This window comes from Teleopsis dalmanni, chromosome X (assembly GCF_002237135.1).
Source record: "Teleopsis dalmanni isolate 2A chromosome X, ASM223713v2, whole genome shotgun sequence".
NCBI lineage: Eukaryota > Metazoa > Arthropoda > Insecta > Diptera > Diopsidae > Teleopsis > Teleopsis dalmanni.
This window is the reverse complement of record NC_051848.1, coordinates 67,633,311-67,705,399: the sequence shown is the minus strand read 5'-3', so window position 1 is coordinate 67,705,399 and position 72,089 is coordinate 67,633,311. Positions and strand designations below refer to the sequence as shown.

At 30.4% G+C, this 72,089-nt stretch overlaps 2 protein-coding genes across 2 annotated transcripts in view; both read left to right on the top strand.

Moving 5' to 3' along the window:
• Positions 1-1,283, top strand: part of LOC119688521 (jerky protein homolog-like) — a 1,704-nt gene extending 421 nt beyond the window's left edge. Inside the window, exons 1-3 of the mRNA XM_038103196.1 lie at positions 1-383; positions 443-916; positions 990-1,283. The exon at positions 1-383 is cut by the window's left edge and continues 421 nt beyond it. Coding sequence (XP_037959124.1) covers positions 1-383; positions 443-916; positions 990-1,283 — 1,151 coding nt within the window. The remainder of the gene's footprint in view (positions 384-442; positions 917-989) is intronic.
• An 11,888-nt stretch (positions 1,284-13,171) lies between these two features.
• LOC119689594 (cell wall protein DAN4) lies at positions 13,172-64,214 on the top strand. The gene is made up of 5 exons (XM_038104460.1): positions 13,172-13,890; positions 57,928-58,243; positions 58,305-58,542; positions 61,058-61,220; positions 61,277-64,214. Exons 1-5 carry the CDS (start codon positions 13,804-13,806, stop codon positions 63,905-63,907), a joined length of 3,435 nt encoding a protein of 1,144 aa, XP_037960388.1. The 5' UTR covers positions 13,172-13,803; the 3' UTR covers positions 63,908-64,214.
• Positions 64,215-72,089: the final 7,875 nt, after the last annotated feature.

Below are 72,089 nucleotides of genomic sequence, written 5' to 3'. Positions count from 1 at the left end.
AAAAACTGTCTTCGCAGTCTCAGTTAGTGGACCCGTTTAAAGAAAAACTTAAAGATAAAATTGCTGAATTCGAATTGTGTAACGATCAGCTATATAATGCTGATGAGTCCGGCTTATTTTGGAAACTTCTGCCAGAAAAAACGTACGTGTCCACTTTAGAAAAGAGAGCCCCAGGCGTAAAGTCGGAGAAGCAGCGAATCACTTTCTTGTGTTGCTCAAACGCCACCGGATCTCATAAACTCAAACTTTTGGTAATTGGAAAGGCGAAAAACCCACGATGCTTTAAAAACCTCCAGTGTCCTACCAACTATAAAAACTCAAAGTCCGCCTGGATGACGGCGACTATTTTCAAAGAATGGTTTCATCAATCATTCGTTCCTCAGGTAGGGATTCTTCCTTTTGAATGCTGTATAAATTTTCCTAAAATTTGTCGCTTTTTAAGGTGAAATCATTTTTAAAAGAGAAAAACTTGCCAATTAAAGCTCTTCTTCTAATCGACAATGCTCCTTCCCATCCAAATGAGGCTGAACTGACAACGGAAGATGGGCAAATATTCGCAATGTTTATGCCACCAAACGTTACTCCCCTCATTCAACCGATGGATCAGAATGCAATAAAAATCACGAAGTTATACTACAGAAATAGCCTTACTTCAATAGCAGCAACGCAATCTGACTTGCTCGAGTCTATGAAGAAAATAACATTAAAAAGTGCTATAAATTTTTTGGAAGCCGCTTGGAGTCGTGTCGGCAAAGAAATTCTGTCTAAGTGCTGGAAAAATATTTTAAATTTTACTGTGAATGATGATGACCTCGAAGATAGTATGCCTTTGGCGATTTTAAAAGAAAAATGGGAAACTGAACTTCGCTCCTTGATGTGCAACACCGCCGATCTTCTTAACAGTTTAAATGCTGAGGTTTGTTCGATAGCGCAGATATGTACAAAGATATGTGAGTTATTGAAAATTTTGTTCTTATCAACAATTTCAGAGTGAATTTACGTTATCAAATGTTAAGGAATGGAACGAAGATATTGATGAAGATAATGCGCATGATGATATTGGACATGAGGACGAACCTGACGAAGACTGCATCTCAGAGGCATCGGTGAAAATTATACCAAGTGAAGCAGTTGAAATTTTCAACAAAGCAATACAGTGGGCCAGTCACGAAGGCGTCGATCAAAAGGATATGAATGTACTTAGACGTCTAAGGGAGAATGCTGTGTTTCAAGTGTTAGAAAGAAAGAAGACCCAAAAAAAAATGACTGATTTTTTTAAATAAAAAGTTTTATATATGTATCTTTAGTATAAATTAATATATACACAAAAAAAGAAACAAAATGTGAATTTATATGTGTAAATATGTATTTACTTTATTCTTGTTTGACACTCGAAAACTTGAACAATTTGAATACGTGAACTGTCTTGGTTTTAATTAGTTCACGTTTTCGAATGTTTACTGTATGTAAAAACACAATCTCTAAAAGTAGTTACATTTTTTGAAATATGTTAAATATTTCTCAAATTATTTCTATATTGAGCCTTAAAAAGACTTATGTGAAGATAGCATTATAAAGTAGTCCAATTATTTCAAAATTTACCTTAAAATTGTTTTCCTTTTCATTTCAGAACAAAAAATTATTGGAAAATTCTAACAGCTATAGAATAATTTTGGGTAATAAAAAATTGAATAACAAATATAATTCGTTTATTAAAACTACTAATAGACCATGGAATTTTTTTTTCATATTTTTCACAGGCCATGGCTTAAAAGTTTGTTTAATATTTTTTAAAGTTCTATATTTCGACTCTCCTTGAGAGTCAACATCAGGATAAGAAATAAATAATGAACATTAATAAATATTAATAAAATATATATAATATATATTCAATTCGTGCTGTATGAAATAAAATATTTAAAAAACAAAAACAGGTCAAGGAACAAATTAAAAATTGAATAGAAATTAGTGTTTTTAATAGAAAGGTTTCGGTATGGTATGGTATGGTCAGAAAAAATTGAATTAATTAGAAATAAAATAAGTTTTTGTTGTTTCAAAACTTCTGCTCAAAACTTCTCGATCAAATTCATTTATAGAATATTTTAATAAATGGATAAGAGTTTCTCTTAGTTATGTTATGTTTGGGGTAAATGATATAAAGAAATAAGTTATACGATTAACATAAAATATCGTAATAAAACTTCTGTAACCAATGAAAGGCTCATAATAAAACATTTCGAATTTGATAGACTATCTTTTTGAGGGTGATCGGCAGTTGAGGTAGAAATGGCTGATCAGCAGATACTCTTTCGTCTCAGATAATTAGAAATTATAAACAATTTTAAAACCACATTATTTGCAATAAACCTTGGAATATAAACAGGATCCGTTCTGTTGAGTTTATGTAGTTTAACATAACTTTATTGTTTACTAATGTAAAGTCTGATAGACTACTCAGAAAGTACCCTCATTAAAATGTGTTCTTACTGTTAGCCAAGCTGGGCAGTCAGTTTTTGCAACTTTAGCAGTAAGTGTTGAGAGGAGAGCAGAGTTTCTCTGCATAGGATCTGCATACAATAGTGACCTAAAAGAACTGCAATTAGCATTTTTTTTTGTCTTAGGTGATTATATCTATTACCAAGATGATGCAGCGCAGATTATGTAATCCAGCTGACTACAATTGTTAGCGCCGTCATTTGCATTGAATGAGCTTTTGCGATAGCACCGTACTTCAACCTGATCTAAATTTACTCAAATTAGTCTGCTTGTGCCGTTTGCTGACCTAGCTCGGAGTTCCACTGAGGTTGCTTATCCAATCTTTCTTTAATTTGCTCAGACATTCAGGATTGACAGCGGGAAGGTACTAAGTACTAGTTTTTTTTAACGAGGAGTCAAAGCATCAAAAGTCTTAAGTCAGTGAGTGACTTTAACCCCCTAAACATCTCCTATCGTCAACAGATAGCTCCTCCTAGTGTCACCGTAAAGTTTTTCGTCAAGAGATCGTCTAAGCATTAAGATGGGTAATGAGTGAAAGAAGTTGGGTAGGTAAATTCGGATGAATCACGTGTTGTGCATTGCTACCCCATTAGAACCACCCCATGAATATTTTTGCGATGCAAATGATGAAGTTCAATCGAATTTCTTTGTGTTTATTTATTTGGTACGCCAACTTTGCGCAGCCCCCTATTTTTAAATGATTTCGAACTATCATGTGGGTGATGTTTAGTGCTTCCGCTATTTTTTGATAGGTTAAATGTCGGTTGTAATTCACTAGTTGTAAGATTTAAGGTTGTGCGATTGTAAGACTTTTTTGGAGACAAAAAACTGAAAACGTGATGCTAAGATAGTGCAAACGGTTAGCTGTCTTTAGGAAACAAATATATACTTAAGTACTGTGCTTATCTTTGTCGAACGCCCTTTGTAATGGTTAGGTATGGTGCATGAAGGTTTTTTTTATATGTGTTATAGATCTTAGCCAAAATTTAATAAGGCAACTACTGAGTCACATAACTTTGACACATTTGGAGAGTTCATTCCAGTGAAAATAAAAATGATTCACAAATGCGGATGGTTGATAAAATTAATTGAGATTTTATTTCGAAAGAATGGTATGATGCATTTCGTTTTGTTTGTAAATTAGCTACTTAAACACTTATCTATTAAAACTAAATCAAATACTCTAATCAAATCAAAAGTAGTCAATTTCTTTGAAATCGTAGTATGATTCAATCAAACGTTATTTGGATTTTTCGAGAAAATTTGCAATTTTGATTTAAATTGAGGCGAAATGAATATTTAGGCATTAAAACAATACATCTGGAGTTTTTTACTTTCGAATTAAATTAATAAAATAAACATAATTTCATTTATTTTGCATATCAATTTAAGTTATTTAACGTAAAGTTTTACTTTCTTCTTTTGAGCAGTAAAATTGCTCGAAACAATTGAACCGCAGTTGAATGCCTTATACGAGTATCTGAACGTTTCCAAATCAGTTGAGTTCTTTGAAGAGATAACTTAAATTCTTTATTTCCTCTGCCCAGTTTATGCAAATGAATTGTTTTGGTTGAGTAAATTTAAATGAAATTGATGATGAATTGTAAAAAATTACCGAGAGCGTTCTAAAAATTTTCTGAATTGCTTACTTAATATAAATGTAATTCCAGTGAAAGTTTATTTAACGAAATTTGATATTGGAAACTTAAAATCTGCATATTCAAATGTGTTTATGATTGATTTGGTAAAAACGTTCAAACGTTCTCATTTCTATTTTATCCAATGTATTTTTATGAAATTTTTTCACAAATGAACTGCTGATACGTTATATACGAGATGGTTAAAATATATTTGATAAATAATATTATTTATGATATTTCTAGTGGCTTTTTTCAGTAAAATGCAATGAAAGTGCTTCTCACAAAAACTGTTCCCTCAAAGCAATGTTTGTAGATTTTTGGAATGGAAAAAATATTATATTGCAAAAATCTGACTGAGTTATGAAAATAAGTTCTTCGATTAAGCAAAGAATTGGACGATTTTTAAATAAATTATTTTTAACAACCAATTCGACTAATGTAAATATTGTTGCATATTTTTCAACTAGATAATATGACCTAGATACGTTGAAATTACACTCAGAGAAAAATCAATGTTATTATTAGGAAGCTCTATAACTAGTAAAAGTGAAATCATTTATACCAGCCAGTAAGAATACCTGATCATATTGATTTGTAAAACGAAATAATTTTTAATTTTTTTAAAGTTCTGATTTCATGCAAGAGTCACTATTTATATTTTGAGTCTAATAATTAAAAAATTATTGCTTTATTGTGTCTCGGAATATTTTCCTTTATAATTAATAGACTTTGGCATGCATTCTAGCTATATGCTAAAATATTTTTCCCCATATTCTTCAAACACCTTTGAAACATGGTTCTTAAATGTAACAACGGCTTCTTTCGGCCGTTGCCCACAAAAATCGTTGTTCATGCAATTTATTTCTGATGTATGGAAAAACAATGAGAAGAAGTTATTGGGTACCAAAACAGGCGGTTAATCCATCAATTCGATTTTTTGAATGTTCAAATAGTCAGTTGTTACACAAGATGTCTTAGCATTCGCATTGTCTTGATGGAGTATGATCCCACGATGCTTGTTTGTTTATTGTATTTCACTGAAGACTTCCAGTAAACAAATAGTTGTATACTCGTACCATTCCATTAACCGTTTTACGTTCCTGTAAGGGTATCTATATAATTGCCACTGACTAGTTTTGCCAAAAAATCAAGCGATCATTTAATTTGAAGTGCTTTGAGCGCGAACAACTTTTATTGGATTTGGTTCATCTTGAAACCAAGCACACCCATACAGTCAACTGCTATTTAAGTTCCGGCTCCTACGAGTACGCATATATCTATGATTCGTCACCTGTGACAATCGTATACGAGCATACGTCTTTTGAAATACCACCATTGTACTTCTTGAGCATTTGTGCATTTGCGTGCAGCAATCAACCAATCGAAATGAGCATCTTTTTGAAATTTTGTCAAATGATGTGGAATGAGATCCAACGAGAACATATTTTTTTCATTGCTAAATTATCGTGCAATACTCGTGTTTTATATATCCTGTTGGGGCTAATGCCTAGGGTTCACTCAATCTCACACGATGCGCATAACGATCTTGCATTATTCGTTTCTGGCACAATAACTGATTTTGGGCGACCTTCACGAATTTCGAATTTCGTCGGTAAGCGAACTGCGGCCACGATCAAATTCATTGTACCAGCGTTACACAGTGGCTTTATTACAGGATGGAACTTTGTCGCCAAGGTAGGTTATGTTTAATAATGTCAAACTTTTGTGTGGAAACGTCAGATGACACCTAAGAACAATGAGTGTTGCCAAGGCTTAAAACATAAATAGTGGCCTTTCTAGCACTATTATAAAAGCAATAATCTTCCGTAGTTAAACAGTACGGTGTGCTTAGAGAAATTTTTTTATTATTACATGGTAAATGATTTCATGGCAATTTATTTTTGGAATATGAATTCTGGTATATGTTTGCCGCAGCTAAAAGTTACATGGTCCATTCGATCAGTCAAATTTTTGACAATTTTTTGCAATAAATGTGACCGACATTATAATATATATTATATTATATACAGGAACTCTTGTAGATTCCAGACGCTTGTATGAAAAATTCCAGAAAAGTGAATTAATAATACTTTCAAAATTATTTATTCAATAAATAAATATGAAATTTGATAATTATTAGTTAATAATTAGAACTAATAAGTAATAAATGTAATAAATAAAATTTTTTAAAAATTTGATTAATTAAAACTTATATTAAAAGATTTAGGTGCATAAAAATAACTCCCCTTTGCGCTCTATAAAAGCATTAAAATGTTTCGTATATTGTAAGTATATTAATAGACGTCTGGTGAAGTTGATAATGTGAAACATTTAATATATGGATCTAATTAGAGGCAGAAAGTTGCGTTTCTAAAATTAAAGCTATAGAATTTTAGAGTTCACAGTTTGGGATAATTTATAATCCTAGTATTATAAGCTGTTGATTTATATGAAAATTGTGTGCTATCAATCTTAATAACTGCGGATTGATCTGTTGGACATATTTAACGAGTGTTCAAAATTAAATTTACATTTTATTCTATTGAATAATTGTGTAACTATATGGTTTTAGTAAATTTAATAAGTACGTTCGCTTATTCATTTCATTTACAGCTGGAAGTGATTATATGTACAACCGCTACATATCGGTCTATTAAAATTTCTCTGGTCGTTGCAGATAGCGTTTGAATTGAGTTTTATGTGCCACTGCAATGAGACACTATCTGCGCGTATTGATAATTTCACTAGGCAAATAAACGTATTTGCATTTAGCGCAGAAAAATGCATTAAGATGTTCACCTAAGTTAATTAATTTGCGGATACAGCAGAGGAAGCACTTAACCGTTCAATTCATATGGGTATTGGCTTGCAGAATTGCATAGAATGTATCTTGAAGATGCACGCTTAAGATAGTTGTTAATTGAAGCGTTATAGTAAACATATATGAATTAATGTCATAAGTGCAATTAAAATGTAGTTATATACCTATAATAATTATTTATAAACTTTTTAATAAACTAAGCAGCGAAGAATTGTGCTTAAAACTACTTACTGGAACAAATCAATTAAAATTAATCGAAGTTTTGCCTTAGGAAAACAAAAAAGTTTTATGGTTATTGGTACGTGAATTAAAATTAATTTCAATAATAATAAAAAAAGACCCCAATAAAACGAGAGTTCAAAACTAAAAAGATGAAAATTAGTAGTTAGAACTTAAAAACATATCAAGATGTGCTGAAACTTGGATAATAACTTGAGCAGACTTTAAAAGAGTAGAAGCAAGGGTAGATTTTTGATTAGAAAATCTATTCAAAGCCTCACGTTTGGACCGTTAGGTCCTTAGCATATCGTGCGGTCTTTGTGTAAAGTTAGTGTGAAGTTATCGCATTACTTAGCATATTTCAACTGTTTACTGTCAAATTTTGTGCAAAATAAACCGAGTGTTATTATATCCATAGAACAATTAAACAAACAGTGCAGATATTCAGCACTGCGTTTTCGCTAGCAGTAAGATTTGTTAAGACATCGATTGTCTCCCAGACCAGTGGAGAGTTAGTCGAGGTCAAATCTAATAGCTGTCTGATTTTCTGACCATTTTGTGTGTGAGGTTTTTGATTGTAGATATCTACTACAAATGTTTATGGAGTAAATTTTAGTCCATAGGTATGACATTATTCCTAATAAGGTATTTAGTGCTATCGTGGAAGTTGTTCTTAAATACTCACTTAAGTATATGTTTTTAAGGTTTTCGTGCATCACACGTTACTATTATTATTGTGGCGAGATGTGGAGCTGCGACTGTCGGGTCTATTGTGCCCCCTTCTAGGCATAGAGTAGGTTTCTTAACTCTGTTGCGTCAATATAAAATAGTATTGAATCTACTTTACAGATTTTTATTGCCTCCTCCTTAAAAATATACATTCCCAGGAGTCTATTCCGTATGTGCATTAGCTGAGAATATTCTAACAGCAAAAGTGTGGCCGACTCCTTATTCTCTTCACAGAATCTACAGTTTTCATCTGTAAGTATACCCAGTCCTGTAAGGAGGTATTTTAGTTTACAGTGTCCGGTTAGAATTCTTGTAATGATTCTAAGTTTGTCTTTTGATAGGTTCACACAATTCAGGTATCTCCTATTGTTATAAGTACCAATAAGTGATTTGGATTGTGTTCGACACGTTATTGTCAGTAGAATTTCGCTGAAATTCATTATTACCTCGTTTGCATAATGTAAAACGTGTTGTCGTTTTTTAAATTAAGTGATATAGGTTGATATTGTAGTTTTGTTTGATGTCTAAAGATATTCCTGAATATTTTTTATTAGAGAAATTGATAGTTTTGCTATATATAAATAAATTTCATATGAAAGGCAACAATGGTGGTTTTTTTGGATTTCATTGGAAATTCTTATCCGTTGCAGCCTATTTACACTATTTGCAATGCTGTTTGCGAGGGATGGTGTATTATAACGAAATTTTAATGGATGAGAAACTCATAATTGGATTATTTCTGTTCTCGGAAAGTGAGTAGTTGTAAGGAGCCTTAATGTGTATTCCGTCGACAGCCATGCGGTGTGCTTTTTTTCCGCTGATGTTAATGTTGTTACAGCCTATGAGTATAACTGCTGCTGCATGGTTGAAACTTTTAGTTCTGTGAGGAATTGGTATATTGATATATACGGGTAGATATCGCTTTTGCGAATTTCTGAAAAATTTATTAAACAAAATTTTCATAGATGAGAAATCCATAATTAGATATAAAAACTTTAAAATTAACTTTTTCTTGTTTTCCACCATTCCGTGGTGTGGTAGTTAGATGCAGTGCAATTTATTTTTTACCGCAGCACCGAAAATCAACTTAAAAATCCCGTGCAATAGTTCGAAGAAGCGCTGCGCTTCTTTAAAGTTTATAGTTCATTTATTTTATTTCTTGCTATATTTTCAATTTTCACACAACAAATTGAACAAGTTTACAATTTTGATAGCTTCATTAATTTTCCCAACCATAATTGCATAAATTTTGCCACCTTCATAACGACTCTCGGGTGTTTGGTTAGTCAGACTTTCGCTTCCTGCCAGCAACAAACTCCGCATGTGGTGATCAATAATCAAAATGAAAGCACAAATAAAAAATATGGAGGAAAAATAAAAATCGGTAACGAAAGACAGAAAAAATGGCAAAAACCAAAAAGTACAGAAAATAATTTGCTGGCAGCATATGAGCAAATAACTCGTATACATGGATTCAGCGTTGCATTTCTTTCAAGGAAACTCTGGAAACTGCAGAACTGTGGAAAGCTACTGAGCTGATAATAATGGCGACTAACAGATACACCGAACTCTGGCTCCGGTTCACAAAGAAGCAGGAAGTGTGGTGCACGAGAGTGTGTATGATGTGGTGCTTTGAATAAAATTGATGTTGTGTCATGTTTTGTGTCAAATGTGGTGCAGTGCATCCAGCATACAAATCAAGCAACGGGCGTTCCTAATACTGATTGTGAATATGTGCAGCTAAGCAGATATGCACTCACTTTAGTCTATCCGATGATGCACGGACTAACGAATCTTCAATAAATGCAAACACATGCGGACGCAAATGTTGACAATAATAAAATAAAATTACCATTTTGCGTCAAGTATCGATTGAAATCTTGATAAATTGTCCTTAGAGGTGAAAAGGGAGCATAAATGCTGGAAGTTGCAATATTTCAAATGCAATATCGTCGAAATTCAGTTACGCTTGAATAATCCACTGTTACTAAAGATATTACTCAATTGCAAACAATTAAGGAGAACATTTTAGCTGATACATTAGTTCAAATAATATATAAAAGGAAAAGATATGACACAGAATTTAAACTTAAATTGAAAGAAAACTTAAGATACAGAAATAATGAGATAGTTTCAGTAATAAGACAGTTTGTTAATTCTTAGATTTATTGAATTTGTTTAGCATATTTTTGTATGGATTTTGTATAGATTTTATACACAATTTAGCGCACATTGCTGCAAAATTGTACAGTTAACTACAATGTTAAACCATAGCACAATATAACTATGATTCTGCGATCTAAAAAATCTATTGTGCCCCTTGGTTGGATTAGAGTGTTTCTCCAAATCCGATTTCGTTAATAAAAGATAATATAGGGTTCATCTTTCCTAGTCATGTGTCCTTATGTTCCATGAAATACCTTCTAAGGTGTTTCTTTCGCTTATGCTGTTACTCACTCTTCTCTACAGTATCTGAAGTCTAAGAACTATGACTCTTATTAATAAAGAAATATTTTTTTTATAATAATATAACCTCACCTCACCCTGGTTTGCTAATAAAGACGTGAGTGGTTCATTTATGCCAGCCAGCCCAAATAATAGCTGATAGTACCGAGTACTTGCTTGTTGGTTTTTTTGCGTCTTCTAATGAAGATGCAGATATTATCTTCCTCCAGCGGGAACCGAATCTAACACCTTTCTAGCCAGATCACTTACTTACTTACTTTACTTTCTAGTAAAAGTGGAATAACATCAAGTCTTGGAAGGAAATACAAGTCAAATAGCTGATGCGTTTACTATATATGTTTTCAAACAAAAATTTTCTGCTTCAAAGTCCGATATCTCAGATTTTTAGATTTAGTGTAGTAGAAAACACTGTTCGCAACAACAGATTGTGTTGAAATATGTTATCAAATTTGCATATCTTAAAACACGAAATCGTATTTTAAGTATTTAGTTAATTATAAAAAAATTAAAAAATTTAAAGAAATTTGTAAGCACATAATGTTACTCTGATATCTATATAATTCTTTTTATTGCAGCAATATTCGATTTTAGTAATGGTCCTCATATAGCTCAACTATTCGGTTCTTATCTCCTGAATCTCCTAAATAGTGTCAGAACAATTTAAAACAACCAGTAATTACATAATGTTACTCCGATATCTATATAATTCTTTTTATTGCAGCAATATTCGATTTTAGTAATGGTCCTCATATAGCTCAACTATTCGGTTCTTATCTCCTGAATCTCCTAAATAGTGTCAGAACGATGATTATGGAATCAGTTAAGTGTTCGGCCTAATGGTCTCGAAGAATTAATGCCTTATAAGTTGGTGCTTTATTTTGATTCAAATATCAAGAATTGTGTACTAATAATTCTAGATTTTCTTAGAATTAGCTTTATGTAGACATTGTAGAATACTCAAATGAAATTTCTTGTTGACGGTTTAGGCCAACAGAAAGAGTTTAGAAAGTGTCACACCATGGTAATTGACATCAATTTTTAATATGGGCTTGGTTTGTAATTGATTTTCCGTGAATTTTTCATATACATAGTTATTCCTTTGATTAGTTGTTTTTTTTTCGAGTTTTAAAGTGACAGATCTGTGGGTGGTACTGTGTATTTTTTCTTGCTCGTTTAGAACGGTGCTGGGTTGTTTTCGAGTTGGACTTGTGAATTGTCCTATGCTATAGTTTATTATTCCATTCACAAGTTTTTTTAGATTATTGTTTTGGTTTTTTATATAGTTAATTATGTATAGTTTAAAAAGTTATTATATTATGTTATCTTATGTTTGTTGGATGAGGTAATATAAACGGTTATGATTAAAGAAAGTCAGAAAGTTTTTCTGTAAATAAACTTCTTTAAAAATGTTTTTTCGAACAATAGTGAACTACAACAACAAAAATTTCATTTTTTATATTATTTTAATGAATTGAATTTTTAGCTAACCATACAGCTGTTTCGAGTATTGCCAAATACCCATCATCAGTGGTTTTGGAAATAATTCTTATATTTAATTATTCGTAAATAATTATTTTTGAGATTGCAAGTACCAGAAATCGAACTCGGGTCCCGCCAAATGTGAAGCTCAGAATCAGCGCACCTTAACCAAGTGATCCAAAGCCATACTTGACTTCTTACATTAAGACTGAAAAGTTTTCGGAAATTCTCATTTAAAATTCGCGCGCTGTATATTTTTCGATATTTTAAGTTTATGTAGTTTGGCAGCACTGTCCTTAATTACTATGCCAAAAATGAGCGCGATCTGTCAGACAGTTCGTTTACGGCAGCTGTTGAAACCAGTTCCCCTCAGTAGTGCGTTGCGAAATGTCTTCGACGGTCGTACGACCGTCCTGAAAGGCTTTGTACCACTCATAAACTTGAGTTTTCGATAAAACTGATTCCCCATAAGCCTTTTGTAGCATTCGCAACGATTCTGCACACGAAATTTCGTTCGAAACACAAAATTTGATGCAAACTCTTTGTCCAATATTTTTTTCCATTGTTTTTTTCGCAACGCACTACTGAGGTGAACTGGTTTCAACAGCTGCCGTAAACGAACTGTCTGACAGATCGCGCTCATTTTTGGCATAGTAATTGTCCTTAATTGCTGCCAAACTACATAAACTTAAAATATCGAAAAATATACAGCGCGCGAATTTTAAATGAGAATTTCCGAAAACTTTTCGGTCTTAATGTATGTTCGAATATATTTCTGGAGTTTTGTTACTTTTGCTATTAAACTTTTTTGTAAACTTATTTTTACTGCTTACAGATAGAAAAATCAAGCCTTAAATTATTGACAACTAATGATTTTGGAGTCTTATACTCTTGCATATAGCCTGTGTAGTTTTTAGATATTGTTTTTGCCAATCGATCGTTGACGTAAAAGTGATGATTGTTTAAGAGTTGCATCATATAAATTAAGAGTATCAATTTCAAGCAACCCTTAATAAAAATGTGACGATTGTTCAGAAAGTGAATCTCATGCATTACGGGAATCATGTCTGTCACTTTGGAGTTGTCCATCAATTCTTAAACTAAAAACTGTTATTTGAATGGCGCATCTTTTGCTTTAAGAATGTCGAAATTAAATTATTACTATTGCTTATATCATATATAAAATATTTATAAACTAATTAATATTTCACTTATTTTCGTCGTTAATTTTTAAAGGATTTCAAAATCTTTTTTTAAAGCATTTTTGAAGCATTTCTGAGTTTTTCTAAGTAATTCTTTTATTTTATCTATTTACAGCTAGTCGAATATGCATATTTATTTGGAAAAAAATTTAACAAGTTCATATAAGCGCATTTGATGAATGCAGCAGTGAGACACATATTACAGCAAAGGATCTAAACATAATTCTAAACATAAACAAGTGACAGTAGAAAATATTTCCAACAAAAAAAAATATATATTATAAATAATAATAATTATATTTAAAGTTCTAATTACACAAACAGAACCAAACAGAGTAAACATTCCTATGTGTTTCGTCGTTCATTTGGGTATATCGAAAATAATACTTGGGCGTATTAAGTGCAGTTCCAATGTTCTTCATTGCGCTGGGCGACCTGAGAGTGCTGCTTCATTAATTAATTAAGTTCGGGCTCGCTTTGTTGGTTAGTCGAAACGCCAGCATGCAAAGCACTGATGCAAAATTACTGAGAAGAAGTTGAAAATATTTTGTGTTACACAAATGCCAAATATTTTAGATAAAAAAAATTTAATATTAACATTGCGAATGAAATCGATCACTTATGCTCTTCAATATTAAAATTTTACTTGACTGCGGAAAAAAATAAATTTTTTGTAATAACATTGAACGCAACATCAACACTTCAGCATTCAGCAAAAAACGCAATTACGTAAAATACACAACCCGACATCATGGACACTGTTTACGGTACAAAAAAATACTTCCAGAGCTTATCCGGTGCCAGTGACATCTATCGCACGCAAGCATGCCGTACTATGGTAAGTAAAAATATCGAAACCTTCTGTTAATTAAAAGTTTTAACTGATATATAGCATGTATTTATAAGCAACTCCTTCAAACAATTTCTTTTTAATATAATAAATTGTAACAGCAAAACCAAAAAAAAAACACATTTTTTTAAAAAATTAATTGGATTTTAGTTGTCGATTTATCAATACAACTTAATTGTTAAATAGAGTAATGAATTGGTATCACTGCAAAATCATTTCCATATTCACTTTAATTCTTGAAAATTTAACCATACTCTAATTTGGGAGCAAAAGTATTAGGTTGTACTAAATAAACTACAAAAAAATCATCAATCCATCAATTCATATATTATATTTTGCCGCCATTAAAATAGACTGCAATATAGATAGATAAATAGATAGATTTTAAACGGGTTGGGAACTTGTCACCACTTCAATACTTCACTACATCCCTTAAGCATTATTGTGAAATACCGACTTTAGTTCCATAGACGAGTAGGAGTTAAGAACACCATTATGTCCTTTGGACAAATGTTGCCTAATTCCGTTATAAGTGGACAGCCAGTAGATAAGTACCGAAGGCGACCCTATCACAGTGACACAGAATGTGTTCTGCAGTTTCCTCTTCTGCACAACAAAGTCTACAGCTATCGTCTGTAGTAATTTCAAGGTTCGATAGATGCTTATTTACTCTGCAATGTCCAGTGCGAAACCAGACTGCAATATAACTATGCCAAAAACTTGAGTGATTTTTCTATTTATGGTCCTAATTGAGTCGAAATACTTTTTACAAAATGGCATTTTTGGTTTTAGACATAGCGAAATGTCACACTGGACCATGCAAGGTAAAGATTGTATCAAACTCTTTCAGTTAACGGCATAAAACTCTTTCGATTGCAAATTATACTTTTAGTTAAACCCAAAAATATCTGACATAAACACACTTGGCAGCAAAGGGTTTAAAACCTTGTGTTATAATACAATAAACCACTGTATTGTAAAACACGTTCCCACTACATCCAAAATTACTTATGTTAATGAAATTAGAATTTGGTCGTTTCCATTGGCATAAACTGATTTATGCATGTATTATAGTATCGATTGGTTTATTACAAAGCATATATTGCCGCTTTCATGTGTTTAATAAACGACCTAAGCCAGATAATATTCAAAAAAAAATAATTTTATTTTATATATAATATTTTTTATATAACCGCTAATAAAATATATGCTGTTATTAGAAAGCTGTGCTTATATATATATAATATGCTATACATATATAATATAACATATATATAATAAAAAATATATAAATCTATATATATAAATACATATAATACAAATATATATATATTAATACATAATTATACATAATATAGTATGTTATTACACCATAACTTTCATTTCGAGTTTTGAACGTCAAAAAAGAGCTTTTAAAACAGTTGAAAATGAAACATCTTTCGAAAGACTTTTGACTAATAGATAGTTGCCAGGATTGCTCTGTATAAGACAAATCGCATTCTGCATTAGTGATGTGTTTGTAAAACGACTTTACTTGAATCCTCGGGCTATCACAAATCGTTTATCGAGAATATTGTAAATCGGCATTAATTAGGCTGGTTTTAAATCGATGGCTACCAGCCTATTGGCATTATTGTGTTATTATTTTAAAATAATATTAATTAAATATTTAAAAACTTTCATAGTTTCCCCTGTTAAATATTTTTTTGATGTTTCCTTACACTTAAGCTATACAATGAAGCAAAAATATATCACATTTCCTATTATTCCAATCCAAAAGAAATTACACATACATACATCATCAAAATGCTGTGATAGTCTCTGTCTCTGTCTCAGTCTCAGCTTAATGTCTTCCATTGACCTATCTGCCATTTAATGCCTGTCTGTCAGTCACAACTAAATACTTATCTCTATTTATATACGCAAGTCGCAAGTACACATTTCTTTTAAGTAAGCTTTTTTCAAACGAAATCTAATCTCTCTGCCATATTTTTATGAATAAACATAATTAAACTTATTGTATTATCCTGTAGCATGCTGACTTTCCCCCAAACAACAGCTAAGCCGTTTTATCTCCGTGGCGCGCTGAGTAATAATCTAACGAGCCCGAAATAAAGAAGAGGGAAGAATATAAAATGAAATGTTGACTCTAATCTAGACATTTTGTACAAAGTCTTTAAGATTTGCCACTTCAACATATGAAAGTGGATTTTTAAATACCAAATGCAGTGCGAGATTATTTTATATTATTTTTTACTTTTGTTTTTATTTATCACGTTTCATGTTTTTATGTAGCAACAATAATAAACGGCATCAGGGGACTAATGTCAAAATAAAAATGAATAGCTTTAACATAAGAAAGAAAAAAAAAACGAAAAAAAAAATTGTAAGAAAAAAGGAAAAAGGAGCAAAAGTAGAAAAAATTAAAAGGGAATAAAAATATTAGCAACTACCATGTCAGCATTACAAGCGAATTGTACACTTGATAGGCATACTTCCTTCCAATCCGATGTAAGACAACGGCAGCCCTATGCTCGATAATAAAACATAGGTCACAATAAATTGAGCCTCTGTAACTGTGTCTGTGTCTGTGTCTGTGTCTGTATCCGCATCCGTATCAGTAACAATAAAAATGAGCAAAAAAGGTGATGAAAATTTAGTAATAAAAAGAAGTTTTAAGTACAATTTAGATGGTAGGTAGCTGAAGCTACTGACTTTGCGGGATGTTGAGATATGGGGTGGCGCTTTATATAGTCACTGGCAGCTATATTACGAGCTTTGATAATAATAATGTGAAAACTTGACTGTTATTGTTGGTATATGCAGGAGTTTTTTATGCTGGATTTTTCTTTACAAATTAAGCATTCGTAAGTCTGCTCAAATAAGTTCAATACAGCCACTGTCTTTGTCGCTGCGAATGGTTTTTGTTGTAGCATCTCCGGTTCCTCTTGATCTAAGTGGGTAATTTAAATGATTGTGAATTTATTAACACTTGAGAGACTTGAGCGTAAACAAGTGATTGCCTGGGCGGTACACTTTTATGTGTTCTTGCCAGAGTATTTATGAAGTGTGTGGCTAAAATGTACTACACATGCATACATTGCAAGGGGAGTGTTGCAAATGTTAGAGTTGCTGATTTTATTAAATTAAGCTAATGAGACAATAAAATTGATATCACTGTTGATATACGATATTTTAACAAAGTCGCATCTCAAAACTGGATATGCGATATAAAGTGAGCAATAACGTTACTCTTATACATAATTATATACATAATTTTTTTGTTATTTTTATTATTTAATTTTTTTTTATTTTTATTATATAATTTTTTATTATGATTAGGTTTTTATTTTTTTTTTAATTCCATTTGAATAGAAAAGGGTGTAATGATAATCTATAAGTTAGGCTAAGGCCTTTATGCACTGCGACTAGCTTGATCTATTGTGCACCTCATTGTGTTTAGACATTTAGTATGTCAAGAAATTGAATCAGCATACTCGCAGGGAGTTTTTGAAGGTCTCCATCCTGTAGTTGGTATGCACCCAAAATTTTATTTCTTCTGTGACCTAGTGCATCACAGTTAGTGATTACATGTTCCATAGAATCTTCCTGATCACAGCAAAATCTGCAAATATTTGTGAGGGTATGTCTATTTTGTGTACGTGTTTATTGCATGCGGCGTGGCCTGTTCGTGCACTAGAGAGTGACTTTAGACTCTTCTTGTTTAGATTGAGAACGAAGTTTGTTCTTTTGGCTTTAAAATTCAAGAATTTTTTGGAATGATTTAGGCCGTTTATGCCTTTACATTTCTTTTTTGTTGGATCCATTTTTTTGGTCTCCTGTTTTGTTCTTTTTATTGAAGCCAAAGTAAGGAATTGGACCGATGAATGGTCCTTTTACACGTTTTTTGGCATAAAGGTTCGCCTTATCGTTGCATTCGTGTTCTTCATGCCCAGTTATCTAAATCAGAGATAGAAAAGAGGGAATAGATAAAGAATTGCACAACAATATATAATTTTTAATAAAGTACATTTTTTGCTTTGGTTAAGTGCGTCGTCAAATATTCAACTTAAATGAACTACAAAAGCACTTAAAAGTATGAATAATTCAGTTTATAAGGAAAACGGTGTTTGCATATAAATTTTAAACATTTATTTACCATCATAATATTTATATTAATACAATAATAATACGTAATATTTTTTTATATATTAACTAATATATCTCTGATAAATTAAATAAATGTATTTATTTAAGATTACGTTTGTTTTTAATGCTATCTACATAGAGAAAATATTTAATATTAGCTTATTTTTATATCAAACTATAGGTCGTCAAATTCAATGACACGCACAGAGTAAGCCAACTGGACCACAATTTTCTGTTGTTTAAAGCTAATTTTTATTATAGTAGTTAAAAAAAATTTTAAAGAACATTCAAGTTTTTTAAATTTTTATGTAATTTTCCATTCTATTTATCTGAGTTTTGTGCGAATATCATGAATTATGACTGTGAGTTCATCAATCGACAAACTAATCGCATGCTACACAAGTGTGACCTAAGAAAGTCTTCAGACATTTAGGAAGTAGGCCTTTCTGTAGTACATCACTACTCGATTTTTTTTGTATGGTTAGTAATATGCTCCATAGCTTCACAGCGAAAAGTCGTGAGGATTTCTATATATTTATTTGTTGGTCAACAAGTAGCTAAATTTGTAAATTTTCTTTATCTAAGTTGATAGTATTCGATAAGCGATCTAGATTCGTTAAAAACTTTTTCTTTTGGAATTTGATAGGATTTACTTTAAGATTTTTTTAGGTAAGTTTTTTTAAAGTGGTTTTCTATGTTTATACTTGCCCTATTTGCCTAGCTATAGTTAAATAGAAGACAAAACTGTCTTAGAAAAACGAATAAATTGAGTAATCTATATTGTAATAACCTATTAGAATTTTTATGAACAAAGTCTCTCATAGACACTTTTAAACTAAGCCGACTAAAGGATTGTGTTAAACTAAACAAAAAAATATCTTAAAGATTACTACAGAAATTTTGACAAAAACATTTTAGGAATCATTATAAAAGTTTTGAAATTGCACAGAACTGGAAATTGGACTTAGAGAAACATTCTAGATGCAGTTCTGGCACAATTAATCTTAAGGTCACAGTGCATACATCTACATAAACCAAAAAATATCTTAAAAATCACTACAGAAGTTTTGACAAAAACATTTTAAGAATCACTACAGAAGTTTTGATAAGATGAATTAACAACTAAAAAAACTGGAAATTGGACTTAGAGAAACATTCTAGATATAGTTGTGGCACAATTAATGATAAGGTCATAGTGCATACATCTATATAAACAAACAAAATATCTTGAAAATCACTACAGAAGTTTTGACAAAAACATTTTAAGAATTACTACAGAAGTTTTGATAAGATGAATTATCAACTAACAAACCTGGAAATTGGACTTAGAGAAACACTCTAGGTCCAGTAGGGTGAGCTTACGGTCACAATGCATGCATTCACATAGTAATAACAACTTTTTATTTATAGGTCAAGTTAGTTAAGTTAGCATTATTGTTATATTATATTAAGTCTGTCTAGTAAAGAAGATTGGAATGGAGTTTATCTTTGTTGTAGAACGCCACCAAAGGGTTGAAAAGCCTACCATGTGTTTTTATAGTAAAACATCAGCTCATCATAATATTTTTTTCTTAGTTTATCATACACAACTCTTTGTAACCGTTCTCAGGTCCACATCCATTAGTACATTTGTAGTCTTCTGGAAGTTCTCTAGAACTGCGTTCATTATTCAAAATGTTTAAATGTTTCTATCTATTTTTAGTGCAAAAAAAAAAAAATATTATTGTATATATATATATAAAAAGGTGGTGGGTGTTATTTAAAATAATTTGATTATTACATCTTCAGAACAATTTCAAAATCGTAATTTTCATGTACGGATTGCATGATTTTTGGCAATTCTAACAGAAAATAAAATTTGCGGAAATTATTTTATTATTTTTATTTTATTCGTTTACTTCTGCCACTTTTCGTCCTGAGTCCTGATTCAATTCAATTTAGCATTTTTTGTCCTTTCCTCATTTTAATTTCTCTATGTTTTTTACTATCGTTCTATTTTATTGTTTACTTTCGTTTTGTTTCGCATAAAATTGTTTCATTCTAATTGTGGGAATAATAAAGAGAAGGGGGTGGGACGGGGGCGTTGGCGGGGGTAATGCGGAAATCGTAAAAATCCTTGCAATAAATTCGAGCAAAAGTTCCGAATGGTATCCTTTGAAAAAAATCAACTTTATTAACACACAAAAATACATTAAAATTGATTTTATTGAATTTATTGCCTGCAATTTCGGCATTTGCGTAAAATTTACTGCGATTTAACATGAAAACGTTTGAAGGAATGTGAACAGATTTCACCCCACAGCTGCTGATAGCATTAATAAATGCAAAAATAAAATAAAATCAAATAAAATATGTACAATTAAATTATAAAACAAAAAAAAAAATACATAATGCATAAAAGTGAGAAGACTGCTTAGTATGAGAAAAACATCTGTAAAGTTTTAAGTGAAGCAGTACATAATACCAAAGAATGTCTCTAATGAAATTCTCACCATACAACACATAAATCTAGATACTAGAATTGTGTTTATCTTGAAGATAAGCAAATGCAGCTTTAATTGTTGCTCTTGTGGTTGCAGTTTAAGCATTCAATTTAGTTCATAAGGTTAATCATAAGTTTTTTAGACAAGTAATTCAAAAGAAAAGTGCATAGAAAGCATAAACAACAGTTATATAAAAGTGTAGAAGAAATGGAAAAATTATAATATAAAAAAAATATTAGCCTAAGTTGATTTTTTATGCATTAGATCTCAATATTAGAAGTGCATTCATATTTTAAAACTGTTTGTGAGTTTTTTAAGTCGAACCAAATATTTTAAATTCCTACAAAACTATAAACAATTAACGAAAGGTTACATTATACCATATATTGATTATATATGTATATATAGTAATTCACAGATAAATGCTTTTGAACTAAAAGCGTTTCTATTCTTAAAAGTGCGATGAATTTTGTTACAACAAACATTTGAAAACAAAAACCCTAAAACTAATAATAAAAAGAATTTTCCTATAAAAATTTTTCGTGTCGCAATGGATTTCATATAGTTTTTAATGCTAATCAGATACTAATTCGAAATGATATATTGAATTAAAAAATCTTTCTTTATATATACAGTCAAACCTCATTTTGTGCGGTGGATAGGAAATCGTTCAAAACTTCACCTGAAGATATAGTTTTCGAAACTCAATTAAAAAATATTTTCTTATGCAGTGGATAGGGACCGCATAATAAAATTTACACCCAAAAAATAACTTAAAACCTTATTATTCTAATTATTATTTTATTTACATATAATAATAATATATTGTCTTACTGACAATATACGAAATTTGTGGTGCTAAACTGATTCATAATTTATTCTTTCATTTAAATTTTTTCATTTTAATTTACTAAGATTATATTAAGGGTATTCACACTATCTTGCAAACTCATTGCAAAGTGCATGAGATACACAGATTGCACGAGCTTGCAAAGGACAACAACAAAAAAAAAACGCACAATGTCTCTTGCAATGCCTTACAATTTTGCTATACCTTTACCCATGTACATATGCTTACAACAACACAGCAAGGAAAACAAAAGGAAAGAAAAATAGCTGTTGTGACGTCTGTTCCTTCTCATGTGAATGTTGCAATTTTGCAACAGAGATGTTCTCGCACTCTTGTAATTTTAGTACAGCATTTTTGCATTTCTTGCACCTTGCTATGACTTTGCAAGAATTTCTTCTTAAGATAGAAATGTGTTCTTTTATTAATGGATCGTTACAAATAATTAATGATCTGCGCGTATGTTATAAGAAAAAAGTTTTTTTAAATATCAGCGCACAATTACAAATGTTTAATTTTGCATAAAATATTTTGCATAACACGATACATCGTTAATTATGTTGCAATTTTATACACCGCAAAAAAAATAATCGCACAAAAAATGTTGCACAAAAAATGTTGCACAAAAAATGCTGCACAAAAAATGTCGCACAAAAAAAGTCCCTCAAAAAATGTCGTAAAAAAAAGTCGCTCAAAAATCGCAAAAAAAGACCGCATATGAACAGGTTTGACTGTAATTTTGGCTTAAAATTATATCAAAACTTAAGGATTGAAGTACCTCCTGCCCAAAAAGTACTCGGATTTTGTAAATAAAACACACAAATTTAAATTTTATTCCAAATTTATTTTATCTCTTTCAAAATATACTCCTTCTGAAGCGATACATATACGCCAACGCTTAACCCAATCTTCCATACACTTTTCGTAGGCCCGTGAAGGTATGGCTTTTAGTACCTTCAGCGAATTCTCTTTTACCGATTCAATCGACTCAAAACGCTTACCACGAAGGGGCAATTTGAGTTTCGTGAACAGGAAAAAGTCGCACGGATCCTAATCTGGCGAATATGTTGCCTGAGCGATTACAGTGGTGCCGGTGCCGTGTTTGATCAAAAAATCGCGTACAACAAGAATTTTCCATAGTAAAAATCGTTAAATGCACTTGAGGTAGTCTCACATTAACAGCTGCTGTAAACAAACTAATTGACAGATGGCGCTCAAATTTGTACCATATGTTAAGAAAGGGTGTACCAGGTCTATTACTTAAGGAGTAGTTAACAAACAACAAAATCCGGATATTTTTTGAGCAGAAGGTATTTGTGGATGAAACTACCTTATTGCTTACATTTTGTTTAGTAGAGAGAAGTAAGACTATTGAAGTCCTGTTACAGAGTATGCCTTAGAAAAAATTAATATCAGTAGTTCTAGGGTATTGTAGTTAAATCAAATCCTTGACATTTTAAGATAAATATAATAATTGATATTCTATGACGCAATTTTATTTTATTTTTTGTATTGATTATATTTTTATTCATTGAGTTTTTATCGAGTAATTTTTTTTTTTTTTGAAAAAACAAATGACTTAGCGCGAAGTATAGATTGAAGTCGTTTGCTTTAATAAAAAAATCTTTAAAACACTCAAAATAGGAAACAGCTTGAAGTCTTCTTGCCCTTAAGGGTTAAAATACTTATGCTTAAGTTAATTTTCTCCATTGAAACACAAATCTGTTCCCTTTTTGTTGCAGTTCAGCTGGTGATTTTTTTCTGTTTTCCACAATGGATTTGCTGGTCTATTGTGTCTGTTGCATAAAATTTTGATTCTGTCGGAAACCACTTGAGCAACTGTTGCAATGTCTTTCGTGGCTTTTTCCATATTTCATAAAATTTTTATGTTTTAATAGAATGTTTGTATTGTGCTTCGCCCGATTTGTACGTGTGATTTGTTCCGCCTTTAAACTTTTTCCTTGCTCCATTTTGTGTGCGATTTTTATGCATCGCTCGTTTAGTCCTCGAAGGAATAATTTGTGGTTATTGGAGAGAAATATGCGGTTCGTCTAACGAGTGAAGCAAAATTAGCGTTTATTGTTTAAGGGACAATACAGTAAAAATGTGAACGCATAGTATTTGCATGCCAACTCTTCTCTCACTTTGCATTGGAACTTGTTTTTTGTGTTCAATCCTCCTCGGTCAAACGTTCGAACTTAAAAATTCCGTTTTTTATGCTTAATTTTTGTTATCTTTTTGCATGACTTTTTTGTTTTTTTTTGCTTCTTTTAATTTAGCATTGGTGGCGATTGATGCATACAGCAATGTCATTAGCTGTAAGTGCACTCAAAAAATTATTCCAGCATGTCTCATTAACACTCTAAAAACTAAATTGGAAATACGTTGCAAAACCTTGCTTGCTGAGCGAGCGCTAGCGAAGCAAACATGGACGAAGTCGCAAAATCGCGTCCTACTCAAGAACGTGCCAATTTGCACCCCTTTTAATACATTTTTGTATTGCTCAAATCAAAAGAGTGTCACAAAACACAAAAAACTAGCTTAAGTCCTTTATAACACCTTAATATGTTCGTATTAAATATTAACGACGCCGAAAAAAGCATCACTTAACAACTCACACAAATTGCATGTCACTTGCTGCAGAGTTGCTACTGCCAGTGTTGCCACTGCTGCCAGCGTAACCAGTGTTGCAAACTGCTACAACTGCTGCCAGTGCTGACGTTTCTTTTTATACATGTAATTATTTTCCATGTTTTTCTTTTTCTTTTTCAGCTTCATTTTCATTTTCAGTTTCTTTTCTACTTTTTATTCATGTCTTTTATTTTGTCTTGCAGTGCATAGAGGATTTCTCGTTTTGTGTATTTTGAGTATGAAAAACTTTCAATAAGCGCAAACTTTAGCAACACTTGCAGCATTTACACTATTTTTGTCTACTTTTTTAACCATTTTTTAGGATTATTTGATCCACGCCGCTCTCAAGTGAAAATTAAAGAAAAAAAGGCAACACCATGTCGTTACTATGTATTTTGCAAGTTAAAATTGCATTTCTTTTTCATTTTAAAATATTTTTATATTTTTATGTTATTTTCGTTTATTTTGGGATTTTTTTTTTTTTTTTTTTTTTTATTTTACTTATGCCACACTGTCAAAGTTGACGCTTCTGAAAGGAACCAAATCAAAACGACGAAAAAAAAATAATATATATCCAGACGATTTTTTAAAATTAACATGCAGCAACGTCGAAGGAGAACGTGCGAGCAATCGTTCCTAAAGAAAGGAAAGGAAGGACTAAGAGTACCATAGCATGCAGGCAGCCGTGAAGCGGAGTACAGCGCTGCGACGACACTATAAATAAAATAAAAACTAAACCACAAATGCTGTCTGCCATTATTATTTTTGCTTTTTAGTGAAAAATAAAATGCGGAGTTTATTTAAAGTTGAATGGAAACTATTGAAAAGTACCTTTGACGTGCGAATGTCTCGTGTCGCTTATGCTGACGCTGATGCGGCTACTGCCAATACCACCGGCAGAACCAGCGTTACTGTTTGCTGTGGCTTAACCTGTCAGTTAAACTGCCATGGTGGTAATCTGCTCACCTTTCCACCTGTTCGGGCTCATGACTAGGCATTATGCACTTGAAGAATATTGGTGTTGGGGTTCACAGTCTGAATGCACTTTGGCTTTTATTCATATTTTATTAAAAAAGAGTGCAAAGTTTCCTTTTTTATGCATCGATTTCCTTTTTCTGCTTTACTCTTCTCGGTTTGTTGACAAAAGGCGTATGCAAGGTAAACTCAACAAATTTAATATTATGCAAGATTTCATTTCATTTTACCCCTTTCCCGTTTTTGTTTATCAGATGTAAATAAATAAAGGTAAAAATCAAATATTTAACTAGACACACTCTTACTATTTTCACGTATCTGTACGGAATATCTATCAACATATATTTCGATCATTCAAATCCCTATATGTACACCACACGATATGAATGCAACTAATGCGATATTAACTAGTCCTAATCAACCCTATTTTTAAATAATTTTCTAATAATAGAAAATTATCTTTAAATGATATATTATTTATTGCTAAAAACAGTCAAAGCTAAAGATATAGATGTCGGCACTATTACCAAATCCATATGATTTTTAGGAAGTGACAATCTTTGCGCGCTATGTGTCTAAATTTTTTACAGTCTGAAATTTTATAACTACAAAAGTCAGTTATAAAATTTCATAAAATCAGAGATTTTTGGGATTTTTCTTATTATCAAAATTTGAATTTTGAGTTGTAACCAAACTATTCTTTTCAGTAAGAATAAATGCTGAAAACTGCTATAGTAACTTTATTAGTCGGATTCAACTATTTGTCTGTTGTGGTTCAATGATAATACTGAACGCTTTAAGTGATCTAAATTGACAGGATGCCAAATTTCTGAGCATGCCTATTTAATTTTTTCCGTAACATATCTCATTACTCTATACATCATTGGGCTCATTAAGATATCGGCTTAGAAAATTACAGATTTCTACTCAATAACCAACAATAACAAGTCCATTTGTTAATATCCGTGGCTTGTACTTATGTTCAATGTATAAATTTAATAGTTTACTTAGCGTAAGTTAACCGGAGTCTTATTGTGGATTAAGTTAGTTTACAACTAGGTTTCATTTTAGCCGAGAGAAGTTGGTTCTGGCGCGACAATCGAGGTAACCGTCAGGTTTAAAGAGTTGGTTCATCCCTACAGTTAAAGTAAAGTGTCCTTCTTCAGCAGAACAGAGTTGAGGTTGCTGGTAGGATATTTGACGGGTCACCATGGACTGCATTATCATCTTAACAAAATGGGTATATCCTAAGAGATAGATTTTCGACTCTGCTTAGAAGTAGACGAGACTTCAAATCACAGTCTTTGTGACTGTCCAGCCTAAATCTGGGCGAGAACTACTCTTCCTATTTGATATTACGAGGTCGTAAATGGCCGACATTTTGACCTTCATTCGGACGGTGGAATGTTTTCTGTTCAGTTAGGGACTGTTGCAATGCAAAAGATCAATCATAGTCGCAGTACTCCGTTCCATTGGCATCTAGTACCCTGTTTATTCCTATTCTATCCTAGCGTTAAATGGTGTATGAAGTGTTTATTAGTACATTAGGCCAAAAGTTAACAATTTCAAACGTCAATATCCTAGAAAGTAATCTATATCAACATACCCATAAGGAATAGTATACATTTTTCATCAAAATAGCTGATTCTATTAAAATTCATTGTTACATAAGCGTACCCGGAAAATCTGAAACACACGTTAGTGTCAATAATTGCTTTAGAAAACATCATATAAGCTGCCGTAATATTTTGAATTATGTTATCCAATACAAGGAATCCCTTTGTAAGATGTATAGTTCCTTACAGATATCATAATAAAGTATAAACATAAGTTTCAACAGTTGCTTCAAAACATATCAAAAAAGTCAGTGAAACAATTTTGAATAATGATATTCAATTTAATATTTCTTTCAGAAATATTTCATTTCATTTCGAATATGTTGTGTCTGCCTGTTGGTACTTTGGCGCTCTCAGAAGTCGCTCTGGCGCGAATATTTTGTTTTTCTGTCATCAGTATCGTTCTTCTTGTCAAGATTTTATCCTAAAATTGAAGAGCATATCGGAGAGATCTTCTGAAAAATCTAAAGAACCAACAGATAGACGCAATAATTAACCACTTGGAACAGTTCAAGAAAATGACTGATATGCTAAAGATATCTGAATAATGTAGAAATGTTAGTTTCGTTAGAGATGTTATACAATGTGTGATTTTCTACTCTGTTAAACCTTACTTTCCGTTACGCTCCAAACTGTTCTCAGACATCTATTATTCTAAAGTGTTCAATTGAAAAAATACTTACTTCATGGAAATATTTACAAAGTAGGTGGCTTAATCGTCTATTATAGAAACTTTTATTTGATATAGTCTCCAAACCACTTTTTGGAGTTGTATATAAATACAGACTTCCAGTATAAGTAGAATATGCGTAATTCGATTATTGCTTATATCCAAAGCATGTGGTTTAAGATTTCCAACTTGTCGGAGGTCTTGCGTTTATAGCAATTTTTTTATTTTTTTATTAAACAGCTATCTACTGTGAAAGGGGAATAATATTATTTGTATTTAAGTTTTGATTTAAGTTTGTAATTTAACAATTGTAAGATACATTTCTTAATTTTTTTATGACGTTAATTCTAGACAATACAGAGTTATTGTTAGTGTACTTCATATCATCGAGTTTCTCGAAAAGTGTTCATTACACGTATCTGTGTTGTTTATTGAACATCTTCAGGAGAATATTACACTGCTCTGTTGCTCGTTTAACCCTCTATAACACATTTATATAACGTAAAGTACTTTTACTGGTATGTCTGGATATTTTAGTGATTATCCGATCAGCACAATTGATAACAATCAATAAAATAGTGAATTGAATTTATAGCATTGCTTGAATTTATAGAATTGCTATAATTCGTATTATCACGTTTGAAAGTCTTATCCAATATAGCAATTAATTAGTCGTAAATTTCTTAAATTGCTTATATAAAAAACAACAAAATGGCCGATTTCGATCTGTACGAGTTGTGCTCAAGCGCAAAGTAAGGCCCCTGTTATGTAGACTGTCACAAACACGTCAAGATCGCCTCTTTCGGACTATGAAGAAAATGCATTTTAGGCGGAGTGTCACATCAGTTTGTCAATTTTGTATTAATTTTGTCCTTTTTTGTTGTGCCTAAATTTCAAAGTAACTATGTACCTATGGAGCTAAGGAAACAATAATCTTTGATTCCTTTGAACTGTCTGACAAAATGCATCAAACAGAATGTAATTTGTGAACAGACCGAAGTAGCAGATATGGTCCAACTGGTCTTATCGGTGTGCGTCAGTTACTTGGTCTTAAAATTCTCGCAACTTTGGTGATTCTTTTATTAGATTTTCGTAAATTATGTATATTCATAACTCAAGAACATGTTCATTGTTGTTTTTGTTTTTTGAATGCGACCTATGAATAGCTATGATCGAAAAGCGTCAATGATAAAATCATAGAAGTTGCGAGAATTTTATGATAATGCATATGACGCACTATTACCAGTATATAGTGGTAGTTAGGTATCAATATCGACAGAATTAATTTTGTAACTATCACACACTTCTCTTTTTATACGTACATGACTTAGGACAAAATAGCTTCTTATTAAACGTTTTACTATATGATGGACAAAATTTCTATGATAAGAAGACTAAGATGAAGGGAATAGTGAAAAATAATTATTTTAAGTTATTTGGAAGGGATCTGTAAGAGTGTAATAACCCAGTTACTATGCAAGTTTAAACTACTTTACATCGGTGTCATTATAAAGACATCTTCCTATGGAATAGGATAATGTATTTGCTGTAGTCTGTTGTCAGGCTTTAAGAAGTCTGCAGATATATGGTCACACCCTGTAGTGTTATTGTTTCTAAATTTTATTGTTTGTGGATGCAGACTGTGGACTATTTGAACATTACTTTTAGTAAGGTATATCTTAATTACAAACAATCTTTATAAATATGTATATATATATACCTGTATACATATGTGTACTGTAGTTGTGTTGAATTTGAAATATTTTCTTAAATTTTATGTTTTCTTAAATTTTAAGTTGAAGCAAAATTTTATTCATAGTTGTGACTTAAAGAATTTAAGTCTTTGCATATGCTAAAAGGAGTTGAACTTAAAAGTTTTTTACGAAGAGTAGCGTAAAAGCCAAACGAAACGAAAAGTAACCTTAAGAAAGTAGTATTATTTTTTAATGGAAGCATTTCTTTGTATATAAGTTTCAGAGCATCTATGCAAGTCCGTTAAGCAGAGTCAGTAACTTTGGTTACCACTGCACATGCAAAAATGGAAATAGTGTTTCCTGCAGCAATCCCACAATCTATTCCACAAAAGGTTACTTGTATGTATAGAAACGTATGTACTGTGTGAGATATGAGCTTGCTGGTTGATTATAAGCACATTGACGAGTGCAGGTTGTTAAAGTTTTTCTTGAGCTGAAAACTCTACTTAAAAGTACCTAAAGAATTCATTTCACATTTCGCAAAGTAACCAAAAAAGATAAACTTCTTTCATGCTCACATATTCCTTGTATTTTTTAAGAAAAACTCTTAAGCACCCGTTACAAAGCAGCAACCAGCAAGAGAAATCTAAGTACTAAAGGTAAAGTGTTGGCAGAGAGCCTATTCTTTGATGTCTATTCGTAAAGGATATCTATATTTTAACGAATTTTATTATAGAGTTTTTCGAAGTGAATTTCTAGCAGAATTTACAAATATTTACTTCACTTATTTTTATTAAGGATAATTGCTTAGACTGAGGTAGAATATTTCTTGAATTTACAATTTCTTCTGAATTTCCACAATTTTCGATAAAAATCCACAAAAGTAAAATCAAAATAAAAAAAATTTATTTTAGGGGCTTATATACATAAAACCAACTAACAAATTAATAATGGATTTTATTGCTTCATATATATATATATATATACACACATATATATATATATATATATATATATATATGTCTTTTATTATATATATATATATATATATGGTCTTTTATATATATAATATATATATATATATATAAAAAGACCAGCTACTACTAACTGCATAACACTACAAAATAATTATTTTCATTCATATTAACAAAAGACCTCAATGTAAAAAACTAAAAAACTTCTAAGTGAAAATATATTTAATAAATAAAATAGTTTTAAGAGTTCTGAACTAACTGTTCAAAAACCATCAGTAGTAACTACTACACGACATTACTAGATCATTTGAAAGGAGAAATTGTGAAAAAACGACCACACATGGCGAAGAAAAATATTTTGTTTCACCCAGACAATGCACCATGTCACAAGTCAATAAAAGCTATGGCAAAATTGCATGAATCACACTTCGAATTGCTTCCTCATGTATCGTATAGTTCAGATCTGGACCCCAACGACTACTGGCTATTCGCTGATCTCAAAAAAATGCTCGCCGGTAAGTAATTCATCTCAAATGAAGAAGTAATTGCTGAAACTGAAGCCTATTTTGAGGTAAAAGACAAATCCTTCTACAATCATGGCATTGAGAAGTTAGAAGAGCGTTGGAATGATTGTATTGCCCTTGAAGGCGATTATACGGATGAGTATAACCGATTTAGTCAGGGGACATATTGAGTGTTGTGGTATGCGGTACATTCCAAAATAATAAAACCGGCGATTGAAATGTTATAACTGTTTATCTTTTATATAAAAAAGTAACTCCCCATTATTGTAAGATTTAAATATTATATTGCAGGTCTCAAGGAAATTTTTCTGCAATTGACTAAGTAAAATAGATTAAGTTGAAGTTATTTGATTATCTTAAAGTGTGAGTTAAAATTAATTTATTAAATAATTAACTAATTGCTTATATTTAAGTTACCAAATAAAAATTGAAAAATTCATTTAGAAATATTTCCCCATTATTATTTCACTTACACCGGAACTTTGAAACCTTGCGTAAATTTTATTTCCCTACCCCCACTATTCCAATTTCATTATACTTGTATCTTTATACGCAGTGTATGTGGGTATACAGGTACGTAGCACATTTATATTCCTATAAATATATTATCACAAAAAACCTAATTTGTGTTATCGAAGAGAGCAAAGCTAAAGTTACAATATTTATTTAAAGTACCAACTTTCTCCGGAAAATTTTTGTTTTTGCTTTCATTCAAAGCTTCATAAGATATAACGGCTTTCCATAGAAGCCACGAATGCAATCGAGATTAGAATATAATCAAGGTATATTATTTAACACTCTCGGATATTGTTTAAACGACTCACTTAAGTACACATGACTTTACTGCCCTTTGTGGCGAATCTTTCAAGACAAAATATTATGCATTCTGATTTTATTATAGACAAGGAATATCAGCACCTTCAGTTTGTTTGCAGAATTTTTAAGCTTTTTTTTAAATTATTTTTTTTTATTTTTTGCGTTTTGTGGAATATTAAAAAGCAGCGATAAAGTCAAGTCACGCCGTGTTTGACTTCTCACCGTTTTAATAATATTGGCCGGTTAGGAAATATATTGAAAAGTCACTGAAATCCCTTACTTTTTGCAGGATTAAAATAGAATTGAACACAAGTTCCATGAACAGTGAAATTCGAGAGTGGGAAGGAGAAAAATGAAATGACTTAAATTTAAAATCGCTCTATTGTGGCTAGGCAAGGAAGAGTGAGTGAAGTGAATCAAACTACTACTACCAAACATAATTTCCCTATTTCGAATCCGGAGCACAAGTGCAGGGCTCGCAACAATTTTTATTCCATTCGCCTTTCACGAGTTAAAAAAAAAAGAATTCCCCAACCTGGCTTTTTATGTATTGGTTGCTACTTTTTTGTTGAGTCTTCTCAGTTAAGTTGATACAATATGTAATTCGTCTATGTTTTAAAGGATGACTTTAAGAAAAATAATAGAGTTAGTTGGTATTTAATATCTTATTCTTTTTCGGTGACAATAACTTTGACATTAACATTTAAACATGAATTATGTATCCTATAAATATGCCTTTGTGATATATAATAAAATATTATTACATTGTATTCATATTATATAGTACCGTGGTGATGACTACAGATTATAGTCGAAATATCGGTTTCAATAAAAGTATTCAAAAACTAAAAACAATTTTTTTCAAAAATAAAATTGTTATTAAAATTATTTTCTAAGTTTTTTTCAATTTTTATTTTTAAATTTCTATTGTTAATTTTTTTTATTTAATTTTTATTTATAAGTTTTTATTTTTAAATTTTCATTTTTAAATTTTTATTTTAAAATTTTTATTTTTAAATTTTTATTGTTCATTTTTTTTATTTAATTTTTATTTATAAGTTTTTATTTTTATACTTTCATTTTTAAATTTTTATTTTAAAATTTTTATTTTTGAATTTTTATTTTTAAATTTTTATTTTTAAATTTTTATTGTTGAATTTTTTTTTGTTTTTTATTTTCAAATTTTCATTTTTAAATTTTTATTTCGAAATTTTTATTTTCAAATTTTTATTGTTAAATTCTTTTTTCTTTGTTTCTTATTTTTAAATTTTTATTTCGAAATTTTTATTTTTAAATTTTTATTTTTAAATTTTTGTTTTAAATTTTATTGTTTAAGAATTTTAAAATAATTTCTTTTTATTTTTATTTTTATTTTTATTTTCGATTTTTCATTTTAAAATTTGTTTTAAAAATTGATTTAAATTTTTTTATATATTTATTTTAAAACTTTTTTTTTTGTTATAACTTAGCGTCAGTTATGACGGAAGTTACTATTTTCCTTAATAGAAACTAGTGTATTCGCTGGAGAGGTTTCGAAAAATTGTGAACTGCAACAACAAAAACTCTTCTTGTATTATTTTAATTAGTTGACACAATTAAACAATTAAGTAATTAAATCAAATATTAATTGATTTAATTAAAATTTAAAATTTATAAAAATAATATGAAAATAATTTTTGTTGTTATAGTCCACTAGTTTTGGAAACTACTCTAAAATATAATATTCTATAATACAATATAACATTCTATAATATTTTATTTAAAATTGTTTTTAAAACGTTTTATAAAATTTTAATTAAATTTTTTTTTAGTTTTTACTTTTAAATCTTAATTTTTTAATTTTTATTTATTTTTTGATTTTTGTTTTTAAATATTTATTTTTAAGTTTTTTATTAAAATATTTTATTTGAACTTTGCTTTTATTCTATATTTTTTTCTAAATCTGAGCAGTATGATTTCTGCAATTAGTTATGAACTGCATTTGTGAATAGTGTTGGTTATCTCTTAAATAATCTTAAAAACAATAAAAAACTTATAATACTATCTCTACAACTTATAGTATAATTGCATTCTCCACAACCAATAAAATCTGTTCCATAAGTTCTTATATTTTTTAATTTTCCACTCATTAAATGTAAGTGAAGTTTTAATAAAACTATAAAAAATGAAAGAAAAAAACAAAAAAAATAGAATAATAAGTATGAAAACTTTAAGCTGTAACAATACTGTCTACTTGTCTGCCAGTGTTACCCTACGCTGGTTCGAAGATTCAATTATATTCCAATAAAAAGAAAATCAGTGCTGCGAAAAAAAGGTACTCAGCATAGCAGCTTAAGTGGTAAAGTTCTTTAGATTTTTTCATGCCGTCATTTGCTGGAGCCTGCACATACCCTCGCTCAATACCACGCTCGATTATAGTTGCAGCGGTTGCAACTCCGAGTAGGGGGCGGCTAGAGTGTTACGGGAAGTTGTATAATAAAAAGAGTAGTAGCAGCGTTGCACAGCTTGACAGTATTGCTTGTTTAATGCATTTTAAGCGTTTTAATATAATTGTTATTATGTTTCAAGCAGAATCTAACAGTGTGTTTATTTTTATTGCTTTTCTTACTGATGTAAATGTTGAAATTATAAACAGTATGGCGACGGTAGAGCGACGGTAGAGCGACGGTAGTGCGACGGTAGTGCGACAGTAGAGCGACCGTAGAGCAACCGTAGAGCGATGGCTGCATGCAGTGCACGCGCCATAATGCGGCAACTTGTGCATTTAAAGTGCGCATAGCCATATTCTATGGGAAGTGCGTAACAAGTTGCATTACCCGTAGAAGTTCTCTTCTGATGAGTTTAGAATAATGTAAATTCAGATAATATTTTCTAGTTGCAATGGCTGGCTTATGTAAGCACTAAAGTTTAGACAAGTCGAGTTGAGTTCAAAGTAATTGTTTAAAGTAATTCATTATGCAGTTCATAGGAAAACACAATATTTCATCTTAAAGGAATTATGTTCTGAGTGCTTTATATCCACTTTAATTAATTTAAACAATATTCTATGAGAGTTGATGAAATTCTATACGGAACAAGCGAAAGGAATACCTACAATAGGTATGTATTCGAGATTTTAGAAAAATAATTTAAGGCAGGATAGCTTCAAGAATTGAGTTTAGGTTGTGCAAAGAATTAAGTTATAAAGTTGACTTTTTAAAATGTGTCTCGGAAATATTGAAATGTTAGTTTAATAATATAACCCACCATAATTTGTGAGAACTATTATGTACTGATGTGACTTCTAACAGTATCAGTTTAAATGTTATATTAAATTACACCTTGTGAGGTCAAAAGTCTCATGTTTCAAAAAAAGTCTCATAATTATTTATTGGCAATAGCATGGTTTTCTTGTCGAAGCAACTCGGCCTTCGTATGAAACCCATTTTATTGATATTTACAACTATTCGTATATACCTGCTCATACTTTCTAATGAGACATTTAATGAATTTGCCAATTGCTATTGAGATTAAGTTTGGTCATCATCCAATAATTCCTGAAATTGCTCGTGAGCTTATTTTTTTGGCCTACCAGAATGCTCACTGTCTTTCACATAGAAATTACCAAAAAAAACTTATGTATACACCTGGTATTCGTAGCAATTTTGCTAAACATTCCTAGTATTTCAGATAACAATATTTCTATAGAATGAGTTAGAATGATTATATAATGTGACAATAATGCTTGTGACTATAATGCTCGATGGGAAATAAATAAGTTTAAATATATTTTCCAATTGAGCTTTATTAAAAGACGGATCATGTACATCAATTTTTAATATTGGACTCTTCCGTGGATCTAACAATAGGGTGAACATCAAGAGATTCTGATTTTCTCTCACCAAAGCATCTATTTTAGAATAGATCACATTAGTAAATTCGTACGAATGCGTAGGGGTTATCAATCCGACTTTACCGATAATTCGGTTAAAAATAAAATTGACTTTATTATTTTATTTGTGAAATTATAACGCTGCACCGTTACCATGCAAATCAGGTCTCAGGCCTTTTTCGGTGTTCGATGGATATATATATATAGTATTAATTTCTATATATATATATATATATATTACACCCGTCTATTAGTACTTAGTAATTTTGTTTTTTTTTAATAAATTTAAATATTAGTAAAATTAAATAAGTTATTAAGATTATGTAAATTTACGTATATATATATATATATATGTTGATAAACTAGTGTAATAGGGGAGATAAAGCAGTGAAATAAAATCAATGATTAAAATGAAAGAATGATAAGAAGAAGAGAAGAAGTAAAAAATAGGAGTTTTTGAGAAGATTGATAAGTTTGATAAATTTGATAAGTTTGCAAAGTTAAAGTTAAACATAAATTTAGAAAGACTAAATTTTATTTTTTGACTAAAGTAGTTTTTAATTTAATAAAAGTTTGAAGTTAAATAAAAATATTAAGAAATATTGAGGTTTTTTTCTTGTTTAAATAACTACACATATATATATCTTTCCTAGCTCTGGAGGTCTGTAGCGCTTCATTCCTCTTGAGTATATAATTTTTGCCTGTGGGTACGTCTCCCATGTTTGGATTTTTCTGTTAATAAATAAGCGGTTCAAGTGCTTTTTGCTGCATGTTTGAATGGCTTCAGTTACTGTGTTGACGTTAACCTACTCTTGAAATCTTCATTGGGAAGATACCATGGTGTATGAACCGATTTTTTGTGATTATGGAGTATTGCACAACATTTAAATTAATTTATAAATTATGTGTTAACGAAGTGGAAAACAGCTATCATCTTTACTCATTCTTATATGCTCGCCTTATTTGATCTTCTCTGGAGGAACCTTCTCTGTATTTAAAATCACTGTTTATAAAAATATCACAACACGGATACTAGTAAATCATTCCTCTCTTGCTTGAGTTCTTTTTAGTGGACCCAAAAAAATGGTTATGGTGACCATCTATTTTGAAGAATATCTTAATCGCGCTAATTTTGATACATTTGGAGTGGTGCTAATAAAAGACCTCTACGTTTAAAATTTAAAATGTTAAAATGTTAATGTTAAAAATTAATTTAAAAATAACTATAAATTATGACGTAGATTTTATTTTATTTTCTTAAGTTTTTGCTCTAACAATAGATAAATTAAATAAAATCAACTGATTTGGACTTTGACTTAAGGGTGAAATAATAGCTTTGAAAATGTTTATTATTTTATTAATGTAGATTAATGTAGATTGTCTGTAAGAAGATAGATACAGATACAATTGTTTTTTTTCCTTTGATTTTTAATGACTAGTGTGAAGTCTGTTTCAAGGAGACACCGATGAAACCAATAATTATACCAAGGTATGAGAATTGTCATTATTAATCAAAATATTTTACTTGTATTTCAACCAGAACTACGGAAGAGTAAAAAGAATAACTAAACAACTTATTTGTAAATGTCCAAGCTGGCCATAAATACTATGGAAATCTCCGAACAAATGAGCCAGGCTATTTCGAGAGAAAAGGAAGTTCTACCACCACTACCGATATAGCAAAGTTAAGAAAGATGTCCATTTTTAAGAATATCTGTTTCACAGATGTTATACTGTGTTTGCAAGTACCAATAAATTCAAGAAATTTAAGAATATTGATTACTTCACGATAATACATTTTAAAAGATATTCGAACGTATATATTAAAGGTAGTAAACATTAGTTACTAGAATGTGTATACTTTTTATTATAGTTTATTATAGTTTTATTATAGTTTTATTATAGTTTTATTATAGTTTTATTATAGTTATAGTTAAATTAAAGTTATTATTATTAGTTAAACTAATATTTGAATTTAAAAAAATTAAAATTAAAAATATAAAAAAAATTAAAAAAATTTTGACATTAAATTACAATTAATATTCACAAAATATTGGTCCCGCCCGTTCGACTAGTGGAGTAAAATTAACATGACTTTCTCAGCATTACGTTCCTAGATTAGGTTCTATACATCAGAACAAGAAATCATGCAACAAGTAATGCCTCTACAAACAAATAGTATTCAAATTTAACAATTAAAAAATAAAAATATAATTATTTATTTCAGTTATTTTACAGCTGGTTTATGATTTCGTCCTAATATAAACACAGTAAGTGAATTTGTTAATAAAACTTTCACAGCAAAATAACTTTTGAAAAATTAGCTAACATATAAAAAAGAATCAAGTACGGCTTTGGGTCAGTTGGTTAAGGTGCACTGATTCTCAGCTTTACATTTGGCAGGATACGAGTTCGATTCCTGATACTTGCAGTCTCAAATATAATTATTTAGGAATGATTAAATATAAGAATTATTTCCAAAACCACTGATGATGGGTATTTGGCAATACTCAAAACAGCTGTATGATCAGCCAAAAATTCAATTAATTAAAATAATATAAAATAAATTTTTGTTGTTGTAGTTCACTACTGTTCGAAAAAACTCTAACAAAATATGATATAATATTGAATCAAAAAATGTGAAGTAGTGTTTTTCTTTTCTGACTCAAACTAGAATTGAATTTGAAGTGATATGAATCCGGAGATAAAATTCTGTTTTATCAGTTCTAGAGTCAATTAATTAACATGTATAAGCGCATTCGTTTAGCAAAATGATTATAATATTATGAACTAAAAACTTGCTCTAAATAGAATACAATCTTTAAAATTGGAAATAAACCTTATGGCAGAAAAGTTACTCAAATCCACATAAATAAAGTTACTAGTATTACAGTTTAATTTCAAGGATCACGCTTAGCATGTAAATTGGCTCACGTTTTTTAGTTTTTCAACAAATCATCGTGATAATTTTATGCAATGCTCAGGGCGACAAAGAAATTCGCCAAAAAATATATGTATGTATTGAATATATATATATATATATATCTGTAAATTTCTCTATATATAAAAATTGCATATATAAACATTTTTCTTTGCTATTTTTGTGCAAAAAGAAAATAAGTGGAAATTATTAAATTCAAGGCAGTACGACGCCTAAATATATGCTAAGCGTTTAAAAGCGAACCTTATTAGCGCACTCAGTCGGAATTTTTTACTTTGAAATAAAAATTCAAAATTATTACATTTAAGCTAATTTTCATATTGTATTTTACACGAGCTGAGAAAAAATCCTCAAAGGCAACAGTTGCATGGAGCACAATTCAATCATTTAAATGCAAAAATTCAAAAACCTCAAAAATACGACAGTGCGAAATGGGAGGACGAATAACCTCCGTGCGGAAGTAGATTAAAGGAACCAAGAAGCAGGAAAGCAAAATCTTATACATGAAGGAAAGAAAGGGAAGAAAAGGCACTGGTGGGCTCGATTTTCAGATAAAAAATCAAAAGAGAAAGAAGTTGGCATTTCTGCTCAAGGTGGTTAAAAATGATGACTGCGAAAATAAAAGTAGGCAAAATGCAAAGGACAAAAGTTAAGCTTAAATATGTATTAAAAACGACATTCACTTCACAAAAGACTTCTGAAATAAAAGTAAGAACGAAAGACGTTAAAATTCATATTTCCGAGGCAGTAAAAAATAGTATGACAAACAACAGACATAACAAGGAAATGTCCTTCTATAGAAAGGAATTACAATCCTGTAGTCTTGCAGTACGACAGTGAAAATTTAGAAAAGTTAACGAAGTGGCCGAAAAGGATAATTCACAGCAAACTTTTATCAACACAATGAACAATTTTGTTTCAAAGTATCAATTAAATGAATCTACATTATATTCGCTTAGAAACGTCAGCTCTTTAATCTTAATAAGGATGCAACGATAATCAGAAATTGGTAATATAATTGAAAAGGAACGACAGAAAGAAGATAGTGTATATGAAAGTAACTACTCAAACAGTAAGTAAACATTACTGAATTAGCTGCAACATAGTTCTAGGTTCACTTCTTCAAATAATGTTTAAGTTTCCAACGTTCTGGAGTAGTTGCAACTAATAAATTTAATAATGATTGTATATGGTAAAGCAATAATTACTCAATTCGCTTTTGTGTACTAGTAATATTTCTTTTGATACTGGATTATATTTTCCATAACATCATACATAGATAAATAATCTGCAGGTACTTTCAATACATATTATTCACATATAGCGAAATTCTGTAAATCTAATAAAATTTTTATTATTTACTTTTAACAAATTTTTATCAACTAAATCCTTATAACTCCAAGCCTGGGAAGAACTCAGAAAGAACTTTTGATTCTGCAAGTTCACACACTTAGAGGCTTGGCGGACATACCAAACATGGATATTCATTGAATACATTAACATAACTGGATGGATCTAATTTTTTTTTGACTGTGATTTCTACAAGAAAACTGATATTGAAACAACAAATACATAGTTGTTATGGAAAATGAAAGAGTGTCCTTCGCTAAGTCACTGCAACCAACTAATCAACCAAACTTATTTGTATTGCAATTTCTTATAACTTATTAGATATTTTAAATTATATCCCTCTATGGTTGCAGTTGTTATCGGTTTCATTGTATAGAGCAATGAATTCAGATACAAGAAATGCACATACCATAACTCTATTTTTGTGGATAATATTAAGAGTAGAATATCTTCTGTTTGGTTCCGGTTAGATAGCTGCACAAAAGATCAGCTGTGATCGTAGTGCTTTAGACTGCTGGGAGTCAGTACTCAATATATGTTATATTCTAAGCTATTATACTCTTTTCTGTTCTACTTCCTATTTATTGAGAAAAAAATTCTATAACTGTATAATATTCAGTAATGCTGATGTGAACTGATTAACAAGTTCGGGAAATATAACTACATTGGACTGCTTACATTGGAGTTATATTAAATTGTTGCTTTACTTCAATAAAACATAAGTAACCATTGTTCTAAAAATAAATGTCGTGTGGATAATTGGTGAAACAATTGCATGTCTGTACAAAAAAAGTCGTCAGATATATTTATAGCAGAACAGATTTATTAAGATTTAAACAGATTTAAGCAGAACACATTTATTAAGAAAAAAGAAACAATTTCTTAAATAATTACTTACATAAATAATATTGTATCGATAACTTAGATCACATCATTATCATTTCATCATTGTCATTGCCAAGTCATAAGATGTCCTCATTTGTTTATTTATTTGATGAGAGAGATATCTTTGAAAAAATGAACACTAACCAACCTTATTTAATAAATAAATAAAGAGGTTTCATATAGTACTGAATTGAAACAACAAAATTTTTTATTTATTTTAATTAATTAAACTACAATATAATAGTTTCTATTAGGAAAAATTGTTACTACCATCATAAGTGACATTCAAAATTAAACTTAAAATAAATAAATAATGTATAAATAAATGAAAAATATTTAATTTAATTTATTTTAATAATTTGATTAATTATTATATATATTTATTAGTAATGAAAATTAAGAGAAACTATTTCGCATATAATAAACTTTGCATACCTTTGTATTTAGTTATTATATATTCTATATACTAGTAATATATTTCGAGGCTCAACTGCACAAAAGACTTTTGAGAGCTGTTGAATTGTAGCTCCGTTCCATTGACAATATATGATCTCTTCATCTCGACAGAACTTAGTGTTAATAGCTCATACCAACTGCCTATCTATACTTGCATTTCAATTGACATATTTGTGCAAGCTTTGTTTATATCTCATCCTCACCAAGTATATCATTTGTACTTGCTTTTCCGACTCTCTTGTGATCAACAACATATTATAAACTCCATTAAGGTTTACATGAAAATAGATAGAAATTTATTTCCAACCTATATTTACTCCCAACGAAAACGTTTTACTTTTATTCAACTAATATTACTAACTTCTTAAGTACTTTTATGATATATTCTCATAACTGTGATTTAAGGGGTTCGGCGACCTATGCAGTTTGGATTTTCGTGAGCTTTTAACATGTTCTACTGCATTTAGTATAGGATAAGCTGTCATAGTAATGAAGTTTATTTTAATAAAACTTAACAACAGTTTAGAATCTTTAACAATAGATTCTGCATTTTCCAATTATTTTTTTTTTTTTGTTTTTTGATTTATGTTATGCATTTTGTGGCAAATATGTGAAATTTTTGTTATTCTACTTGTGTAAGATGCCTTTGCAATTTGTTATGAATATACAAAGGATTTCTATTTAAATCTACCGAAATGATAAGAAAATGGTAAGAAAAATATTAAAAGAGCACATCCTTTGCAAATTGTGATAAGCCGAAAATGAATGACTTTCGGTATTCTTCGAATCAAAAGACATTTTGGAATAAAGCGAAAAAAAAAGAAATATATGAAAATAAATATAAAGACATGAAAATAAAAAAAGAAAAATATTTGGATTCTTGTGAACAGGAGAGCCTTTTTAAATTTCAAATAAATTTACCGCCTTTTCAATTTTCTTATCAGCAGAATTTACATTCATGCACTTCTTAAATTTTTCTATTTTCGAAATGTCAACGACATATCACTTCATAAAGTAAAGCTAAGCCCCGTTTTCAGAAGTACACTCGAATATGGCAGAAAACTCTGATTGCTTTTGAAATACAGGGAAATACAGGGAAAAGTTCCATTTTGACTTGACGTCAAACTCGCGACATTACCAATGTTTATGCGTTTATTCCCGAGTGCAAATATAAAGTCAACAAATTTATTTTCGTTACAATTCCCGTTTTCTCTTATATTTATATAAACCAAACACTTATGTAACTGCGAAGTTTAAACTATAAAATGCAGAATAAATTGCAACTGCTCGGGTTGCAGTGTCAAAGTTTTAGCCGGTGAATTCAGTAATGCAATTGCGCTGCTGTCAAAATGACGGCATGAAAATGTGACAGTTTTTGTAGAAGGAAATTTGACATTCCCGCTTGTGAATTTGTGTGGTGTACACTGAGAAGAAAACTCTAAAACACAGTCATAGAATATTTGCACACACTCGTGTATGAATATCTATTAGAAATGCATTTAAAGTCCACATAAAATGCGTCATATATTCCATTAACATTGCCAAAAAATATTTTAATATGAGTAAATTTATAGAAGGGTTATAGTGAGGTAAGCTAGATTCTTCCTTCTGACAGTTGATGTGAGGCTACAAAAAAAAAAATAAATTCCCCTAAGTAGAACTCAAGCAACGCACATGAACTAAAAGACTGTAAGTAGTATAAATATCTTTTCTAAAAAACGTAGAAAACTCTTTTAGATTGACAATTTCCTAACACCAAATTTATTTTCCTAGTTTTTAATACTCACCCCTCTTAAATTAACTAAACCTTTAGCTAGGTTAAGGCTTATACAATGGAAACAACCTTCAGCAACGATTTTTTGGAAAAACTCAAACCCTAGTGGGTACTCACCCCTCTCAAATTAACGAAACCTTTAGCTAGGTTAAGACTTATACAATGGAAACAACCTTTAGCAACGAGTTCTTGGAAAAACTCAAACCTTAGTACTCACCTCTCTTAAATTAACTAAATCTGTAGCTATGGTATATTAAAGCTTATACAATGGAAATAATTTTCAGTATTGAGTTTTTGAAAAAATTTAAACCCTTGTGGGTACTCACCTCTCTTGAGTGAACCAAGAGTGAGCAAGGTTAAAGCCTATACAATAAAAACAATTTTCGTTGGTGAGTTTTTAGAGAGGTTTAGAAAAATAGTCGATCACAACAACAAAAACTCTTTTTGTATTATTTTCATTAATTGAATTTTTGGCTGACCATACAGCTATTTCGACTATTGCCAAGTATCCATCATCAGTAATCTTGGAATTATTTCTTATATATAATTATTCGTGAATAATTTTTTGAGACTGCATGTACCAAGGATTGAACTCTACCCGTACCCTGTCAAATTTTCAAGATCAAAGTCAGCGTTCATTAACCAATTGGTCCAAAGCCGTAATTGATTCGTATGTTCAAGCATAGAGTACTCCTAATTTGATATTAAAATTCATTAACAATTTTATTTGCTGTGTTATACCAGAACGAAATCATATACCAGATGTTCAATAATTAAATTAATTAATTATGCATTTTAATTTTTTAAAATTCAAAACTATTTCTTACAAGTTTGTTGAAAAATTTAAGCCCCTATGGATACTTTGGAACGAACAAAATCTTTACTTAGGTTAAGTCTTATACAATGGATTCTGTTTTGAGCAACGAAGTTCTGCTGATGATAGTTTTTATTGTATTAGATTTAAGGTGCCATAATTTTTTCTTAGTTTCCAAATTAGTAAGATGCAGTAGACAATAATTTATAAAAAAAACAAGTGCTGCAAACAGAAAAAAAATATATATAAAAATAACAAACAAATACTTAAGGTAAACAAACCCATGTTAAAATGTTCTTTTCCTCTTATTAAAGTGCGAAGCAATAACTGATTTCTCTTTTTAATATTAATAGAATTTTTACTTTTTAAAATTTTTATTCAGTTTGGTACTAGACAAAGTCCCCATATATTGTACAAAATATACACAAAAAATCAGCGCTATCACATTCCAGTCTAACAGCACATTCGGAGTTCACAGCTTAGAATTAAAAAAGAACATAAATAAATCCAAAAAAAAACAACACCGAAAAAAGTTACTTAAATATTTAAAATTTATTTCATTCTAGTATTATTAGTAGAAGCGTAGAACCAACGAACTAAGAAGGTGAATGACATTTAAGACGCTTCTTTTACGTGCAAACATGTACCCAAACGTACACACAAAACCACCTGAAGCTGAATATGAAATCGTAGGTATAAGCGCGCTAGTTACTAACTTGTGCATCGCATACCCAGTTTTGCTCTCTCGTAGATACTTACCGCAAAAGCAGTAACCTTACTTTATCAAAGTGGTTAATAATCGCGACATTAAGCATATTACAGCTAAGATGGCTCTCTACACTTTCTTAGCAATCGCATAGTGTGTAAGCATGACTTCCTCTCTTCTCTCTATGTTGTTTCCTCTTTGATTTTCTCTTAGATGTTAAAGAGTATTTTCTGATGTGCTTTCTCTTAAGGTACTGATGTTGTTGCAGTTGCTGTTAATCAAACGGGTTATAAGCCCGACTTTAACTATTTTGCTCTGATACTCTCTTCGCACCAGCGTTTGTTAGTACTGACCGCTTACTCTTGCTTTCTGTCTATCAAAAGTCAGAGTATTATTAAAATTTATTCATGGAGTCGTATATGGGTGAAATGGCAAGAGCAATTGAAAGTACACAAAAGCAAGAATTCTGAAGAGTAGGGAGATCCAATTATCTTCAAGTTCACAAAACCTTTTCTTTAAGCAAAATGGTTTAAATAGAGGTTACTGAACATACAGTGGTATGTTCTTCTTAACCATGGAACATTAACCACTTTTTTATGCCGGTTTATTCGTATGTTCTTATTAACTCTGGTATAGTAATCATATTTTTATGCGGTAACATTAAAAAGTAGCCGAATAGATTATAATGTAAATTCATATTAAATTTATTTTACAATAAATAATTAATATTATTAATTTAATATTTGTATTTATATTTAAATTTATATTATATTTTATTTATTTTTTGAACTTGTTGGAGTTTAAGTTTTTGAACGCCAACAAAAGAAAGTGATAGAAGGGTTAAGATACAATATCAAAAGAGGTCAAATAAATTCAATAAATATTTATAGTTAGTTTTTATAGCATTAGTTTCACTTTGAAAATATTCAGAATTTTACTAATAATATAATTTACATTGAGATTTATAATATAAACTTTACTTCCAAGAATAATAAGGAATAATTTATTAGCTTAAAAATCACTTTCTAAATGTACTAGGTGATCTGAAGGCCACTAGGTATTTTTCTTTGCATATTTGCTTTCTAAAAAATATTACAAAAATGCAACTTTCAAAATGTAAGTTTTTTTTTTTTTGCTCCATTAGTTCTCCAACACCTGAAAATATTTATTACAAATTTTGATTTTATATCATATGAGGTACCAGGGGCGTATTCAGTACTTGGGTAAGGGCGATATTATTTTGGCGGTTAAGTAACAATTTAATGTATATACTTATCCGAATATATATGAAACCGTATATGTAGAATATATTTTTCTAATAGGTGTTGCATTCAACACAATTATAAATTACAATTACTCTTTACTCTTCTAATACTAATTCCTTTATTAGTTCTTTTTTAATTATAGATAGATTTTTGACCTGTTAAGTTTCAGTATCAAAATTTCCAGCTTTTATAAATACAAAAATATATCAGAATATGACTGATTGAAGGGAGGGGATCTATACCTTTTATACGTCATTGTGCAGTACTAACTTTTTAGTTAGGTACAAATTTAGTATATTTTCGGTAAGATGCGACTCAAATATTTAAACTCTAATACAATTATTATAGGACGATTTGTCAATATCATCGATAACCAATTCCTCATTCCAGTATTCCCTCTCTTATCCTAAGTCCTTAATTTAAAAAACATATGAATTGGAGGAGCAATTCAAACTAGATTTTATATAATGTTACCCTAAATATCTTTGACTTTTTATTGCCATAAAATAACTTATTTTTTTTCATTGAGAGCAATTTTCTTATTCGTTATTCGAATTCACCATGGAAGTTATATATGCTCGTATAATGTAACCGCAATATTTTAGAACACTGAACTTTGCTCATTAAGAATAAGTTTTTAGAAACCAATATTGGAGAATATATGAATTTCTCAAAAAAATTTTGAATTTTGAATATAGCTGCTATTAGCCCGTATCAGAATTCGGGTTGGGTCTACAAACGAGTCACAAGTTACATGTATGTAAGCTTAGATTTCCTAAGCTCATCAACACTTCGGTATTTTTTAATGCAAACTTTGACCTACAAAACCCTAGTAACTTGAGCTGGTTTACAACTCATGGTCGTGGGTACCATACTATAATCAAAATTAGATACGAAGTGTTATATTTTAGTGGAGAGTCTTTTTAAAATGTTGTGCAATCCCATCATAATGTTTATGTAGCTATCGCTTAATAGTATCACTAAGGATTTCTGCTCAAAAATAAAAATCGGTTGATGACCGATAGATAGATGGTAGATACTTGAATATCTCGAAAGCTAGGTAAGACGTTTCTGTAAGGTCAACACGATTATCTTGTTTGTTAGTCAATTGCCTAGTTGGGAAGTTTATCTAATATTCTCATTAGAGTGATACACGTCTGACTTAATATATATTAAGTGCACTATAACAATAGTAATAAATTGAATAGAATTAATAACTAAATAAGTAATACATTAATAATTAGTTAAGTTAAGATTGTACTATTCATATCCAAAAAGGAAGAATAAAAAAAATTAGAGTGATGATATACTGTTACTGATTGAGTTTATTCACTGTATTGAATTTAGTTTTATTTTGATTATCACTAGAAATATGTATTTTTTGGAAGTTTAAGACTTGATTCGTTTCATACTCCCTTTTGAGTATTCGTTGCATTATTGTTTTTAATACATCTGGCTTTACAGATTCTTGTCTTAAGTAGAGAAATGGATTACGTTGAACTTCAGTCTTAACTTTCCAAATGACTTGAGCGGCAACAGCAAATTTTCCAACTAGTACCATAACGTTTTCCGACTCACATAGTATGGGTTGAAGAAGGTTGGTATTGCAGGAGAGATTTATTAACATTGTAGTATTTTAGTGCTTTCAAAATAGTTGTTTGCTCTTAGTATATAGCGATATCAAGCTATTAATTTATAGTCCCATCAAGTTTCGCAATCCTTTTTCACGCTTGTGATAATGAAATCACTAACAATTAGTAATTTCATTTGTAGTCCAATGGTGTCATCCTACATATTATTGTTAGAGGATGTGGCATTGCGACCATCGGGTCTATTGTGCCCCTGTCATCCTATATAACTAACTTAAAAGTTTTAAGTTTTTTCAGTATTTTTCTTGTAAGGACGAATTGGTATTTTCCATTTACCATACATTTATCACCAAAGTTAATACCATGAGAATTAAAAAAAATTTTCATTAATTTCGAAAAAACAAAGTAACAATTTTCATTTTTTAGAATCTACATTTTCTGGAATAGTAAGTATTTCCTGTAAGAATAAAATGAACATTTATGGTAGAAGAAATTAAAGTTGTAGCATTTGAGTGTAAGCTCCAAGAAGCAACAAATTCAAGTAAATCCAAATGGAAACAAAGGTGCAATAACACCAATACCAACTGCACACCGACATGAGACTGTGAGCGCCGTCACTGCTTCAGTTTTCGTTAGTGATAATCATACCACAGATAAAAAGGAAGTGTTTATGGTAATGATGTTCTCGCAACAATAATGAATGTATTAAACATGCATATCTAAACATCACCATCAGCTCAAAATCTCACTGTATTAAAAATGAAAATGGTATTGTATGTCTGAAATATAGTGTCTGTCGTCAAGACTGTAAAAAACTTTGTAGCACTTCGTAGTGGCGGTTGAAAGGACATGTGCAAATGTTGTGAACTTGATTCTTGCATTCAAATTCCATAGAGAATATAAAATATTTTATATAAAAGACTTTCAAACCTAAATTTTAAGCACAATAAAAAAGATATAAAAAATTTAAAGGTGCACAAAAGTTTGCACCTTTCTGCTGGCTCACCTTGTTTTCAAATTCTTTTAAGTATTGTGATTAATATTAAAATATTAAATATTAATATTTAGATATAAATAATTTTTATGAGTCTTAATTCCTTCTATTAAAATTTTTTTTTTAACACAACTTATATATTGAAATAGAAGAAGCTATCTTAGAAAATATAATACTAAATTTATTGGGGAATAAAACTATTCATCCTCGAAATATAAGACCTTTAAGATACTCTTTTAGCTATAAAAGTATTCGCAGAAGAATAGAACTGTAATTGTTGCCTAAATATATCAGCTATTGACCAAGTTTTTGAACTCTTATTAATGTTTAGATTTTTAGTAAGCTATTGGGGCAATCATTAAACGAAAATTGAGCTCAATTCTCATACATAAAAAAACATTTAAAATACAAGTAGCAAGTTTAGTAGGAATATTGTTTAAAAATTAAAAAAAAATGAAAGTCATTCTATAGAGATAACTACTTAACCTGAAAGTAGCATCTATATATACATAACTACATACATAACTACATATACATAACTACTTAACGTGAAAAGTGTTTTAGCATCTATAAATAATATACATCTAAGTTCATGCAATCGATTTCTCAATAATAGTGCAGTTTAGCATCCAATCTTGAACTAAAAATAAATGAAACGAAATATATATTTAAAGAAAGGGAGAAGTTAAATACATTCATTATAGATAATGTCTATTTTGAATTGGTGGATTAACTTAAATACCACAAAAGAAATTACAAGGTGGGCATCCTACATCGAGTGACGATATCAGGCTTGGTAAATTCGGTATAATTTTACAATTTTTTGAGGAATATGGATTCAGTGAAATGTCTATGAAGACACTACAATAAGTCTTAACATTATACTACAAAACTTCGACCAGAATAGTAATAGCTACTACGAAGCAGTACTTAGAGCAAAGGAAAACGTATCGATAACAATCCGTGAATGTTTACGAAACGCTAATTAAGCCTACTAATTAGAGTCATTCCTATTTATGGGCACTGTAATGTAGTAACATATATGTACTTAAGATGCAGATAGTGTACTTCTCCAGAAATTAGAAATTTACTATATTTGATAAATTATTGTGTATTCTGGAAATACTTGAGGCATCAAAGTATATTTGATAAATTCTTGCACACCTATTATATACTCCATAATATTATTCTGTAACAAAATTATATATAGGATAAATAAAAATAATATAAAATAAACCTCTTGTTTTATTTTATTTATTTAAACACATTTAAATTTTATTCCAAATTTATTTTATCTCCTTCAAAATATGCTCCTTCTGAAGCGATACACATATGCCAACGCTTAACCCATTCTTCCATACACTTTTCGTACGCCCGTGCAGGTATGACTTTAGTTCCTTCGGCGCATTTTATTTTACCGATTCAATCGACTCAAAACGCTTACCACGAAGGGGCAATCTGAGTTTCGTGAACAGGAAAAAGTCGCACGGATCCAGATCTGGCGAATATGGTGCCTGAGCGATGATAGTGGTGCGTGTTTTTTCAAAAAATCGCGTACAACAAGAATTTTCCATAGTTTCATGAAAGGGTGCACCAACATAACAAAAAAATTTTTGATCTATTACTAAAGGAATACTTAACCAACAACAAAATTCGGATACTTTTTGATTACATAGCAGTTATGAGTCAGTAGATTTGTGTCAGAAACGGAAACATCATGAAAACCACATCCCAGAACTCTTCAGTTTTTTTCAACTTCTAAAGGGTTCCAATTTTTTTATAACTCTTTTGAATATTTAAGTTCATTTCTAATCATGGGATCACTTGATTTCTGCCACAAAGTTAGAGTCGTCAGTGATTTTCTCGCATAGAGCAATGACTTTAAAGGCATCTACAAATAAAGCTCTAATAGTGGTAAAGTTTACGATTAAAGAAGTTACGCTTCACCTCAATTTCTGGAAATAAAAAAGTCATCCAACAATTGTAACACCAAGTTGTTATTTTTTCTCTCAATTGTCCTACAAACTTTTATCACTAAATAAATTATTTTTAGATAATAAATCAAATCTAAAAAACCAATTTTATTTATTTTTTTTTTTTTTTTTTTTGGGAGGCTTGAATCCACTAAACCACCTCTTAGGAATGAATGGAGAAGATTTTCATAGCATTGTGAAAACTTCATTCCAGTAATCAGGGGAGAGAGAAGAAAAAATAGACTTAGTACCTAGCGAGCTAGATTTATCTAAGCCGAAAAGCAAGGGCATACATTATGGAAATTGGGTTATAAAGAAGGGGGTGGGGTTAGAGCAGATGAGCGGGAGCGAGGTTAGCGGTAAACTTATATTTATTTATTATAAATATATTTTATTATATATAAAATATATTATTATATATTATTATTATATATTTTATTTATTTCTTGAAATTTCTACTTTTTTATAAGAAATAGTTGTCCGTTCATTTATTGTCGAAATGTTACTTTTACATGGAAGAATGAATTAAAATTTCTGAAGTTAATTTGTATAATTTTAAAAAGTAACTCGTAATATTGAAAATTATTATAAGTTAGTGCATAGAAATATCTTTTTTGGGCTATATAGTAGCACCAACAGCGTCGTGGAAGGTATATTAGTAGCCACCTAGGTATCTATTTAGTATGAAATTTCCTCTTTATATATCAGGTACCTACTACGTAAACTCATATGTCTATGTTTTTTCTTCGATTCATTATAGGATTGCCAATGTAATTGTAATTTGGTGAAGGATATGACTTCATATATATCATTTTTACTAAATTTTTGTATATATATTTAAATATTTATATGAAAAATAAAGGATTATTTTCCGATAAGTTTGCTACTTATATTATAAATGTTTAATTTGGTGAATACTTAAGTTCCATTTATGTCGTGATAATATATAGGCATGTCATATAAATATTTTCTAAAAGTTTCTTCTTATTACGATGTCATCAACTTTTATTTATTATAATAACTGTTGTCATATAGTAAATTTGAACTCGTGATAGAGTTCTAAGTTAATAGCACTTTTTAAAAAAAGATATTTATTGTGATAACATCTATTGGCATTTCACATGTAGTATGACTAAGATATTTAGATAATTTGAAATGAAGTGACATATTTATCGAATATTTCGGCTATTGAAAAGTGTGTGTACGGTGTATTTTGCATACGTTGATTGACTATTTCAAACTTCATTAATTTATAACTAATTGCCATTAAATTTTTAATTAAAATATTTTATTAAAACATTTTATATAAAATTTCTTTGGCAACATGCTACTTTAACCTTGTTAGAAAAATGCATTTATGTACAAAAAAAGAGGAAACGAAATACTCGAATCAAATTTTATTGAACCTGTTTAATCTTTTTCTTAACAGGACCTTCACGAAATGGTTTCTGGAACCGCCTTAAGGTGACTTATTATGGGGCTTCATAATATCTATTCTCAATAAACAATACCTAATCAAAATGTTTTCATAAGTAATACTGTTAAGGTCACGGTTTAAAAAGTGGGTTTGCAATCTGCTTTTCAACTATAAAAAGATATTTATCTAGTAAATTTTAATCGAAACACCGAAAGTTAATTATGCTGAACATAATCACTTATTTATGTTTATAAGGTTCTTATGTGGGCTCTATAAGGGGGTTTATGTGGGCTCTATAATATCTATTTTCAATTTTCAATTCCTTTCTTAAATAATGTTTTAAGTAATACAATTGATATCATTATTAAAATAAACGAGCAGCCGGATTCATCAAAGCTAAGCTATAAAAAGAAAACATTTTATGTATGTAGAAGTCACCTAAAAGGTGTATGCCGACATCTTGATAATGTCAACCATTTCAAATGCAATAACATTGCATCTATTTGGCTGAATGTCATACAATTTTGAGAGCACGTTTGACAGATCGTTCTGTCTTACTAACGCATGTTATCATCAATAAATGGTCCGCATTCAATTTTACAAATTGAAATTTTCGAAAAGTCCTGTTTTCTTTGGAATGCATTTTGTATATGACTTCCTTGTAATTTTAACGTACGTATACCGATTATTAAATTTAACTGCATACGTTTTCTTTATCTCAGTTTAGACTTTTTACATATCTGCGACTGTTTTAATTTAGCTCTACAGTATTATGGCGTTACTGTTTTTAAGCGACTAATGGCAGATATTTTTTTAAACTACGAGTATTTACCTTGACGCCATAAGTGATATTGCTGGATTTTGTATCTAGAGTGTTGCTGTTGCTGTTTCTGAAGACATGTATTACAGCATATCTACGCAATGTTTAAGCCAAACAAGGCAGATGAAATGTTTGATTCCGCTTACCTGGAAGAAGTGAGTTGTGGTATCATTTGCACAATCAAATATTGTTTAAGACTAGATGTAAATAGAATCAAAAGAAGTATTTGCATTCCCTCATTGAAAAGAAAACGCAATTGCGTACTCTAAACGGAGTATATGAAGTATATGAGTATATGAAATAGGAAGGCAGAAAGCAGAAAAGCAGGAAAGCGTCATAAAAAGAACAAATAAAAAGCAACTGTCAATGTTTGCAGTAAATGAAACTATGAAATTCCACTCGAAGTACAAATAGGCACACAAAATATTACAGATTCAGATACTCAAGATGATGACTGCGATAATGTAAATAAGCAGTGTGATTATGCTTGCCTAGACAGGTGTAAGTTGGCCGTATAGACATTGTTGATTCTTGGTAAAAAGTCAACAAAATCTTAAAGCAACTGAATAAGTCAAATGGTGGCCACGAGATAAGATACGAATCATGTAGAAGCAAACTAATTGTAAGACAAACTATGATTGTTCTTCTTTAAAGTCGGCTGTTTGGTGAGAGAAGCTGCTTGCCATGCAGATGGACAGACAGACAGACAGACAGACAGACAGACAGATAGGCAGATACACAAACTGACGGTTAGAAACTGATTTCAAACTCACAGTTCGTTGAACTAAAAGTGCAACTAAGCAAAAATTACGTTTATTATGTTAATTATGTTCAAATTGCTCATAATGACGTTCTGCTCATATAATGGAGTTTTGTAAATTGTCTATGTGTCCGCACGAGTGTTTCCATGTGATAGTTATGCAACCACAGTAGTAATCATAAACATATTTTGAACGTTCACATCTGCTATAAAGATCTCGTATAAGAAAAAAATGCTTAACATGGTGATGCTGCATGGAGCATGGAGCATGGAGCTTGGAGCATGGTGCATGCCGCATCATGCATTCTGCATGCTTGTTTGTCATAACGCATGCCTTCACTTCTGCTGGAACAAAACAATTAAACTGTGCGAAATGAATGAACTGCACAATCCGCATAGGTGCTAGTAAGTGCGGATTTAAGAAGATGCTGGAACAACTTTGGTGGGAGGGGTAATGTATCTATTATGCGCTATCACAAATCATAAGAAATTCGTTTTATTCGTCTTTGAAAAGATTTTTTCACTTAATAATAAAATTATTTTATTTTGTTTTTTTTTTATGTTTGCTTTGAAACTTTATTATTGCTTAAAATTGCTGCAAGTAATGGGCAACGGAAAGGCACAAGAGTAGTCACATCTGTTCTTTTAACATACGTTTAGTGTATATATGTACTTACTCGTATTTAGATATAATTAGAAATTAACATGGCAAATCGTTACAACATACTTTTTCTTACCTTAAAATCTTTTAAATCTAATAACAACAAAAAAAATCTAGATATAAAAGTAATGATGTATGAAATGGCAGTAACTCTTCTTCACGCTACTATTGCTTTGCTTCCCACGAAGACGTTGGAGCCAACAACTTGGTACACATGCACAATGATTATGTTGATGTATCATTGGGGAGCGTTTTTAAGCACTTTTAAGCGTAATGTCCTAGTCGATTTAATGTATATTTCAATGAATAAAAAAGAAGATAATAATGGCAAAGTAATTACATGGTTGTTAAAAATAACAAGGAATGCTGTTGAAGCAGAGCATGTTTTTTCTCTGTTCATGTTATCCCTTTGCTCCAAAGGAACATTAAAAATAGATATTCCAGTTTTCATTTAGAGTACATATGTGTGTGCATATATATCTATTTAATCGATAAACTCATCAGTATGGATACGTATATCCATAGTACAAAATTTAGAGTGTAGTAAGCATGGAGTAAGCAGTGCCACAAAAAAAGTTTGTAAATAGTCATCAACAATTACTATGATTACAATTAATTATAACATAATTTTTTTTAAATTATTTGCAAAAAAAATATCTGAAATTTTGCGGAAGAACACTGAAAGAGAACACTGTCTGCGTAATTATTATAATCATATATACATATGGTAATAACAAGAAAAGTTGAGCGTAAAAAACAGAACCCTACTTTACAAGCAAATAATTTGACTTAAACTACTATATGGTTGTGTCTTTTATAGTTTTATGTTTTTGGAGATAGCGTTTGGAGACAGTGTTGAAATGTGTGTTCAAAGCACCATGGCATATCAAAAATTAACACCTATATAATAGCTTGCAAATCAAGAGTGTGTAAAAGTACATCAAAGACAAAACGCTGAAATTGTTTAATTCTGTGGATGCTTACACTCATTCAGACTCGCACTTTCTTAAAACAAATGCAATATACAGAGTTAAGTGATTAAAGTATTACCCATTCAAGTGGCCATAACTTTTTATTATTAAATTATTTTTTCTTGATTCAAATCACAAAAATTTTTAAAATTCATCAAAATTTCAGAATCCAATCATTCTAGCTCGATGTGGCTACCTTTTGTCTTGACTACGGCCTTCAATCGGTTAAAAAATGAGTTGCATGCTTCACGTATGTGTTCTTCGGGTATTTTGACCCATTGCTTCATTCCTCAACAATGGCTTTTTTCAGCGCATTCGTATTGGCATACTTTTTAGTCCTCACCTTGCTCTTCACTTCTCCAAAATGGTTCAGATGGAATAGTCCATCGGATTTGTATCTGGTGAATTCGAAAACCATTGTGTGAATGAATATTAAGTGTGGAATATTATTTTTTGTCATTATTATTATTTTTTTGTCAACTTTCAAAACATTTTCCTTATAATAAATCGCATTGAACTTGGCACCAGGATCGATGAAAATGATTGGTAGGCGTCCATCTGCTGTCACAGCTGTCCAATGCTCATACCGTTACTTGAGATGGAAAATTTCTTCCATCGAAGAGATGCCTATTCGTAGTGTCAAATTTTCGGCAGTGCATTCAGCTAAGTAAACATGATCATTTTGAGCAGTCAGAGTTTATGAACTGGTCAATGGGGGAATTGTTCTCATCACAGAACACAGTGTTAGGAAATACAACAACTTCTTTATTCTTTCGAGTCTAACTTTTTGTTGCTTTGGTGAAAGATCTTGTGCCTTTTGAAACTTGTAAGGTTTTATTCCTTGAGTTCATTTTAGAATAAGCGTTGGATGTTCCGCTAGGATATTTTCAGATCTTTGGACATTTGATTGCCAATACAACGTGGATTTCGTTTAAGTTGAGCCTACTCTATCCAAACTATTTCAGGTATTTTTCACGTCCACCACCATAACGATTCATAATACATACACAACTATTTAATTCCCTTTGAAGTGGTTGAGCTGATTGTGATTTTCCAATCAAATATAACCCAATCACACTATTACATGTGATTTCCATTTCAAATAACTTTTGTTCCATAAAACTTAGAACCAAATACTTCTGGTGGCTTGTAATTAATATAAACAGCTATCATTCGTATGAATTTCACGTAGTTGACAGTGGCAGTTTTATAGATATACCTGTGTGTAGTAGATAACACTTCCATTACTTAATCTAGTGTAATATATTTTTTCAGGAAGATATACTAGGACCCAAACAACACTTATATAAAATCACCTGAACAACTTCATCACATTTTATCACAATAGAACACTTATTACAGTAGATGACTAAAGTAAAGTCAATTTGCGTTTTATGTAAGGAGAAAAAATGCGTATTTAAATAAATTTGAAAAAAAATTATTTTGGAGAAAATTTTGTTAGAGAACAGGTCCTTTAGCCTATTACTTATCAACTATTATTGTCAGCAATCGTTGTCGTCGCTTACTATTACAGATCAAACAAGTCTACATTATTTTATATAAGTCCCAGAAAAAAATAACAAATATACTAGAAAATCAAATCATGCATATATTTAAGTGATGTTTTCGCTTCCATCCATTTAAGCGTGTATATACATAAGTGAAATGCGAAATTTGCCTCTACATGGATTAGAAGTGACTTACTCTAAATCCTATCATTTCAATAAGAAGTTGTATTTGTACTTTTTTGCAATAGTGAAATGTACTCTTTAGCCCTTCTTACGTTAATGCATTAGTGCATAAGCATTCTTCTAAGACTTCCTCTTTGCAGAACCTGTAAAGAATCGGAAGCATTCCCACTTTATTTAGGTGGTGATTCAACCAACAATGCCTTGCTAAAATTCCTATTATAATTGCTAATTTTTTTTTTGTCTATGTGGAAAATTAGTCTATAATCATTTAATTAGAAATTTATTCTAGCTTCAGTACCAAGTTTTTATTTCGATTTAATGACTGAAACACAACTTCATGTTGTACGAATGGATGCATTTTTGCAAATTCTTCTGCTCGAAATATTAAAAGATTTTATCTTTTTCTATACCTTAAATGAATAATTTGGCTCAACAATAAGTTTTCGTTTAAAATTGATAGGCAATCTGCGAAATTTTGACGCGACTTTATAATCAGTTAGCAATCAAGGAATGGAACACACATTGTTTTGTTAGATTTTTTATACTATTAAAAACTGGTTGGAACCGGTTAATGGCCTATCATGTACTTAAAAGTATCTGCAAGCATCAATTTGGCTTCTGCAAAGGCATATACTTTGATGTGTGGTTAGTTAATGGATGAAGCCTTAAGCTCACGAATTGGACAATCAAACCCGTTTTTAAGCTTACAATTGACTTGTTTGACCTTCTTTGGCATATCCAGCGCTTTTGGTTTTGCGGTCTGTGCCGCGTCAAGTTCTTCTTCTAGATACGTTGGCATCTTAAGGTAATTTGGCAAGAATGAAGAAAAGGTAACAACGATTATAATTTATTTTAATAGACTTCATTTTCTGTTGGACTTTAGTATAGAGCATCTATAAAACAAAAAATTCAAAGACTCAAGCATGCAGAATTCAATGGTGAATAGTCTTCCATAGAGTAATGATAATGACTGTGAGCACACGATAGGAAAAACTGATATACTTAAATAAAAAATTCACTCATATTTACAGCGTTTTGACATAACTTGTACACAATAATCTTTTACTGCAAATAATTCTATTGAATCTAACTAATCAATGGTAGCCAAATTACACGAATTATACTTTGAATTGCTTTCCCATACACTGTATTCGCTGGTTGTACTCTTCAGCGAATACTCTCTGCTCGCATATCAAAAAAAATATGCTAAGAAAAATAAGTTTAGAACCAATGAAGAAGTGATTGCCGAAATAGGCCCGTTTTGAGACCAAAGATAAATCGCTCTACAATCCATGCAACCTATTGCGAGGATTGTGGGAAAGCACTCTTAAAGGAGACTACATAATGTATCTCTGAATTAAGCAGAATTTTGGTCAAAAATTGTCAATTTATTTAGCATCCAATAAATTTATTGAGTATTAAGTTCCAAACTAAAATCAAATGAATATTGAAATTTAATTTAAGTAGAAATACTAAATACTGTTTACTTTTATATTACTATTTATGATTTGATTTATTTACTATTTATATTGAACTCTGAACTTTGAAAAATTATTGAGTGAAGTATTTATCTAAAGATAGATAATATTCATTTTAAATTTTCATTTCATTTGCTAAACTACTATTTACTTTCTATGCGATTCTTATAAATTGAATACATTAAAACAATTCAACTCACTTCTAATAATTACATATATTTTTTTTTTAGGTCAACGACTACACATACCAAAATACTTTGGGTAGAAGGTCGACGCTTGGTGCTTATTATCACATGAACAAACAACCTTCCTATACAAATGAGCACAGTCTTAATAGTCAATATGGGTACAATACGTGGGGCATTTGGCGTGATGGTCGTAATATAGCCCCTTCCACGTTTTCTGCTAAAACGCATACGCACTATCAGAAGACACGCTCTTTTTCAATTATACTTACAACAGCTGCATTTATCGTTCTCTTGGCAGTTATATCGATAGCCGGATTGGCTTTCTATTTCAGTTCGATTAAATCGAATGTAGAAGATCGTAAGATGCATATGCTTTTTCCTACGTATTTGTTTTTAAGGCTTTATTTTTCTTTTAACAGCTGTATTGGGGTTCGAAGGCTCCTTTCGAATTGCAAAAGGTGATCTTTTTTCGACTGGATTAAAAAATAATCATACGACAGCTTATAAGCAAAAAATCGAATTTTATAAACGTTTTATGGAGCGTGCGCTTACAGATAATGGCTTACAACCGATACGAACTGACATTTGGGGGTTTGGTGATGGACCTCTAATAAAAGTATTTTTTAGAACATTTCTGGATGTGAGAAAACTACCACAGTAAGTACTTTATATACGAATAAATAATTAAAATAAAATAAATAAATTGTGGTGATTTGTACTTAATACAAATTAACAAAATAGTTGAAAAGAAAGCAACACCAAGTCGTAGGTTGCTTAGTATGACCCAAATCAATAGACATTCAAATACATTTTCCCTGATTTCATATAATCCCCTCTAAATTCACTAAAACTCGTTGTCAAATGGGACCCCTGTAAATCGGAATCCAAACGTATCTTGCTGAATCAGTTATATATGAAGAGCATCTATATTCAACAGTCTTTGAGGCATACATGATAATTATATTTAAATAGTACGTTTAGCTGTTATTATAATAAAAAGGATCTCAACACTCTTATTTATAGAGACTATTTAGAACAAGAAGAGCATCTATATTCAACAGTCTTTGAGGCATACATGATAATTATATTTAAATAGTACGTTTAGCTGTTATTATAATAAAAAGGATCTCAACACTCTTATTTATAGACACTCTTATATTTAGAACAATTTGTGGACTAACTTCAAATGAAATAACATTTTTAAGCCCATATAGCTCATAGAGTCTTATATGCGTATATGGTTAAATAAATATAATTTCTAAATGCGATGAAGACTTCAAATGAGTTATAAAAACTTGTATCTGGATCTTCGTTGTAGGCGACAAGAAGTTGTAGTTCCAGATGTTTCTTTGCTGCGTAAAAATAAAAACTTACTTTAAAACGATATTTAGTTGATTTCTTAACCATATCACATATTGTTTTTTTTTGTAGTGAGAAAGTCGAATGCTTTATGCACCGTCAGACACACCGCCGTCGGAATGATGAGCTCGACTCCTTAACATTAGTATATAGTATACGGACTAAAACACCTTCTCTTCGGTGAGACTTATTTCCCCCATAATCGTTTTCGCATTACTTCCAGGAGGCAGTTTTTTATGTTACCATTTCCAGACATGCTCTTGTAATTTGGATTTGCGTTCTTGGTGTCTGCACAATTTATTAAGTCTAATCTTTTCGATTTGAGGACTTGAATTACATATGATGCTATCGTTCGCCTGTTCACCATATCATTTATCGTTATAATGAACATAAACTGATCAAATGTCGTCAGTAGAGTTAATATATTCAAATTAATAACTTTTTAATAACTTTTGGGGAATGCTTCCGTTCTTTCTGTGGAGAATGTCATTGATGATGATCAATATGACAACCTAAAGAATTGGCTACCTTTTTTTGGAATGAATACATTAAGACCGAAAAGTTTTCGGAAATTTTCATTTAAAATTCGCGCGCTGTATATTTTTCGATATTTTAAGTTTATGTAGTTTGGCAGCAATTAAGCTTAATTACTATGCCAAAAATGAGCGCGATCTGTCAGACAGTTCGTTTACGGCAGCTGTTGAAACCAGTTCACCTCAGTAGTGCGTTGCGAAAAAAACAATGGAAAAAAATATTGAACAAAGAGTTTGCATCAAATTTTGTGTTTCGAACGAATTTCGTGTGCAGAATCGTTGCGAATGCTACAAAAGGCTTATGGGGAATCAGTTTTATCGAAAACTCAAGTTTATGAGTGGTACAAAGCCTTTCAGGACGGTCGTACGACCGTCGAAGACATTTCGCAACGCACTACTGAGGTGAACTGGTTTCAACAGCTGCCGTAAACGAACTGTCTGACAGATCGCGCTCATTTTTGGCATAGTAATTAAGGACAGGGCTGCCAAACTACATAAACTTAAAATATCGAAAAATATACAGCGCGCGAATTTTAAATGAGAATTTCCGAAAACTTTTCAGTCTTAATGTATAATTGATTATTATTCCATAAAATTTAAAATAATTGTTTTTAACTTACAATTTGATGGTGTAACATCAAAAAATATATGTTGCACTTTTATGACATACAGAAGCATTATTTTTTTTTTTTGCTTGCAAAATATATAAAAGTGATATATTTCTGAAATATGTTGTAAAGTTTAATATATACTAGAACTAGTTGGGTTCATTAATTTGGAACAGCATTTCAAACTCCATAATTAAGGAGTTACGTTAGGTTACGTTACGTTAGGATGGGGTAGCCGTCTTGCACACCAAAGGCTACTTAGGCACAAATTGTGATACCACCTATACCATATAAAAGTTGTAGATTCATAGTTTGCACTTGTCGTGTTACAGCTAAATGTGAAATCAATTATCTGGGATCTGAAATTTTGAGAACCAAGAACTTAGACTTAAAATTATTTTATTCAATCAAAATTATGAAAAAAGTCTACTTAAGTCGTGATTTGGGATATGTCTAGATTACATATAATAAATAACAAAGTCGACAAAGAGATTTCTTTTGTGTTGTTTAAGTGTCACTTTTAATGCTGTTAACCTATTTTTTTTCTTTTAACTATTTATGTAATTTACATTATATTACATTATATATATACATTTTCATTATATAACTATTTTTACAAACAACTCCTCATTTTCTTGAATAACAGATATTTTCTAAATATGTAATTTATAGGCACATACATAGCGTTGAGGACTACATTAAGGAATCATTATTTTTAGAAACGACGGCCACTAAATCCCTTTATCGTTCATTGCGTATTGATGCAGAATCTGTGGAAATCAAACGCATTTTAGATGAGCAAATAGTTAAGTCAGCATCATTGTTTAAAGAAGCGGTAAAAATATAAAATTTATTTAAAATTTCTACTTTTAATCGAAAATTTTTAAGCAGGCGGTACCAACCAGTCAAACACAATTGGAGAAACGTTTAATGAAGAAAAATGGTAATAATCCCAGTTTAATGTCGAAATCTGCAACAACTGCAAAACCACGCATAACTCAACGTCCACATGCAGTTGATGATGAACCTGATATTGATGTAGAAAATGCACCGGTCATTCAAGGTTCATTTGAAGGTTCTTTCGAAATAACGAAAACCGATGCGGATATATCACGTAAGAAGGTTACACCAACAAAAGCATACAGCAGCTTACCACCAAAAGCTATTACACCATTTCCTCTACGAGTGAAACCAAAAAAACCCTCAATAGAAAAATTAACCACAATTATACCGCAACATCAGCAAACTAAGCCAACGACCACAACGACAACGACAACGACGACTACAACAACCACAACAACACCATCTAGTACTAGTACTACGGCTTCTACTACTACAACAACAACAAGTACAACCACTACAACACCTCGACCACGTACAACTAAAAAAACTACGACTACTGAAAAACCAACCCATGCATCTACGACAACTACGTCTACAACAAGTACCACCACTACAAAACCAACAACAACTTCGACAACACATGCGGCTAGTACATTGAAAAGTATTTTCTCGAATGAATTTAATTTCCCTGCAATAACAACACCTTCTACCACTTTCAATGTGCCGAAATTGGATACAAATTTATTCACATCTATACCAATTCTGGATACTCAACCTTGGAAGCCAATTCATAGAGAAGTACCCGAACTTTTACCTGGTCCACCTCCTGCATTCCCAACAAAAACATTACCAACATTAACGATGCCTACACTGCCCTCTGTATCATCTATTTCGAAAGATGCGCCTCAACGCCGAATTGATGATATAGATTTGTCCGTCGCTCTTGAAAATCCATCTTCTGCTATTCAAGCAGCATTCGATCCTTACTCGCCAACTTTCTTCGCCACAACATTGCGTAAACCAGATTCTAGTGCTGAAAATACGAACCCACAAGATATGATGTTTTATCATAGTTTTGGAAACCCTGTCTTTATGCCTGGTGCTGAAGGTATTGAACGATTAGGCGCTGGTGCACATGTTCAACCACATCCACTTCCGGTACCACTAATTGATGATGTAGTAATTCCACCATTCAAGCCATTAAATGCAGTAGTCGCAAATGACGATTTACCTTTTATTAATGAAAGCAATAAGAAGTTCGAACATTTAGGGGGTGGAGTTATAGCAAAAAAACAAGATAATACAACTAAAGCTGTCAATCTTGCAATTTCTACAGAAGTCACGACCATAAAAGATATAACAATTGAAACAAGTTCTTTGAAACCTGTTAATAATATTAAGGACGATGAAGACCTACAGTTAAGTGAGTCGAAAGAACAACTTGTGGACCAACCAACAGCAAATTCTGAGCTAGCAGACACAATTGGCCAATTTTTTATGGATTTATTAAATTTACCTAAAGAAGATATTAATTCTACTACAATGCAAGCAATAGAATCAAGAATTGTACCGGAAGAGAATGTTACAGTAGCTCCATTAGAAAAAATTGAAGACAAGAATACTACAGTCAAAAAACCAAATTTCTTAAATTTAAAGGAAATAATTTTACAACGAAATCAGGCTGGACTTGCCACTAACCAAGGAGTAAATCAAAATAAATTTGAAATGAATTCTACAACTACATCTGTTAGTTCCACTACCCCTACTGTAGCTGTTACTAAAACACCAGCAACAAAACGAAATCGAGTACGCCCAACACACAAGAAACCACCGACCATTCTAGATGATTCTAGTCTTTTTCCATCGCATTCAAAATGGGAGTTCGTAAATAATACCAACATAAATAGCTTCGGTCAAGCCGGTAACGTGCGTAAGGTATTTAATAAAACACTACAAGCTTGGGTTTCCGAAGATGTTGGCAAAACTGAAAATATTACACTTAACGACATAAAGACACGCATTAATAACGCTAGTAATATACAAGATATTTCACTTATTTTCGACACTCTAGCCTCGAAGTTGGGATTCACACCAAGTGAGCAAACAAAGGTGCCACCATTCTCGCAAAATAAATTAAAGCAAACATTAAAAAATGATACCAGAATCAAGCCAACCATAAAATCAACTACAAAGACAACACAAACTACTCCATTCACCACAACAACTGGTAAACAATTGACTGATACGCTTGTCAAGCAAAGGGAGCCTTTCATTCGGCCGATGTCGAGTTTTATGGAAGACAACTCATCTGAAGGAATCGGCGCAGCAATTCCCGTAGTCGGTGAAGCAGAGGTTGAAGTAATCGATCCTACAAAGTATGAGGAAATGTTGAAATCATCACATTTCGCTGAGGCCTCCACTACTGAAACTGCACCTAAACTTGTAACCCTGTTGCCGGTACGCTCTAATTCTGGTATACGCACATATAAGCCGTTGGAGGAAACACAACGCAGCAATAGTGACAGCGGCACGCCGAGTGCTATCAGCAGTAGTATTATCACCAGTTCGAGTTCCAGTGGACACATTAGTAACACTCGCAAAAGCAATGTTAACCAAAGTCGTAGATTTCCGCCAGCAGAAGCAGTTGTCAAAGGCGGCATAAGAGTAACAGCAAATTAAAAAGAAAGAAATTAATAAGATATATATCTTATAGGAGAGAATGTAAATAGAGTATGAAAATACTTATTTAAGTAATAATTGCCACAACTAACATATATTAGTAACAATGCTTTCTCCTACCTACTGCTTTTAGTTTAAGTCGTATATTATATGAAAGCAATGTGATTAATCAACTCCAGTTACATACCTTTAACATCTTTAAATATAGCAATAAGAGATACTACTATAATAGCACATGAGATACTACAATATATATTATAAAACATAATTATTAATAAATACTTGATTTAGCGCTATGTTATTCTGTAAAGCTCTATGTTAGCGTAGTGTTTTTCATTGACTTTAGTGTTTATGGACCACTCAAGGTCCATAGTTTTCTGCATTAGAATTATGAATTATTTTTAATATTGAATATATAGTTTTAACCTTTATTATTAAAGACCATCTTATCTGTTGAGATTTCTCTAATTAGAAAAGGGATATCCCGCTAAAACAATGTTAAGTTAACTTTAATCGAAATTTGTATTCACAAGAGTGAAGAATTTAAAGTAGAAGAGATGCGAAGTCGCAAAAAAAAAATAAGATTGTAATTTTTTTAAATACAAATAAGAACTAATTATAATTATTTTTAAATTATATGAATTTTTTTTAAATATTTATTTATTATTTTATTTATATCTCATTAAAAAACATCTTCTTTATAAAATCATTTAAGTACATTCATGGTTATCCATTTTTTTAAAAGTGAATGTAAATAGAAAAGATTTGTATTTCAAAATTAAATCATTATATTATTATATTTTTGGATATGTATAGTTTACTATAAGCTGTAAAAATTTTTCAAGTGTGCTTAATAGTAAAAAATACGGGTACCTTACACATTCAGTTGGGATGTCATAGCATACAATGACTTTTGGAAAGTGTTATATTCTCTGAATAGTTAATTTCATGGATTTTCACTGCGCCAGTTGGCTACTGATATTTTGGCTACTGACATAACCACCAAGCGAAAACTTAGCCTCAACCGTCTTCTTATAATATGTTTCTGCAGTATTTACACGTTCAGCGGTTGCTAAACGATATATATTGTTAATTAGCAAACTTCAAACTAAATGCATGATGTTTTAGATGGTAGCTGTGTATGATATATATCACAGAAACATTGTTGCCATATCAGGAAGCTGAAATGGATAACCCTTTATTATAATAAAAATTAATCTTTAATAAGTTTATTTGACGCTGAAATTGATAACCCTTTATTATAGAAAAAATTAATTGGTCTTTAATAAGTTTCTTTGGATAACAAAGTTAATTATTTTATATTATTTATTGACATTACTTTCGCTTTCAGTTATTGCACTTTTAGATAGATAAAATAAACTTTGCCAGTCTTTTCGGGACAGTATTTTTTTCCTTTTGATTTACAGAATAACCATAAAAGAGCGTATAAATACGATACAATATTATCTATACACAAATTATTTTTATACATAAATTAGGAGAATAAAATATTGTAATTAAAAATATATTTTAAATATTTAAATAGAAAAAAACAGTGAATCGGATTTGCAGTAAGTTGATTAGTCCTAAAACTGTATGAGGGTGCTTGTAATTTCTTGAAGGTTTAATATATCTTTATTACTCCTGTTAGTTTGTTAAGTGATCAAAATGTCTAAATTTAACTGCTGAGATAAATAAAAAATTCTCCGGCATGCATATCTTTCTTAACTAATATAATAACAATTAATATGGTTTTAAATAAGTAGATAATGTACTAAAAAAACACAATATTTTAAATAAAATATGTATCTATCGATTTTTATATCAAAAGGTTGTAGGACATTTGCCTACAACTTGCAGGAAATATTACTATTTTTTTATATTTATTTAAGTTAGTCAAGACTTACGAACTTAACCCTTGAAATTATAATCACATTTCACTCCTTACCTCTCACAATTGTAGTCATAAAGCACGTCATGCTCTATTCCTCCTTATTTATCTTAAATAACAAAAAGTATATATTGATTAAAAAATTTGAATCATATAAATAGAATGCAGTTTTTAATGATGCGTACTTTTTATAAATACAAATTTAATTTATTTTATTAATTATTAATTATAATTATTTTTTTATATTTTCATAATATATTTAAGTGTCCGATAGTGAGGAGAGTCTTTAAATTTTATTTATTCAAAAAACTTGTTCATTTATTGCCAGTAGCGACAATAATTGAACGACTATTAAAATGAGAAAAAAAAACTAATTTTGCAAATTAAATTAAATAAATTTTAAAATGAAATAAACGTATAAGTTATGATAAGTTTATAGCATATATTTTCCTTTAAATTTTTCCATTACTTAATTTAGTTTTAAATTTTGAATTATATTAAAAATTAGTTAAGATTTAATTAATTCATACGATTATTAATAATTTAATTTTTTAATATAATAATTTTTTAATTTTATAATTGTGGTTTGTATTAAATATGTATAACTTTTTATTTCCTATAAATAATACACAATAAATTTAAAGTTGCCTGGCCTTAATACAGCCAGGCTTTTATTAAGTAAAAATTGCTTTAAAAAAATATTTTTATAAAAGTAAATATTGTCTTATTATCTTAAATTTGCTAATATAAACTTAAATTATATTTTACAGTATAAATAAAAAAGAATTGTAGTTAAATGAAGTTCATAATGAGTTTATTTTTTACTGGCTGTAAGATAATAAAAAAATAATAATTTTACTATACCATAATAATACTGTTTTAAAATAGTTTTTTATAAAAAAAATATTTTTATTCTTTTAAAAAAACATCAGTCATAAGGCCTCCTAAGTGTATGTATTTGTATTGTGAGTTTTTCAACAATAATAATAAATAATTTTTAATATCGAATTGTGTTTTAATTTAACCTAAAGTTTATACCTTCTGCTCAAAAAGTACTCGAATTTTGTAAATAAAATACACACATTTAAATATTATTCCAAATTAATTTTATCTCTTTCTAAATAAGAACTCCTTCTGATACACATATGCCAACGCTTAACCCAATCTTCCATACACTCTTCGTAGGCCCGTCAAGGTATGACTTTTAGTTCCTTCAGCGCATTCTCTTTTACCGATTCAATCGACTCAAAACGCTTACCACGAAGGGGCAATCTGAGTTTCGTGAACAGGAAAAAGTCGCACGGATCCAGATCTGGCAAATATGGTGCCTGAGCGATGATAGTGGCGTCGGTGCAGTGTTTGGTCAAAGAATTTTCCATATTAAAAATTGTTAAATGCACTTGAGGTTGTCTCTCACTAACAGCTGCTGTAAACAAACAAATTGACAAATGGCGCTCAAATTTGTACCATATATCAAGAAAGAGTGTACAAACATAACAAACAACAAAATCCGGATACTTTTTGAGCAGAAGGTACTTACTTTTGACAACAGACACAATTTTTTAAATAGAAGGACCAACCCAAAATTAATCCAGACAACAAAAAAATGTTTATGAATTGCAATTATTTGATTTTTATATTTGATTGACTGACCCTACAGCATCCATCCATCTTTTATCGGAGGTCTTCAGATATAAATCTGTTTACGTAAACAATGCACTATTGTTAACAAAAATAAAATATTGGAGAGCTGAATTTCAACGTGGTCAAACAAGTGTTTTTAATGAAGACCGTCCGGGTCGTGCAATAGAGATCATAACTGAAAAAAATATTGAAAAAATCCACGATATTGTGGATTGTGGTTGGTTGATCCAAAAATTAAATTGCGTAAGAAAGCAGATAGCGGAGATGACAAACATATCATAGGAATATGTGTTGAATATCTTTCATGAATATGTGGGTACAAAAAAGCTTTCGGCTCGTTAGGTGTCACATTTGCTCACAATTAATCAAAAACGACTATGATTTCGTCATTCAAAACATTGTTTAGAAATGTTTATGCGCATTCAAGTTGATTGTGAGTGTGAATTGTCAGGTAGTGACAATTGATGAAAGATGGATTCCTTACTTTACAATTGAGGGAAAATAACAAGCTAGAGAATGGATAGAGCACGGAAGTAATGCTTTCCAAATGACCACGAGCTCAACAATAAGTTTGAAAAGTTTTGCTCTTCTTATTTTGGGATTCAAGTGGATTAAATTTCATAGACTACTAGGAAAAAGGAAAACCAATAACATTAGACTACTATTTTATATTATTGCATCGATTTTATATTATTGGTCGATCACATTTTTAAATGAATAAAAAGTTATTTTTGCAGAATAATGCATCTGCTTACACGTCTATGAAAATCATAGCAAAGTTAAATGACTTATAATACGAATTGCTTCCTCACCCACCGTATTCTTCAGATTTGGCTCCAAGTGACTATTACCTGTTTCGAAACATGAAAAGATGACTGCAGGTAAATAGATTTGTATCAAATGATGAAGTGGAATAGGAAACTGAGATATAATTTGAAGGACTTAATAAATCGTATTATCAAAATGTGTCCAAATATTGAAAGATCGTTGTGTCGGAATAAAATGGGATTATATTGAAGCATAAAATATAATTTTCCACAAAAAACGTTTTTATTGCTTATGCCGGGTATACCTATGTTCCTCCACCTAGTATGTTGAAAAACAATTTTAGAAATTAAATAATAATGAAATGTTTATTATTATTTTTATGGAAACGGGGCAACTAAAGATACTTTGGTGCAAATGCTTGTCGAAAAACTATTTGCCAAGAATAGTCAAGAGAAACCTTGAGTTCTCAAATTGTTAGGGATGTCGCTGTATTGTCTACCAGAGATTTGTAGGCAGCTTGGCTGACCGAAAAGATTACGATATTTACACCGAGAATCCGGTTACCCAGGACCCATTTTACCGCGTAGCGGACTGCTGTTAATTTTACCTGAAAGACACTGTAATGGTTTTGTAATCGAAGACCCAAACCCAGTTTTTTAGAAATGTGGCACAGCTGACTCGTTTATCTATTTTTGACACCTATGTGCAGATTTCTACCGTGTTAACGGCAATATTTTTACAATGAAAAAAATATTGCTTACAATGAGATACACTTTTTTACTTATGAAGACAGAAGAGGAGAAGCAGAGAATGTTATTGTGGGCAAATCTATTATGGGTATCGCTATCGAAAGCGTTTATATGCACTTTCAGCTTAAAATGATTTTAGGATTAATCGAAATTAAATAAAAACAATTTAAAAATCATTATAAGAATTTTGATAGTCCACTGCAAATAAACACTCAAGAAAATTGGGATCATATTTTGACAAAACTTGGAGGTCTTGTTGAAGTATATGTTGTGGGTTATAAGTATCTTAAATTAAATGAAGGAACACGATTCGGTAAAATATACTCAACACTACAATTTATCGAGAAAATCATATTTGCAGATATGTCTTGAATCCGTCAGGCATAATAGATCATTAGATTTCAATGGAAAATCAATGAGTAGCAATAATTCAACTGAATAAGTAACAATTAATTTATACTACACAGTGCACAGATAGCTTATAAGTTGTCTTGCAATATTTTAATATACTCGTAAAATGTAATAGAACGTATGTTCCTATCCGATTAAATAATCTGGTTGTAAAACATTTAAACATATAATGTATTGTTATCTTTTGAATGCTCTAAATTTTTTAATAAAAGTACTTCATTTTAAAATAAATTTATTAAATTTTTTTCAAACAAATTTATACAAACAACAGATATGTTTAATAAAATAAATATTTAATTATTAAAATATTTAAGACCATAGAATTAATTAGAATCGAATTAATGTTTAATAAAGTTGTTAATATATTTTATCATAAAGATAGAAACACCTTTTAATATGTAAAATTTTTTAATGAAACAAAATCCGGACAAATAATAGATAAGATTGAAAATAAAACCATATTAAAATATATATATTCATTTTCTTGAACATTTATTTGCAAATATAATAAAAATATTTCATAGATATTTATTTAAATATTTTTAATTTTATTGCGAATTATTGTAGATTAAAAATAATTGTTTATTAATTATTACACGCCGCCACGGTGGCATAGTGCGTAACCAATTGCATTGCCATACACTGGGGTGTGAGTGGCCTGGTAGGCGGCTGGAAAAAGATACTGACTCTAACCCAATCAGAAAATAGTTATTGCAACTCAAAATATATCTAGAAGAATAGTAGATTCAGAATGTTATGTAAATTATATATTCATACCGATTTAGGGGTATAAAAAAAGATATATTTATTCGTATGTGGCTTTTAATTATAGTCACATTTACAGGATATCCCGAAATTCGGGCGTGATTTATTTTTTGTGATAAAGAGTTGCCAGAAAAAAAAGAGTGTGTATGGACTAACAGTTCAAGTTTATTATTTAGCAATACTTGAGAAGTAATAAAAATCTGTAATAAAGTTTTATTAAAAAATTTAAAGAGATTGAATCAATGGAATAAATCGCTTAATATAAATCCGAAGTGGGAGAGTATATTGCCAAAAGATCAGAAACTTTAATTTCACAACTCCGTGATAAATTATTAGACCGTTTGTAAAGCTGTTTACAGCAAATTTTCAACTAAGGTCTTAACTTTTGATTGATTGAAAACTTTAAGAGCACTAACAACAAGTAACGAAGAGAACTTGTTGAAGTGATTATTGAACAACTATAGAACTATGTTAACATTTCAAAGAAACTGCTTTTCATCCATAAAGCTCGTTTTCATTTTGGTGGTTTTGTTAACCACCAAAATTGTTTCATCTCTTTGGTTGAAATGGATTATATGGTCTAGTTGTCACAATGGGTATGTTTGATCACAAACCTTGCTTTAAGAAAATCTTACAAAACATGCTTATTCGATCTGTCTCAGAAATAGAGCTTCAAGCACTTCTAAAATACGCTCAATTATCTTTCCAAAAAATCTATACTGAAGTTTAATTCTATTAGTTGTTATTAGCAACAAAGCTTACAGCCAGACAGATTAACATAACCATAACATAAATATATAAATTTAAATATATATATAAATATATATATATAAATATATATATATAAATATATATATATATATATATATATATATATAAATTAGAAAACATATATAGAACATATATAGAAAACGGCCAGTTGGATGATAGATTTCATTTAATGTTACGATATGATACTTTACTTTGTGTGTTTATGAATTGCAAGATAATGATATAGAAGTATATAGTCAGAAAAAGGGCATACATAGTTTTTTTCATGTTGACCTTGTTTCTTTAATATAAAATCTATGCCAAGACAATAATATGTCTATGATAACCGACTCCATGAAAATGGAAATTATAACTTTAGTATACATAATTTATAAATCAATAAGAAAAACACAACTTTTGTTTTTAATTTTTTTACTCAAGATATTATTATTCACTTTAATAAAAAATAGTTTTTTTTTTGATAAATTACCGCTTATTCCGAATCTCATTTTAGTCTCAGACGAGCGGCGCATATTGGCTGTATCATACAGAATTTCTTTGCTCCTGTGTGTCTTCGCTGCTTCCGCTCTTGAATCAATACTATCAAATCAAGATCAAGAAATGGATACCATTAAAAACCATCTACCTTCTCCTAGTAGTTAATATCTTAACAAAATTTATTTTTAACTATTTAAGAGATACAGAGTCTTTATTCTTAGCCTCGAATTATGTCTTAATGAAAAGAAACGTAGAAAAAAGCTCTAACCCTTAAAGTGGTATGCATTTAACAACTATGAAAGTTGAGATAATGTACCCTCCTCGGTCCTGAACGCTTTTTTTTCTAAAACCATATCTTTTGATTATACGCATTCATTATTAAAAAAAAATTATTTTTAGCCGATTTCCTTCAAATTTATTTTAATATTAAAAACCAAAAATATTTATTTACAAATTAAGATTACAAAAATTATAAATTATATTAAATTGTTTACAATAGAGTCAAATTTAAAAAAACATTGTCCATCCTTAGGTATATATAACAATACATTACATGCATTACGTGCATTAAAATCTAGTTTTTTAGAGAAAACTCTCTATGTGATAGCGCATAAACTTATTTTTATCTGAAACCCGCATATTGGTAAATGCCTGTTTTCAGTAAGGCTAACATTTTCTGGTGAAAGAGGACTTGGTATTTTGGCTT

Bases quoted from the DNA above. Each gene is read 5' to 3' on its own strand.
- LOC119689594 (XM_038104460.1), top strand. From the start codon at position 13,804: ATGGACACTGTTTACGGTACAAAAAAATACTTCCAGAGCTTATCCGGT. The intron at 58,244-58,304 runs GTAAGATGCATA...TTCTTTTAACAG, and splicing joins TAAATCGAATGTAGAAGATC to CTGTATTGGGGTTCGAAGGC. The intron at 61,221-61,276 runs GTAAAAATATAA...ATTTTTAAGCAG, and splicing joins CATCATTGTTTAAAGAAGCG to GCGGTACCAACCAGTCAAAC.